The following is a 72,089-nucleotide window of genomic DNA, read 5'->3' as shown; positions in this document are numbered from 1 at the left end:
ATATTAATTCATAGAATGAACTTTAATTTTTTATATTTTAAGTGAAAATGTAAATAAATAAATCTCATAGATTGATTGATTGATTTTATGTTTGAGTGATATTTATATTAAATCTTAGTAATTATCGAAATTCTAGATATTATAATAGGTAAATAACATAATATTTTATATTAATTCATAGAACTAAAGAATATTTTAGTTAGGTCAAATTAAGAAATTAAGTTTATCAATATATATAGTTAGTTTTATAAAATATTATTGATATTTATTTATTGTAAGGTCGAACAAAACAAAAAATAAAGGTATAATATAATAAAATATTACAAATTAAAAATGTATACATAATTTTGAAATCTATAAGAAAATAGAATCAAAGAATAAAGGAAAAAAACAGTATATTTTTTTAAGGTAAATAAAGAGTTTTGAAATGAAAAGACATAAATCATTTACCTATAAAAAAAATTAAATATCATAATCATCTTTAATTGATTGCAACTTTAATTTTTGATTTAATCTGATAGCAACTTTTTTGATTTATTATTTTGATTTTTGATTTAATGTGATTGCAATTTTTAACTTCTTATCCATAATAGTCCAAGCATTATGGTCAATTTGAACGTGATTTTAAAGAATGGTTTGTTGAAATAATGAAGCAGCACACCTATTTTCTTGATATGGAAATAATTGGTATATTATAGCAAATTTTAATAAATAAATTTCATGAATTGATTTTATGTTTGAGTGATATTTATATTAAATCTTAGTAATTATAAAAATTATAGATATTATAATATATAAATAACATAATATTATATATTAATTCATAGAACTAAAGAGTATTTTAGTAGATCAAATTAAAAAATTAAGTTTATCAATATATATATATATATATATATATATATATATATATATATATATATATATATAAAATTTATAAAGTTAGTTTTATAAAATATTATTGATATTTATTTATTGTAAGGTCGAACAAAAAAAATAAAGATAGAATATTATAAAATATTACAAATTAAAAATATATACATAATTTTGAAATGTATAAGAAAATAGAATCAAAGAATAAAGAAAAAAATAGTATATTTTTTTAGGTAAATAAAGAGTTTAGAATGAAAATACATAAATCATTTACCTGTAAAAAAGTTAAATATCATAATTACCTTTAGTAATCATTGATTGATTGATTGCAACTTTTAATTTATGATTTAATGCATGTGATTGCAACTTTTGATTTCTTATTCTTTTAGTACTTACAATATGTATTTTTAAATTATTAGATTAGAGAAACTATTGTACTTTTATATCTTACAAAATTATATTGTCTTTACAAAATTATACTGTCTTTACAATATTGTATGATTTACATAAAAAATATATAATTTTGATAAAATATTATACTTTTGTATGATTTACCTAAAATTATCTAATTTTGTAAGATATAAAAGCTTTTTTAACGACCCATACGTTAAAATTATTACGTTGGAAATAATTTAATTGATATAGAATCAATACATTAAAATCATATCAATTACTTACCAATATCTTATTTGGTATAAAATAAATACGTTACAAATATATTTAGTACTCTAATTATATTGATGTTGTATCACCAATTGAGTGAATCAAATTATCATTAAAAATACATAAAAATAATTTATCTCACTTGATTTCCTTCGGATAAATATTATTATATATCTATTTTAATAAAGTGTTTTAGGCATATCATTGCTTTTATATATTGTATGGATTTTTTGATAAAAAAATGCATAATTGTTATTATAAAAATAAAGTATATTTTCAAAATATTTAAAATACAACATGTGCCATCGTCATTCTCTGTATAGAAAAACTAATTATTATTTTCTATTTTCACTTTAATAAGATTTCTTGCTAATACTACTAAATTATTTAAAATATAAAATCTGAAAGTAATATATATATATATATATATATATATATATATATATATATATATATATATATATATATATATATATGAAATTTTTTAGAGATTATTAAATAAAATAAATATATTAGATCTATTGACTATTTTAAAAAAAACATATTTAAAAATAACTATGGGTGTTAATAAGCATAAGTAATAATTAATAGAATGAAACATAAGTACTGTATGAATAAATAGTAATAGAATGAAATATAAGTAATGTATGAATAAATAGTAATAGAATGAAACATAAGTAATATGTGAATAAATAATATCAAAATTGTATAATATTTTTTATTAATCATACAATTTGTTTGTCATTTATAAAATTTAAATATTTAACTGGACAAGTTCATCAATAATCAATATATAGTTATCTATATATAATATAATATAATTGAAATATTACCATTAAAACTTTAATGGGTCAATTATATCCAAATACAAAATAATATATCACGGATACACACGGGTAATTATATGGTACACGCATATGGTACTGATATTAACACATTTAATTAAATGTTGAATAATAACGAGAATAAGTTTACAATTGATTTAAATAGTTTTATAAATAATTCCAAAACAAAAATATTTATATATAGGAATAATTAACTATTGATTCAAATATTTTTATATATGGAATAATATATTTGATTTGTAAATTGAGTTTAATCAAATATATTAAATATTTATTATTAATTGTATTATATAATTTGATAGAATATTTCTTTATTATAATTTGTCAATTTAAGATTTTTTTATTATAAAATATTTTAATTATCATCAAATGTTTTTAAACAATGTTAAAATTAATTTATTTTTGTTTTAAAAATATCATCAAAATATTGAATATTAATAGAAACATGAAGTTACTGATAAAAAAAATAGAATATTAACGGGAACATGTAGTTATTAATCAAAATATTGAATATTAATAGTTTTTTTAATATTAACGGGTACATGAAGTTACTAATAAAAATATTGAATATTAAAGGCAATATTAAATTACTGATCAAAATATTAAATGTATTGAATATTAACGGAAACATGAAGTTACTGATAAAAAATGGCATGTTAACGAGAGCATAAAGTTACTGATCAAAATATTGAATATTAACGAGAACACGAAGTTATTGATCAAACTATTGAATATTAACGGGAAAGCAAAGTTATTGATCAAACTATATTGAATATTAACGGGAACATGAAGTTATTAATCAAAATATTGAATATTAACGAGAACATGAAGTTAGTAATCAAAATATTGAATATTAACATGAGTATTAAATTACAGAGCAAAGTATATAATATTAACGGGAACATGGAGTTTCTGCTAAAAATATTGAATAATAACGAAAACATGTCGTTATTAACTGAAACAAATTTAGAATATTAACTGAAACAAATTTAGAATATTAACGGAAACACGAAGTTAGCGATCAAAATAATGAATATTAACGGGAACATGAAGTTATTAATTACTAAAATATTGAATTTTAACGGGAACATGAAGTTACTAAACAAAATATTGAATATCAACGAGAACACGAAGTTACTGATCAAAATATTAAATATTAAGGGGAACATGAAGTTACTGGTCAAAATATTGAATATTAACGGGAAATGAAGTTTATTGATCAAAATATTGAATATTACTGGGAACACGGAGTTACTGATCAAAATATTGAATATTAACGGGAGCACGGAGTTATTGATTAAAATATTAAATATTAACGGGAGTACAAATTTAATAATCAAAATTTTGAATATTATCGGAAACATTAAGTTACTGATCCAAAATTTAAAAATTAACGGGAACAAATTTTAAATATTAACGGGAACACGAAGTTACTGATCAAAATAATAAATGTTGACGGGAACACGGAGTTATTGACAAAATATTGAATATTAACAAGAACACGAAGTTACTGATAAATTTTTGAATATTAACAGAAAAATATTAAGTTACTGATAATTTTTTTGAATATTAACGAAAACGAATTTGGAATATTAACGGGAACACAGACTTATTGATCAAAATAATGAATATTAACGGGAACAAGGAGTTACTGATCAAAATAATGAATATTAACAAGAACATGAAGTTACTGATCAAAATATTGAAAATTAACGGGAAGAAATTTGAAATATTAACGGGAATACGAAGTTACTTATCAAAATAATGAATATTAACTGGAACATGAAGTAACTGGTCAAAGTATTTTTCTATTAATTATGTATTTTGAATGAATCATTATTATAAATGGAGTTTGTAGTGGTTTCTCATTGGCCTACAAGAGAGAGCTGATAGTTTGAGATTGGTGAGCCAAAATAATTAATTTTCTCCTTAACTAGCCAAAAATAATCGATTCTCCTTAGCTGATAGTTTGAGATTGGGCTAATATCTTTTATTTTTCTCAATCACAATGCGCGAAAACGACGGGTACCTGTGCGAACGCACGGGTAAGACACTAGTTTCTGATTAATCCTTTTAAAAAGATCTTTGAACAACATGACTATCATGTCTGTTAAAACTATATCATTTCTGATTAATCCTTTTAAAAAGATGTTTGAATAACATGACTATCATGTCTGTTAAAACTTGCTGGCTTATGCTGTAACCAACTAACTATAATCAAGAACACTGCAAATTCTTGTTCTAGTCTTCTTTTTTTTCACGTCCTTTTTTTCATTCTAAAATTTTATATACAATTTTTCGTTGTCAACAAAGACGTCATACACGACGTCGTATTAAATACCAATGTCATGGTTGGTTCGCCCGAATCAGTGCTTCTTTCGTTTCTTGAATTATCATTAAATTAAAGAAGATATTTCAAGTTCGAGATAAATATGTTTTCTAAAATTAGATAATATTTTATTTGAAAGTTTCCAAAAAAAAGTATTTGGTTTATAATATAAGTTACTATCTTATTTTATTTAATTAAAATGAAGGTGTCATTCAAAACAAGTCATCATGATTTCCTTTATTTTGGATTTCAAAATCAAAATCTAGTTTACTTTGTAAGAATATGTTATATTTTAATTTTGAAAAATATTTTTTAAAGTAATTTATTATATATTATATAAATGTAATAAAAAATTATCCAAAATTATAAGGTAAACAAGCAACAAACTAAGTTGTTATTCTTTTTAGATAATAAAATCAATCCTCTAAAAAATTACATTTATTGACTTATGAGACACAACATTGTTATACATGCGCCTTTGAACTCTCTATAAAAGATTCACCGTCTTTGATGCAAAAAAATTAAAAATGACAAAATTTAATAGTATGAAAGCATATTGATTGTCGCTGCATATTTTCTTATATTTTACCATTTTACTTGAAAAGACTTTGAGGGCTGCTTGTCCCCACTGGTGGACAAATGTCAATTAAGTGCACACATGTAAGTTTCCTTCCTACACAATTGTGCACCTTAACATCTACTGGTCTAAGTGTCAGTCTCCTATTTTGTGGGGAATTAAGAAATTCACAGACATTTGTTTCTTTACAGCTACTTAGAACCTCTAAATTATATATCAAATATGACATCTCTAACATAGTCATGCAAATACTTGAAGTCTGAAAACTTCTTACAATAAATTGTGTGTTCGTCAAATATATTCAAACACGTCTTGCGACAAACAAGACAAACTCCATCAATAAAAAATAAGATAATCATGAGACGATATTTAATGATAGTAAATTTGTTGGCCTAACTCATCATAGGAATAACAATGAGAAAATTATGAGAATGTGTTATTTGCAAACAACGAAATACTACTTTATGTCTTTTATGATCATATCAAACTGTATGACCATGTCTTGAACACTTTTACTAAAAAAGGATATTCAACAAAACTCGTTATGTTTTAGAAGGGACAATGTTCTCATTAGTAAAACTAGTAAGTTCAAAATATAGAATCGCCGCATTAAGATCATCCAAAACTTTGCTGAAATTAGAGTCTGCACCATATATTTTATTGACTTTTAATATATACGATCTTGTAACACTTAAGATTGGCCCTAGAAGTCAAAAAAGCATATGAGAAACTCTTTAAAAGATCTCTTAGTTGTGGTAGAAGATGCATTAACTCAACAGTCCTATTAGCTCTCTTCATCGATAAAGCATCCATCTCAACTAACATTTCTTCCAAGAAATTTCATCCCTAACATTTGTCTCCCAATTTTCGTGAGGAATGACCCCACAAAATCTATTACAATCACATAACGGCCAACAAAACTTAGTCTTATTAATATTCAATTTGAGACCTTACTTTGAATTTGTCTCCTGAATAATGTTAATAGCTTTAGCCACCGCATCTAAATCTCCTATGATGATCTTGTCATCAAGATATCACAATTGTCCCTAACAGATCACTTTGTTACACTCTAGTATGGTTGACATAATATGTACATCACTAAGGTGCAACTTCGTTGTCTAAACATTAAAAAAAAAAAAAAACTCACTGAAAAATAATTGGGCATCTCACTCTTATCTAGTGTGGAAGGGTTGTCGATCTATCATGTTGAAACATTCGAGAAATCTATTGTGAACATGTAGTCAAAAAATCATCTTCATATCATTTGCTTTAATACCATGTGCAAAATGACTTCAGCACTACCCGATATTCCGACCTCAAACGGAAAGTCATTAAAATATCGTACCATTGTGGAAAAAATTGGTAGTTAATGATTATATATTTTTTAAAATAATTTTAAAAAAATAGTAAAATAAAATTAGGTAAAAAAAATTGTTTTTATTTTCGGACAGTTTTTTGAAAATATTTTCAAAACTATAAATAACACAAGTTTTTTTTATTATTTCTTATATTTTGTAAAAATGAAAATAAAATAGTGTAAACAATAGCTAAAGTTATTATAGAACGATAAACATGCAGCTCTAAGGCCCTACATGAAGAAGATATGATATGGGCAAAGGTGATTTCAAGATCAGAAAGAGACAGTTCAAGAACACGACAGGGTGACCACGGCACTAAACTACTGGTATAATTTCTTTCCTTTTGATAAAGCACTAGTCATACACTTGAACTTTTCTTCCTCCATGGAGATTTTCATAGATTTTAAATTTGATATATTTTCTGCATTAATTAGTTTACAAGAACGTTGTTAGGAGTGTGTGTTTTTTGAGTCTGGATCTGCTCCGGTTAGGCATATATCCAGTTTTTCGGTTACCTTTTCGGATGCACAACACGTGGTTAGTCAAAAAATTAATGGTTCAGATTGAAAATTTAAAATTAATATTTATAATTAATTTATAAAACAATAGAAAATACGTTTCTCTTTCAACTTGCTTCATCTCTTTCACTTTCCATTCACACAGTTTTCTCTTTTATAAATCCACACTACTGTTCATCATATTCTTTGTTTGGATCTTTCACCACCGTTCGTCGCAACCGCCATACAAGCCAATTCGAAGATCTACTCACCATTGTCTAATTTCAACGAGGTTGATGCACCGTTCATATTTGTTCAAAAACTTTCTCTTTACACTTCGCAAATCGCAAAGATTTACCAAAATTTTTTTTAGGGGAAATTACAGAATCAAACTAAGGTGCGTTTTGTGGAGAGCTCCGTCGTCGCAACGACAAGCTTAACGACAATTGTTGATTTTTAGATTTAAAAATCCTTGCCATTAGATTATTGGTTTTTCCATGTATGCAATATATGTTGAATGAACATAATCAATGGAGGACAACCGTAAGAGTATGACGGCGAGAGGTGTAAACTTGTAATAGTACGGCGACGAGTGGAGAGTGAAGGGAGAAGCAGTTGGTTGTGTTAGGTCAAGTATTAGAAAGATGTTGTGAAAATGGAATTTTATTTATTTTATTAAAAAATACATAATTTTACCATATTTAATCTGAACCATTGAAAGTTTAATTGCCATGTGTCCAAAGATTGGTAACGAAAATGGATAACTGGACTATTTGAAAACTGGAGCAGATCCGGATTCGTGTTTTTTTTCCTTATCTTAAAAGTTATGAGGTGAAAACAACTGATTTCATAACTATCATTGATGATAGGGTAAAAGAACATTTTTACACAACACAAACATGGAATTAATATGATTAGACGTGCCCACGTGTAAAAACATTTTACCAGGGTTCCTTGCTCACCTTTTGGGTCAAATCGCTTTATAGCTACTACATTGCCAAAAACCTCCTGACCGACAACTCTAGTCGGTTTAAAACTGTTTGTTGCAACTCTAACTTCATTAAAACACAATTTCTTCACCTCCTCTCTTTTCTTATTCACTTTGGATATACTTTCCCTTTCTCGTGGAAGCTAGTGGAAGCGGTGGTGGTGGGATTCCTGGTGGTACTTGGAGGAGTGGAAGTGGAAGCGGTTGTCATGGTGGTGGGATTCTGGGTACTTGACTCACATATTACAAGTTTCCCAAATAATTATGCGTTCATATATTACAAGTTTCCCAAAGCATAACAGTATTGTATATTACCATAAACAATGACCATGTCAGTTTAGTAGCAAAACTATACACAGCAAAAATCACATCATAAAAACTAAACACCTCAAAATCAGTTGCTTCAAAATTTTCAATCACTAATCCATGGTGTCACAGTAGAATTTCTAAACAAAAAAAACACAATATTTAGAGACATGGTCATTAAATAGCATTACTTAAAGGTACGTGAATATAGACATGATCATGAAACTGGTAATATTATATTTTGAATGGAATGAATAATATTCAATTCCTTCGGGCCAATGTTTTACAAAATATATGAATCCATAGTTATGTGATGTAAATTCCGCTTGATTTTATATATAAATTGTTGTATAAAGTTTCATGGTTGTCTTGTGGTTCAGATGACTAAAAAGGGTTTCATTTTATTTAAGACCTCAGAATTAAGAGAGACTAAAAGTGTATTTAAGTCAAGTTTATTTTTGTCTTAATTTTAAGTGAAAAATAAGATAAAATATTTTGAAAGAAAATTACTATTATTATCATTTTATTTATAATTTAAAGCAAAAATTAATGTGGTCCATAATGAGTTTATTATAATATTGATTTGACTTAGTCCAAGTCATTAAATACTATTCTTTTATATGTATATATACATCTACTCTCTTCCTTTTACCTATAGTAGAAAAAATAAAATATCTTAATGTGATAATCTAACAAAACCTCTTTTATTCTTCTTTTTCTTTTTCTTTTTTTGCTTTTTTGTTTTTGGATTACATCTTCCGGTCATCTCAAAGAGTATTTCTTGTTGTTCTGATACCTCAGATTTATAATGAGAATCTGGGAAGAACCTGTTGAATCCTGGGGGATTTGCGCTTATGAGGCGGATAAATCATTAAGGACAGTGTTTTTACACGCCTCAGATTTATATAATTGTTTATTATTTTGTAGGTCAAAGATCAATGATTACAAGAAAATGGAATCAATCTACATGGGTGATCAAATTCTACAACAATCTTAAGGATTTATGCTTTATCATGGTTGATGCTGTTAAATATTCAGGTTCTATATTTTCAAATTCTACAACACTTACAACTAAGGCACGTCTCTAAAGATTGTGTAAAATATGTTCGATAGGTGACTTCATGCACAAAAGAGAGTGAATTGTGGTATTCAAATTTTGCCATTAATTTTGAAGTTTTAATACTTAAGTAGTAAATTGTTAGTATTATAACAAAAAGTAGTAGAAAATAAAAACGGTAAAGTAAATATCAGAAATTAAAAGATAAGTGTTAGAGAGATGACACCGGAAAATTATTTAAGTTCGGTCAAATGTTGACTTAGCTCTGTTTACGAGAGATCTTTTGGAGATTTCATTATGATATTGAGTTTTTACAATTGATGCCCACGAACCTTTGATACAAGTAAATCGAGATATTTTACACTAGCTTAAATAGAGAGAGAGAGAGAGAGAGAGAGAGAGAGAGAGAGAGAGAGAGAGAGAGAGAGAGAAGAATTAGAGAAATCCTGAATTCTGGTGAAAATTGAAGTGAGGAAAAGTCTCTTTTATATAGGAAAAAAATTGGCTCAAAATGGAAGCAATTCATTAGTTAAGTAAATGACCTAATTGATTAGGTACTTGTAGTAGTCAATTATAGCTGCCCAAATTGGAAATCACTACCAATCAATAAAATATTGCTATAATCCATTATATAATGGATTAAGATTCACCTAATCGGTTAGAATAGTATTCTAATTGATTGCATCTCCCAATCAATTACACAGACCCTAAATTTACTAAATAGGTCTTAAAAACTTTTTTGTGTTTTTGTTAGGTAAAGAGAGGCTTCAAAAATTGTTTTTTGTGTGCGCGCGTGAGTATGTTTGCGTGTGATGCCTTAGTATCTTAGGTGTTACTCTCCGACTTTCACAAAACTTTGGTCACTCAAAAAGACACAACCGGACGAGCTTTCACATTTTTCTTTCTTTCAAAATTATGAGGTTTCAATTTCCTTTGTCAAATACACTGATCATACAAGCTCTTCATTAGAACCTTGAATCTCTTACTTGATGAGGCTTGAGATTTCTTCAAGTTAATCAACACCATCAAAGAGTTGGAAAGATATTACCACTAACTTCAGCAACCATTAGTGTTGTCCGCATCAAAACACTAGGAATGTTGTTAGTGGGATTGTTAACTTCATACCTACAAGCACATTGATCCAAATTCTCCCTCTTTTTAATGATGACAAGAATCAATCAAAGTGGTGATAAAATTAAAAAAAACAGAGATAAAGTTTGAAGTGGTTAAATTCCACCTCATATGAGTAAAGAGTATACTTCTCTCCCATCAGCATAATCAAAAAGGTGGAAAAATAAGCTTAAATGTGATATATGTGATATGTTTGTTTTATTCTTGAAAACAAGTCTCTAAGAGCTTGTTTTAGATCGTAGAGAGCCCTTTTCATTTTGAAAACATCAATAAGAAAATTTTCATAAAATCGGGAGGATGATCAACAAGCACTTCCTTATGGATGTAACTGTTTAAAAAATGCACTATTTACATACATTTGGAAGAGTTTAAGAAAATATAATTCATGAGAAAGCTAGAAACATCTTTATGGATTCTAGTCAAGCTACAAGGACATAGGTTTCACAAAAATCTATCCCTTTCTATTGATTGTAACGTTTCGCAATAAGTCTGGATTTATTTTTTAAAACATTGTCATCTCCGTCCAACTTGTTGCGAAAGACCCAACGGGTACCAGACACTTGATTAGTGAAAGCTTTGGGAATGAGTTCCAAAACTTTATTTTTCTCAGATAGATTTAATCTTTCTTACATAACAAGATATTAATGTTATTTGATGATAGCTTCATTAATTCCCTTTGGCTCAATTTTTAAAACAAAAGCCAAAAGGTTATATACCTTGTTAAGGGAGTGTTGAGATGTAATTCCTTTAGAAATATCAACACTCTAAATGGGATGGTCCTTAGTGGTTCACTAATATTTTAATAGACTTTGATTCTCTAAGTTGACTTATTCAACTTTAGTCTCTCCATTTGGACTTTGGACTTCCTCTTGTCTTTTTTCCCTTGATCATCATCTTCTAATGATGTTCTTTCAGGGATACCTACACAATTAACAACCTATACATCTACCTACTAAGGGTTGGTTCAACAAAGGTAATATGTATGATTTATTTTATGGTCATGGTATTTTCAAAAAGGATTTTTAAAAGGATTTTATTTCAAGGTTTTTAAATACCATGTATATAAAATATACATTATTACCTTTGTCATATAACTTACTTAAAAGTAAATTGTGCAATAAAATTTTAGTCAAAAGAACAACTTAAAGGAAAGATCAGGGCTCTTACCAAACGATTTTTTCTACTTGTAAGAGTGAAACAGGAGAACATATTTATTTCTTCAGTAGTATGACTTGAAGAGCATTAGTCGATATCAACTTTTGAATTCAAGTTGCCAAGCACATTTACATCACAATTCGACTTTTCAACCTTTCGTATCCAAATCTCTTTGGATCTTTTGATGTTAGTGAAATACATGTTATAAGCATACATATTCCTCTTTTTACATTCACAACTCTCTTTATAGAAAGGCGAGGGAGGATATCCTTGTTTGCTTTCATGACTCTTTTTAGTAAAATAAAGCATAGCAATATGGGCATCTTTATTACAGTAATTTCATTTTTGGATTTTGCACTTAGATGTTTGGATGGGCATTACAAATATTGTTAAAGCTTTTACTTTTGTTATTAGGTTCATAACCCAAATCATCCTTATTGCAAGACGCCATTAGGTTACCTAACAAAATATTCAACTTGTCTCTTCCTTTAGTGAATTTATCAAGTATGTTTTGAACATCATCAATTTTATTTTTCAAAATGTCATATTGATCACACTTGATTGATTTATCTAAGAATTTTTAAGAAGAGGATGAGTCGTGAATTAGATCATCTTGTCTTTCTTTATGCCATTTTATTTCTTCCAATAAGTATATATTTTTCAATTTAAAGGAAGAAATAATGTCTTTGGAGGTAGAACCAGTTTGTTATAATTTACTTGTTTCTTTAATTAGCTTTTTACATATGTGAAACAAGTATTGATAAATAAGAGGTTACATCATCTTCTTCATGATTTATCATGAGACACATATTTGCTTCTTCCTTGTTAGAGGATTCCACATCATTGTCATCCCAAAATATGTAGGCTACCTTAACTTCTTTTTGTTGTTTCTTGGAGATTCTTTGATTTTGAGGGCATTTCGGTCTTATGTGCCCTTCCTTTCTGCATTGTTGGCATGTAGGAATGAAGAAGTATATATCTTTCTTCATTTTTCTCTGGGCAACTTGGAAAAAAATTGATGCCTTAAAAACTCCATGATTTTTTTAAACATGAGTTTCATGTATATGTTAATCTCACTCTAAAAACATTCATATTCTAATTCCATATCTTTAATGTTAGTATCCTTGAGTGCAATGATTTTCCTCTTCTTCTTGTCATTTTATTCATCATCAGCAAGTTTTTTTATCTCCATCTCATGTTCCTACAATTTACCAAAAAGAGTGTGTGCGTCCATGGTTGCTAAATCCATAGATTCATAAATCATAGTGACTTTAGGTTACCAACTCTGGTTTAGGTATATAAGATTTTCACAACCAATTCCGCTTTTAAAATTTTTTTCCAAAATTCTCATATGACTCACAATATAGGTAAACCATGTTTGTATTTGATTTATGTTCTCTTCAGGTTTCATTTTAAAATTTTCAAACACGTGAGTTAATGTGCCCAATTAGTTCCTTCATGGGTAATTTGGAGGATGTCCCACATTTTTTTGCAGTTTCACGATGAGAAACTCGCAAAAAATTCATCAAGACCAAGAGAGAGGTGGTAATGAAAAAATTTCCCTTCAAACTGTACTGCACATTTTCTTTATCATCTTTTATCCAATCCTTTTTAGATTTGTCCACTACAACACCATTGACATCGTGTGTAGGAATAAATAAATCTTCTTTCACAACCTTCAAATACCATTATCCATCCTTTCAGTGAAAAGATTCATTTTCTCTTTCCATAAACTATATCCTTCTCCATTAAAGGATGGGCTCCATTAAAGGATGGGGTTTGTTTAGTGATGACTTGAAGTCATTTTTCCTCCTGAAAAGATTAGTCTTTAACAAGAGTTAGACTCTGATATCACTTGTTAGAAGATTAGTCTTTTATGTATGCAATGTGACCAACAATCATGACTCAATGCGTGTGGTACTATTTCGTGGAAATCTAATTTTTGTTACTGATATTCATCCACTAAGTGTGGTCCCTCTTCAAACCCGGTTCCTCTTTAAACTCAAACTCATCACTGATCCCCGCTTGTGGATCAAGGATTTTCGGCAGTTCTCAACATGACACATGATGCATGACATACAGATGAAACAATATTATTGGTTCCATTTCGAATCGTACACAACAACATACAAGTCAACCACAATAGTTCTCACTCAGAATTACACGTCTCAACATCAACCAGAAATAATTATACAAACATATAGAATATTATTTAACTCTTCATAATATTCTATCACAATAAATTAACTCATCAAACACATCAAAACAGCAGCCAAACATTAGTCGCATACGAAAACAACACCAAAATTAGAGGAGAGTGAGGATCCTTCAATACCCTTCATCCAATTGACATCAACATTTGAGTAATTCTCCCCCTTACCTTAATTTTCAGCAGCAAAATCCAAGGTCTTATGGTTTCTCCTTCCTATAGCTCTTTAGGGTTTGTTGCATCTTTCTCTCTTTTCCTCTTTTACGTATCAGACAAACTCTCACTCCCCTCACTTAATCTATTTAAATGACCTAATAGTATTTTTTTTTAATTTTCAACTCTCCTTTAAATATTAGGCTCTTACTCCTTATGACTCAAATTCAATTAGAGTTCTAATTTCACCCCCATAACTTACAATTCCTATATTTTTATTACTTTAATTAAACAATAATCTTATAACTCCTTAATTTCCAAATAAATCGTAAAAAATAAAATAAAAATTTATCACCGAGTTAAATAAGTAAAAGAAATTTAAAATTCAATAAATTAAATAATGGAAAATTTGGGGCGTTACATCCCACACATTCTTCGCAACGTGTTTCGAATATAGAGCCAACGAGGATAAGTCATACGGATCTCCTCCAAACCCCTCAGAAACGACATCAACTTGGGGCGGCTCAACCTAGACTGATTGAGCTTCCGATGCATCAAGATGTGACACCTACCTCCTCTAGGAAGACGAAGTCGAAGATGCATGAATCCTAGAAGTTGACGTCATCGCATCAAAAGAACTAGAAGCCACTGATGCTTGCAAGAGTCAGGTTCTTTTCCTACGAATTGATGCATGATGGGTGTTCGCGGTGCGGTTTGGGCGGTTTTTACGTAAAAAAATCATCCGAACCGCAAGAGAAAAAAGTGTGCGGTTCGGTTTGGTTCGGTTGGCTTTTAGAAATAAAACCGAACCAAACCAAACCAAACTAATGCGGTTTGGATTGGTTCGGTTGGTTCGGTTTTTTTACAAAAATTTATTGAGCCATACATACATATATAGATGACAACATAACTTTGTATTTAGTCATTTATGTGTTATCAAATAACAATAAAATTCATCATATTTGGATAACAACTTTCCATTTAATATACAAAAATAAAATTAGATAAAAGTGGAATAAAAATCATAAAATAGTAGCATAAAACAATATAAAAAAGCATTATAATGAAATAGAAAAAAAGAGGAGATGAAAAATTAAAGAAGATGAAAAAGAAAGAGCATAAGAGATGAGAGATTGGATAAGAAGAGGAACATTAAAAACGTAATTCCAAGAGAGAACATACAAAATAAAAGACTAGAAAAGAGGAGATCATATGTACTTTAAAAAGAAGATGAGAAGAAGACGCAATACCGCTAGGAGAGATTTAAGAAGACTTAAACTGAAACTTTAAGTGTGAGGAAAAGAAAATCATTTGTAATTGTAAGGTTAAGGCATAATAGGTTTAAGTTTGGGTTGGATATAAGTTAATTGAAGTTTGGGAGTTGTAGCATAATGCGGTTTGGTTTGGTTTGGTTTGGTTTGTAAAATACAAACCGCAAACCGAACCGAACCGTGCGGTTTGTTAAAAAATGGCCCAAACACATCCAAACCAAATGTGGTTTTTTGCGGTTTCGGTTTGGTTCGGTTCGGTTTTGCGGTTTTCTATTGGACCGGTTTGGTTTTGAACACCCCTACATGATACGACACTCTGTCAAGCCTCGATCTATCAGCCATAATGTCTATAATTAAACCACACACGCATTACATAGTAGAAAAAATCAAACACAAATGAAACACAATGAAAATCAAGACAAACAATATAGACAGACCAAATATAGAAATGCATTTTTTTCCTATTTCTAAGAAAACAATTTGATCAAATATGAAAGTGTGTTTTTATATTAACTTGCAAATCAGTAAAAATGAAAATGACGTAAATGCATGAAAACCTAACTTTCTCAAAACATATTGTTGATCTAAACTACCTATCAAACACATTAGTGACTTAAATAACCTATCTAAACTACTCACTCATTACCTTTGATCTATGATGCATGGTGCGGGAATGGAGAAGATGGATGAAACATTGAAACCTGCGCGAGAAATGGCAGCCCAGTGAAAAGTAAAGTAAGCAGTGGCATGTCAGCGTTGAACAAGAATAGCATAGTCAGTAAAATAACCAATCTCCATCGTTTAAGACAACTCCATGCACAACTGGTCCACCGATCCCTGCACCACCAAAACCACTTGGTGGCGCTTCTCCTTACCCACTGCACGCGCCTTCATGCACCCTCAACCTACACCTCCCACATTTTTCATCTTGCAACACACCCTGACCTGCGTCTCTTCACCTGCATGCTCAAATATTATTCCCGAATTGGTGCTCACACACAACTACTACTTTCTTTCTTCAAACATATGCTGCACCACTATCAAATCAACCCCGATGCATCTTTCTATGCGCTTTTGATTAAATCTGCTCGAAATGATAGCATCTTCTTTCTTCCTCATCTACTCAAATCGGGACATTCTCGTGATCATTATGTTCGAAATGGAATTTTGGCCATGTATGCGAAGTATGGACCTATCGAGTTTGCCAGGAAACTGTTTGATGAAATGACTGATAGAACAGTTGCAGATTGGAATGTGATGATCTCTGGATACTGGAAGTGCGGGGATGAAGATGAAGCCAGTAAGCTTTTCTATCTTATGGGTGAACAGCAGTCTATAAGAAGGAATGTTATTACTTGGACCACCATGATTTCCGGGTATGCAAAGAACAAGAATTTGAAGACTGCAAGGATGTATTTTGACAAAATGCCGGAAAGAAGTGTGGTATCATGGAATGCAATTCTATCAGGGTATGCTCAGGGGAGAGCACCACAAGAGACTGTAAGATTGTTCAATGACATGCTTAGCTCGGGAAATGTTGAACCTGACGAAACAACATGGGTAACTGTCATATCATCTTGTTCATCTCTTAGTGACCCTTGTCTTTCAGAATTCATTGTCAGAGAACTAGACAACAGAATAAGTGTCCGCTCAAATTATTTTGTCAAGACAGCTCTTCTTGATATGTATGCAAAATGCGGGAATCTTGAGGCAGCTCAAGAGATTTTTGAGCAATTGGGTGTGTATAAGTATAGGAGTTCTGTTCCATGGAATGCTATGATTTCTGCACATGCAAGAGTAGGGGATATATCTTTGGCAAGACACCTCTTTGATAAGATGCCACACCGAGATACCGTCTCTTGGAATTCAATGATTGCTGGTTATACTCAAAACGGCGAGTCATTCATGGCGATCAAACTGTTTGAGGAAATGATCTCTAGTGAAGATTCAAAACCAGATGAGGTGACCATGGTGAGTGTTTTTTCTGCTTGTGGACACCTTGGAGAACTAAGTTTGGGTAATTGGGCTTTGAGCATCCTCAAAGAAAATAACATCCGGATTAGCATTTCAGGATACAACTCTTTGATTTACATGTACTCAAGATGTGGGAGCATGGAAGATGCTGCATTGATATTTCAAGAAATGGTAACAAGAGATTTAGTTTCCTATAACACATTGATTTCCGGGTTTGCAGAGCATGGGCAAGGATTGGAGTGCATCAAACTACTGTCAAAAATGAAAAAAGACGGAATTGAACCGGACCGCATAACATATATTGCTATACTAACTGCATGCAGTCATGCCGGATTACTGGAAGAAGGTCAAAAAGTTTTTGAATCAATCAAATTCCCTGATGTTGACCACTATGCTTGTATGATTGATATGCTGGGTCGAGTTGGTAGATTAGAAGAAGCTGTGGAGTTGATTCAAAGCATGCCAATGGAACCCCATGCAGGAATTTATGGATCTCTTTTAAATGCTACTAACATTCATAAACGAGTGGAACTCGGCGAACTTGCTGCAGCTAAACTGTTCAAGATAGAACCGCATAATTCTGGAAATTACGTGTTGCTAGCTAACATGTATGCTTTGGCTGGTAGATGGAAGGATGTTGACAGAGTTAGGGATGCAATGACAAAACAGGGAGTGAAGAAAACAACTGGCTGGAGCTGGTTGGAGCATAACTTATAAGTTTGAAGAAAACAACTGGCTGGAGCTGGTTGGAGCATAACTTATAAGTTTATGGAAAATACCAATTGGTGGCTAGGTGTGTGTGTGTGTGTGTTTTTGTAGAGACAGGTCATAGCACCCACAAGATTACAGTTCACCTTCACCAATTCTCATCTATGCTGCACAGAAGTTTTTGGAGGTGAACCAACCAAACGAATTTATAAATGACACTCCCCACAATACTCATCTATTACTTATTTGTCACCTGCCTTACAATCAGAAATTCCCTTTATTATTTTATTTCTTGTTATTTATTTATAATAATTTTAAATTTTCTTCATGCAATCACTTTGTACAGAAATAATACAAAATTGAATGCTTGCACTACAATATAACACTACTCCTTTTAATCAAATTGTACCCAAAGTAATTAAAAAATCACAAAGCAACAGCTGAAATCAATTTGAAGGCTTGTTTTAAATTTATATTATGCCTTAACATTCTCTTAAATGCCGCAATAAATTAAATGACACGTCTAATAATTAAAGTGTTTAATTTAAAATTGTCATAAAATAATTGCTATTTGGATTACAAATGATATCTAAAATTTAGCAAAAATTAGAGTGCACAAACATCAGTCATTGAGGAAATTTCATGAACTGAAACTTCCCATTCTATGGTTATTGCACAGCATACAAATCATAAATGGACTGCGTGCACAAGAGGAACAAAACGCCTACACTTGCCTTATTCCTTAAAAAAACGAAAGGCATGCACTGAAGCTCAAACGTTTAAGTATAAGTGTTGCATCATTGACGCCAGTTTTAATCTAGTGCAACTTCTCTGAATTTTAGTATACAATCCAGTGCTTTCTTGAAATCATTTTCTTCAAGTGCAATATTGAACCGACAATATCCAGGAATTCCAGTCCAAGAGCCACTATTGATGCATAAACCAGTGGCTTCGAGAATGGCATTCCTAATATTTGAGTCGTCGAGCGTTATTTCCTTAGCAGCATCTCCTTCGCTGACTTCACCTTTTGATGACAACTTTATCTTAATAGTCTTTTTGAGATAGGCGGAGGGTTTGGCCACAACAGATACGCCAGCACACGATTCAAGTACGTCCCACCCATTCTTCTCAAGTACCTAGGGAAGTATATCCCAAAAAAATTGTTTAGCATTTTTTTAATAAAATAAGAAAAAACTACAACGATAAAAAACAAACCATTTAAAAGGAAATTCAAACAGAAATGTTTAGCAGATAAAAATATTACCTCCTTCAAGCGAGCAGACCTACTTCTCAAAATCTGTGTATGTTCAACAATAGCATCCGATAGAATTGATGATTTCTGCTCTCTAAGATCCAGCAACTTCTTTGTAGCATATCTAACAGTACTATGAGGTTTACTTAATCCCGGATAACTATGAAATGCGTCAACCAAAACCGACTGGTTAAGAATAAGAAACCCAAGCCTGAGAACATCATTGAGCATCTTAAGAGACAGTCCTCCAAGAAGGGACACACAGAATGATGGCTTGATTGAAGAATTCAGATTAGACAAACACCCCTCCAAATCCCAGCCACCCCAGCCTTTACAGTCAAATTCTAAACCAGAGGATGACGTATCAATTATAACTCTTGCACCAAATCTAGCACAGGTGCCCAAAATCTCTCCTATCTCCTCGTTGCTATAAACTAAGCCAGTGGGATTGATTGTAGGTCCAGAAATATACACCCATGGGTTTTTCACAGTGCCAAGGACTCCAGTCAGTGCCTTTTCTGTGAACTTAAAACCTACACTGGCATCAGTTGGAACTGTCACTATGTCAGCTTTCAAAAATGTAGCAGAAGAAACATAGTTCCCATTTGATCCAGCTGGAAAACAGAGGGTGCCGCCTTCTTTATTGCAGCAGAGGACCAGTTTATTGAAAATTGCTTTTGAATTGTCAGCATATATAAATTCTGTACGGCTATCTGTTGGAAACCCATAGTTGCTTTTGACGAAAGTTTTTATGCTTGTGGTGACATCAATTTCAGACTCAGACATGTTTTGTCGAGCAAAACTTTCAAAAATAGCAGCCTTAACAGGAGATGGAACAGGCAAAAAGATTTGATCAACGTCCATGTGGATCAGGGAACCATTCTCCACCTCATCAATTGCTAGCTCGGCATTATTAAGGACGGACACGGCTGATTTCGCAAATCCTATCATATCAATTGATTTGACATTTTCACTGCTTCTCTGGAGGACAAAGGTTAAATTTGAGTAATGAGAAAACTAACCATGGGAAACAACTAATTCATGGTCATCTCATAAATAGCTATACATAAGATATACTACCTCCGTTTCAAATGAACGTCACTTTAACAAAGAAAATTTGTTTCAAAATGAATGTCATTTTGACTTTTCAGTAGAATTAATTTTTTTCCAATTATGCCATCTAATTATTACTAAAAGGAAAATGAAAAACTGGTGAATATTAGGAGCAGGTGCTACACACTAAAAACAACTTTAGTTTTCAAGCCTAAAGGAAAATGAAAAGGACATGAAGACAGACCTCAGAAGGTGCACGCCGACAGGCCAGCTGAAAAGCAAGAAGCTCGTGAAAAATACATCCATAATAGTACTGACTGATTAATGCGGTATTGCCTTCTAGTAACTCAACAGTTTTGGACAGTGCATTAAAGAGGGACTCTTCTTCTGAAATGACAAAAGCTACTTCTAAATCTGGATAAACCTGGAAAACATGTATGTCAGTGCCATTAATAAGAAACTGAGTAAAGTCAAGCCAGAAAAGAAGCCTATGGCACAACCTAAGTATGCCAATAAGTTAAGATGGAATATTACCTTGTTCTTTACCAGTCCGCAAATAATTGCCGCATGAGAGGGTAGAGGACTTCCTGAAAGATACTTCATGACCCCATTTGATCCCGGAAGGCTGGATAGCTCAAAGTGTTCTGATATGTCCAAGAAAAGACGAGATCCAACATCTCGTGTTGTATCTAAGAGGTGCACAAAAGCTGAGCTAGTAACAGCCTCAAAAATAGCAATTCCGGTCACCACCACTTGAGGCTTCAATTTCTTTATTAGTTCTATCAATAAGTCTGATTGCCGAGGGGCTTCAATTACCGTTATTGTCTCATCTAAAGAGCCATTAGTTCCCATATTCTGCTAGAAAGATAAAAACTTGTTAAGGTACATGCAACAATCTGATAAAACTGATTGGAAATTAAATAAAATGCACTGAAAAGATTTATTTATCATTGATATAACTCCCAGCAATCCACAAAACAGAGGAATACAACTCACTTATTATGTAAATTAGAAAGAAAGGGATAAAAAAGACAAGGGTGCACTAGGAATTCGAGAGCCTGGTCTCTCCCCCAACCAACCAGTCTACAATTGCAACAATACAAATATACAAGTTACTAAAGACAAATACATGATAGGTTTTTGTGACGTCGATTGCTCCAAGAAGCCGATCCCACCTAATGGTAAAAAAAAGCTGATTGCTGTTGTTTTGGTATATATGCTTTTGAAACATTGGATTCCTTACACTGAAAAGTGATGATATGATTTTCTCCAGTACTGTACTGTGTCAACAACTATTAATTTGATTGTGTTAAGAAAATGTCTAAAATTACAGTTAGGCTTGGGGTAGACATTATATAGCTATTAGTAGGAAGGTCACTTAATTGCTATTATACTATACTATAGGAAATTATAACAATTGCATGATAATACAAAAAACCACAGGCATGACATTCATACCTCAAGCGCCAAAGATGTTAACCACTGCCTAGGTAGGTGTCGAGTCAGATGTTCATCAACAATTGCAAGCCGAGGTGAGAACAAGCGAAGAGCATTCTCAATAGCTGCGTTCCTTGAAGGAAAAATGACAATATTCTTGCACAGGATTTCAAAAGATGATGTCAATATTGTAGTATATTATATGAACAAAACAAATATAATAAGGGGCATGTAGTTCCTAATCACTAGCCTGAGTAGAATGGCTTAAATGTAACGTGTATCAACAGAATTAAACTTAAGTACGGATATAAATCATAATGCAAGTTGTTCATCCAATAATAGAAAGATTTCTCCCGTGCCATTCAAATGAATGATGGAAAGGGGCTACTTTAAGTGGGAAGCTTCTGTAGTCTACCAAGAGACCAATTAAGAAATAAAACCGTTTTTCTTCTACTTATTTGTATTTCAATTTTTTTTATTATTATTTGTTTGTGGATAACATCAGTTTTTTAAAAGACAATTCCACCTGAACTAAAGCCAACATATCCTTACTTCTCTTATAGAATTTGTACTAACATTTAAGAGATATAGAATCATAAGAGCATGTAGGATTGTAGAGGAATTGATCTATAACTTATATGACAACTTGCCCTACTGACATATGGAAATAGTCTGGACAGGGTTCTAACAAGGAGAAGAGGAGTATTGAAAGGAGAATGAGTTAAATGCAGCATATGGTTTGGTCTCTCTAGTGTAATAAACCCAGAAAGAAGAATGTTTTTGATAATTATGAAATTAAGATTTGGGGAAAAATTATTCCATTCAACAGCTGAGGCGTATTTTTGGTAATGCAAGTTAGAAGACCTATCGAGTAACAAAATATACTCCTATTTAGAATTCCAGTCTGTATCTCTTAGGAATTCCTATTTAGAATAAAATAACCTCCAAAATATACTCCCTGACTTACTAACCCAAGCCAGTAGGAATTTTTGGGATTAGTGAATAAAATACCAGAATTTCTTAAATAATAGACCTGATTTAATGACATTGTGCCACCCATATCCAGAAGAAAGTTTTGGAAATTACAAAAGTAACTTTGTTACTTAATATTAACTTTTCTACTGTTCTTGAAACACATATATCACTACCCTATTCATTCATTAGTGCGTGGAATTTTGTTAGGCTGCATTTTAGAACCATGCTTAAATTATGACATACCTACTACCAACAGGAGATATTTACAGTAAGACCTTTCAATAAAGATAAAACCTAATGAATAACACATCATCTTATGCTAGATGCATAGGATGATGTATACCCATGGTATAGCATGGGTATATATTATATAGCACTGGTTTCTGCTTACATTGGCAGTGAGTGGAACATGATGATAAGTCTTCAAAAATCCAGCAATGAGATTGCGGAAGCGCTTGCTTCCGGCAGGTGGCTCATATGGAAAATGGGAATCATCTTTAAGAATGCTTGCAAGATAAGCAAGGAAAGGAATTTTCTCATCAGCAACAGAATCATCCTCAAAAGACAAATCTAGAGAGCTGCTGATCTCTTGAAATCCATTTTTTAGAAACTCAAATATAACTTTAACCTGCAAGTATCAAATTACATTGTGCTTCAAAATTCCTTCAGGGCAACAAATACTCTTGTAAGGAATTGAAAGATTTTAGCAAAGCACCCCACCTGGTTAGGTTGACGAAGTTGACAACTGTAAACTGATAAAGCATGGGAAATGCTGCCCCCAGACTTTCCATAAGCCCAAGCTGTCCGTGCACAAATAGGCTGCTCCCCAGAGAGTCCCATAAAGAACTCAAAACGGTGTGGGCTGTTCTTCTCAATTTCAACTAAGGCTGCAATATCTGTGTCGCCAGCCTGTAACAGTACAACTCAATAAGACTACATTTCCACTGGAGAAATATTATTAGTAAAACATATGATTACTAGCCTGGATGATTTTTGTTTGCCAAAGTTTCGTAATGCGAAAACCCCGACGCTCAAACAATCGTTTGCAGACAGCTTGACCTGGGCGGCCTCCCATATTAAAGATCATAATTCCATTTGGTTTGATTACTGATATCCCTTCTTCAACTGCCCTAGCAATTAAGCCTAATCCAAACTGGTCCTCCACAAAACCCTACGCGCAACAAAATAAAAAAAGAACATGAAAATGTAGTATATGTGTCATAAATAGGCTCAAAACTATCAAGACCAGTGAATAATTGTTACACTGTAAGTGATACTTAAATAAAAAATATATTTTTTGAGCTTCATGCATAGAAAGCATCAAATGAATATGAATACATCCACCTACAAGTTAGTGACCAGAGCAAAAAAGTATCTTTGAGGAAACAACAGCTTAAATAGTAGAATGCTGATGATGTTAAAAAGATAAGATTGTATTTACCTGAAGTGCACAATAATTACTCAAAGAATGAAGAAATTCCTCGCTTGCATTTTCTGTTATCATCTTAGTCATTGCGTCTGGATTTGGATTAAGAATCTGCAGGGGGTCCAACCACAATAATTACTCAAAGATGCATATTAATCAAATAATTAAGCTAAAACACCATTAGATAAACATCATGAACACAAGCTATTTTGTGTTTGTTTACAATCATAAAAATACTTTATCCTTCTAAAAACAATTAACTTGTTTTTTACAAAATTACAATAAAGGACAGAAAAATTGTGTGTATGGGGGTGTATAATCATGTAGAGTAAACAATATTTGTATATACTAACATAGTTTTAATATATAGTTATAAATTTTTTTAATAAATATTTTTTTAAAAAAATCATAAATTAAGATTTATATATTAATATGTCAAAATAGTTAAATTTTATTAAAAATATTAATATGAAGATTGCATTGCTAAAAAATTTCTTATCGGAAAAATACCTAGAGCTGGGTTTGGTTGTGTAAATGGTCTAAGCCAAGCCAAGTGTTAACCCCTAATCTAGTATGTGTACTGTGGGGACTCAGTACTATTCTTTCAAAGCTATCATGACTTGCCAATCTTGGTTATGTGCATCAATGGACATTGACCATAATCATCCACTGTTGACACTTAACAAAGCATGAACAGCAAGAACTTGAAAGGGGCATGTGCATCAGTTGGAGAGAAAAATAAGGGAGGTCAATGTTCATTTTAAAATGAGAGGGGGTCTGATAGTCATTTAGAGAGACCTCAAGGGAGGTGAGTGCAATTTTCCCTAGAAGTGTTTAAATAAACATCACTCGAGACAAAATTCTAGATATGAAATGCCATATGTCAATCGCTTTAAACTTGAACCTAAAAGGCATTTGTTGAGTTCCCACATCTACTAGAGAAATGGCTAAAGGTATCCTAAAGCCCAAGTTCTAAGACCCACTGATTTCCCACATGATCATGCAAATTATTAAGTTATCTTGAAGCGGACCATAGGATGTTGCAAGAGTTGTTAGGCGTAAAATCATCTGTGTGCTTTTGCTTTTCAGATAGTTAAGTATATGACGTTGTAGTTGTAGCTTCTATGATCATGTGATCTATAGTTCAATCTCTGTTACCCTTACCATGTATCCATTATACCTAAATGTTTAAACATTTGAGAAAATTGGTTCAAACTGTAAAGAAACTTACTCATGGCATACATATAAACATTCCAAGCATAACAAACTGCATAATCCATGAGTACATGTGATAGTTCTGAAATTACCTGAGGAATACACCCTACAATTCTTTCAAGTTGAATTCCATTATCTCTGCAATAGGAAAGAAGATCAGATTCGTGAAACTCTACCCTATCCAACAGAGTTTTCTTCTCCTCGTCATAGATGAGCTGGCCATCTTCATCTAAAGCATTCAAGTATAGGTTTATCCAGGAAACTTTGATCGCTCTAGGATTGATATCAAGGCCATAGATCTGCAGAAATTATTCGTGTCAGCGGAGAAAATGGATAGTAGTTGAAGAGGTAAAACACATTTTGGTTGAAGGAAACCTTGGAAGGCAACCACTTCTCAGCCATGGCAATGGATATCCATCCATTTCCACAACCTAACTCAGTAACAGTCCTGTCCTTGAAAATGGAGTCCGGATGCCTATTAATCCCTTCATAAAATGTATAGGACCAGTCCTCGGGGAGAAAAATGCTAGGAATCACCATCATAGTCAATTTATTTCTCCCTTTGTACCCTGCATTTGATAGAAAATTCATTCATTTAAGAAATTAGAAAGCTACATTAATTTAAGCGTAGACTCTGACACTGGCACGGTGACACCGATAATAATAGTAAATCGAGTATAAAAAAAGAGAGAAAAGAAAGACCTTCGTATTGATCTAATAAAATGTCTTCAATACGAAAGTGGTAGGTCTGAAAGCATTGATCGCAAGAGTCTTTGGTGGGAAATCGCTTCTGAAGATGAGAAAGGAAGATCCGAGCTTGGGAACGTGTTTGGGGATTGTCAAGGCCGTCAAGCAAGGATCGGAGGGCGGCGTAGGCAGCATCGCCGGATTGTTTGCACTGCTCCAGGAAGTCATCGACTGTCGGCATCGTCCAACCCATTTTCCGAAAGTTGCGGTGAGAAGAACGAGAAAAGTCAGAGTAATGATAATGAATGAGTTAGTTGGTGAAGCTTGCTCGCTACTACCTACGAACAATACAAACCCTTTCTTTCTTACATCTTCTATATATATACTTTTTTTAACAGAAAAATACGCATTCTGTTCCATGACGTAGTATGAATCAACTCATACAACATTTTTATTATGTATAAGTTTTTTTTTTTTTAATTATTTCATCTCAAAATCCAAATTACAATGTTATTGTGTACTTAATTATACAATTTATATATATTGAATAATTTTGTTTAGCGATAAGAAGTGTGATATCAATTGGGATTCGACTTTCCATGTAGTATTCACTTTTTTTCACTACGGAGACGTGGATGTGCTTACAAGATCAACAATAAAAACAAATAAGAAATAGTGAAAAATATGTATGGATTAGGATTTTCTACAAAATGGTGTCTTCTTCTCTTTATATAACAAGGTGGTTATAATTGCTTCATGTGAAACATGGTGAGTCGTGTTGGGATCATCTGATTGATCTAGACGAAAGTGATGAGCTAGAGGTTGAGATCATCTATGCGCGAAACTATGAAGGTCTTTCTTTCTATTGTGTGGTGTTCAATATCACTTAAACTTGGTCCTCCCTTATTGAGTCGTCTATGTGACCCATAACAGTTGCCCCCCAGCCTTTTTCTCTATCGAGGGGAACGGTTTGTCATGCATGCCCTGGAAGTAGCTATTGGCCTTCATCAAGAAATTAGGTTATGTCAACGTTGTTTCTCCCCTAGTTGCGGCATCAAAGAAACAGTTGAAGCGGGAAATTGAAACTCATTTTTTGGTGGACGCCAAAATTAAAGAGGAAAGGAAAGTCATTTTTGTGATCATGATATATTTCATATTTAGAATTTTTCCTTGAATATTCTCTTTTCTGACGCTTTTGCTATGAATTATATAGAATCCATGAAGTGTGAAGAAACAATTTGAACGATAAAAAAGACCATTTGATTCATTTCGACTCTAGTCGATAATTTGCATACTCCATCCTTGGGGCAACATCTACTTCAAGGAACCATGTTGGATCATCGAAGCACTTTACCCCAACTTTGACACCTCAAGAAGCCCGAGATTCATGCATTCGGGTTGTGATAGATGATAATTTAGTTCCATCCTTGTTTGGAGCAAGATAAGGTATGACCTCTACCCCTAAAGTAAAAATTCTAGGGGAAAGGATATTGTTAACTGGGATCTCCTTGGTTTCCAGGGGAAATCGAAGGGGAACATGTTGCTTGGGAGGTCTGACTCCTACCTTGGGGACTTCTCCTCGTGTATTCTTAATTCACTTTGGTCCATGTACTACATTGGAAGTTTGTACTTCTATTTTAGACGGGGATTACTCATACCCATCAAGCATTTATCATTCTGGCTTTAGGGGTGCCGAATGTGGTGGTCTTTCTATCTGATCGGCTTTAGCAAACAAAATAAATGTTTCAATATGGTGTGTGGGCTCTTAATGTTAAGTGTGACTAATACCTTTAAGATCTTAAAAGGTCATATACTTCCTTCTTGGAGATGAAATCTGTCGTTAGCGCTTTTTGGTCTCTCAATACACTAGTTGGCAGGTGAAATTGCTCGTAGACGAACTATCAAATAAGAGTGAAGCTCGTTTTCGTTCAATCATAATTGTTTACGAATGAGGTTGCCTTTGTTGAGTAAGTAGGGCTCAATATCCTTCTTATAATTAGGTAGCACAACTTGAGGCGTCTCTAAAGAAGGCTCAAGAAAGTCTCTGAAACATGCGCCTCGAGAATTTTACTTTGACGAAGTAGTTTAATAAAGTCATTGATGAGAATCTCGTATCTACGTATGGTTCTTTTGAGAACGCTCTCCAGCAAGTGAAGCATTTCTATCTTTCTTTGCGTATTTCAAGAGAGCGAGTGCACCCATATCAGATAATGGAGGACGAGAAGGCAGATTCCTTTAAAGAACAATAGGTTATTCTCCTTTTTTTTTGTTAGGTGTGTTTGTACTTCGTGATCTTTGTGTAACAATTCATACGCAGAAAATATTGTTAGTCGAATATTTGTTAGTTAATTGACATTAGCACGGTAATCAATATACATATCAGAAGTTGCATTTCTTCTTTTAGAATGCCGAATAACCATTTTTTCCAATTGTCATATGAGAGATGCCATGTTGATCTCCATCGCCTTTTCTTCAGTATTTCACTTTGCTCACATTGCAAGGCTTTATGGATTCTTTTTGCTTCGATTAGGACCAGCTCGACGTTGATAGTTATCGGCTCATCATGAACATTGTGATATTTGAGCTTGAGATGCACAAGATAAGCCATCATGTCCAATGCAGTCGCGAAGGGTCTGCCTAAAATACAATTGTATACACTATTATATGATACCACTGGGCATCGTAGATCGACGATTCATGTATCCATTCTTTTCCTAGGGTTACCATTAGCTCAAATTACCCCCTTGGGTGGCTCACGGTTCCACTGAAAGCTTCCAAATCAGAGCCCTCATATGGCCAAAGCTTTTTCATTCTTTATTCTCAACTTTTCAAAGAGTTCAACATACATGATATCGCATGGGCTTCCACCATTGGTGAGAACCCTATAGATATTATCACATGAACCCCCTTGTTTTTTTTTGCAGGGCGGGTCAAGGTTTTAGACCCACACCCTTAAAATTTCCTGCCCGTCCACCCCCTTTTTTGTGGACTTTTGTGAGGAGAGCTTAGACGAGGTGAACATGCATGTTTGCCATCCATATTGTCAAGGACGTGCTTAGAGAACATGCTCATCCTTCAGTCACAAACTTGTACTTAGATGTCACGCATGTCCTCTCTTTGATGTGATGGTGATCAATGAGGATAGCTTGCCTTTGGTGGAGTGTGACTACTACCTTTTCCTCCAGAATAATATGGAGGAGTCTAAATTCCTCAAGGTCGAATACAATCTGATGATCTATGATGCACTATGTATGAAGAGACGATGTCGATGAGGAGCGCCTCCGGTATGTCTATCTAGTTGTTATGGGAAGCTGCTTTTTGTTTTGTTGGGGGAGTTTTTTACAGGGGAGAATTGATGCAAAATTGAGGAGTATTCACTTTTTGTGAGAGACACACCACTTATCCACCTAAAACCTTAAGGTGATATGTGAGTGGGTTCTCTCACTTATATATTCCCAAGTCACCACATTCATATCCAATGTGGTACTATTTCTCCCACTTACTCACACTTGCATTATTATTCTAACACTCCCCCTCAACCATGATTCCACAATGCTCCCCCTCACACTTGTACCGCCGTTGACACCTTGCAACGGAACACCACTTCCTGGACTTTTTGATACAAATGAGTTAGTCCATTTCTCGAACCAAAGACTCATGATACCATTTATTGGAGGGAGTTTTTCACTTAGGAGCATTTGATACATAGTGTATGATTAGACATCTTTGTGAGAAACACATCACTTATTCACCCAAAACCTTAAGGTGATGGGTGAGTAGGTTATCTCACTTATAAATGTTCAAGTCACCACATTCTCATCCAATGTGAGACTATTTCCCCACTTACTCACACTTGCATTATTATTCTAACACTTTTGCATACATGGCGCTAGATGGGAGAAGCATACTATAGATTTTCTTCAATTCAAAGTCATGTATATCTAAGAAATGTAAGTTTTGTTATTGTACCATATTCTAAACAATGTTGAGCAAATCATTCGACTCTTGCATGCATATGTTGGATTGTAACTGTTACATGTTTTGAAGTATCCTTTGTCCGAGGATCTGTGTTTGCACCGAAGTTTGTTTATAGGTTTGGCCTTGAAGTAGTAGTTGTTGAGAAGGTTGAAAGGCTAGGTGAACTTTGAACATGCTCTAGTCGACCGTCAAAGGAATTAGATTTCGAGTAATAAGGGAAGAAAAAGAAGTCATTAAGATTGGATCATCTTCGAGCGTTAGAGGAGGTGAGACCTCTTTCATATAACGAGGAGTGTTAACTTCTGCGACATCTGCGACGTTGCATTTGGTAAGCAATTAAATTGATTTTGATGTTGTATGAGCTTTCACTGGATTAATCGGTTGTTCGAACATGAAATAATTCATTTGTTGCTGAATTGTGGTAGAGAGACAATAATTTCTCGTAGAGTTTCAAGGGAATTAGTCAATTCCCATTAGCGGTGCCATTGTTCAGTGGTAGAACTAAGAATATAAAATAGTGGAAAAAAGTCTTCTGATGCGATGATGAGTTATTCCAATACGATGATGCGGGTGAACTTTTAAGGTTAACACTCCGTCAAAACCAATGAATTATTTGAAAACAATTTAAAGTGATATGAAAGAGATACATGAAACATATGCATGTTAGTTTATATAGGATGAACTTAGAAGGTTAACATTCTATCAAAGTCAGTGAATTATTTAAAAACAATTTAAAGTGATATGAAAGAGACACAATTGCTAATTTAATTGAATTTACATATGCTTGCATTGTCATTTTTTTTAAAAGACGAGTACTTTGAAAATTAATGGAAAAATTTAATTATTTGATGATTTTTTTTTGAAAAACTTAATTATTTAGATAAAAAATTCCAGGATTTAAGTTAACCAGACATTATAATTATTATAATTATTAATATAAAAAAGTAAATATAAAGCGGAGTTTTAAGCTAGACGAGCAAAACCCTGACCCCGGCGGTTGCGATACGAAACGGAACATATCAGTAAGCAGCAATGGAGGAGGAGATATTAACCCTAACCTCAGAAGCGCAGGCAATGGAGGAGGAGACATTAACCCTAGCCTCAGAACAGCAGGAGAAAGACGAACCAATGTCTGATTCCGATTCCGATTCCGAGGATGAGGCTCAGCAGAATATCCAGCTCCAATCTCTCCAGACCGAGCTTGCCGCTAACCCCAACAACTACGATGCTCATTTGCAAGTAATTTCCCTTTTTTCCCCTCTAATTTACTATTTCAATCAAATTCTTACACTTGTTATTTCCATCAGTATATAAACATTCTTAGGAAATCGGCTGATGTTGAGAGACTCACAAAAGCAAGGGAACTTATGAGTGAAATCTTCCCGTTGACCCCTACCTTGTGGCAACAGTGGATCAAAGATGAACTTTCTCTCCACGCCGCTTCTCGGTCTGTTCCATCTTAATCTCTCTTTTGTTTCCCCACTATCCGGATTTAGCTATTTCTTAACTCTACTCTTTCCCTGCAGCCCAGAGGCCTTCTCTAGAGTTCTTCAGCTTTACGAACGCGCCACATTTGATTATCTGGTACATTTACAAAATTAAGTAGTTAATGTGCAACACATTCGCTTTATTTGTCACTTCTGAGTTAAATACAAACTTGCATTTTCCTACATTTCAGTCTGTCTCTCTATGGTGTGATTACCTTGATTTTGTCCAAGAGTTTGATCCAGTGGTACACCAATGTTCACCCGCTGGTATTTCTAAGGCAAGAGATCTCTTTGAAAGGGCTCTTACCGCTGCTGGTTTGCATGTTGCACAAGGCACTCGGATATGGGAAGCATATAGGCTATATGAGCAGGCTATACTTCTGACCATTGATGAATCGGATGGGCAGGTTAGAATATTTGTCTCTACTATTACCATAAATCTTTCTTGATAGTTTTTGTTACCAGAAGTGAATTCCGTTCTTGTGTTGCAGGCAAAAGAAAAGCAAGTTCAACTGATTCGAAGTTTATTTCATCGCCAGTTGTCTATCCCCCTTGCTGACATGAATTCAACACTTATTGCCTATAAGACTTGGGAGGTGGAACTAGGAAATTTTCATGACGTATCCATTGACCTGATTGATAGTTATCCTCACGTTGCATCAGCATACCAGAAGGCCTTGGAGATGTATAATGCTCGCGTTCATCTTGAAGAACAGATTTCCAGCCAAGATATTTCTGATTCAGAAAGACTACAACAGTACATGGTATGTCTCTAAGTCTAAATACTATACTATCTATTTGTACGAGATAGATTCCACATATATTATTTAGTTATCTTCATTTTAATTGAGAATTGTATTGCAGAACTATTTGAAATTTGAGCAGTCTTCTGGAACGCCTGCCAGAATTCAAGTTCTATACGAGCGAGCCATTGCCGACTTTCCTTTATCACCTGAGCTCTGGCTTGATTATACTCGCTATTTGGACAAAACTTTGAAGGTTTCTAGTCCCCTCTCTGCTGTCATTATCGTCGCTTCACAACACCCATTTCCTATGCCCAATATTATAATATGAATTTATTGTTCCCTTTCCTTTCCTTTTCCAGGTTGGTAAAATTGTCAGCAATGTATATTCTAGGGCCACTAAGAACTGCCCTTGGGTCGGAGAACTTTGGGTTCGATTTATGCTTTCTTTGGAGCGCGGTCATGCTTCTGAGAAAGACTTGGCTGAAGTATGATTTTGGATACAAGTCTCCTTTATAGATTTTCTTATTCTTTTTTTGATGCAAATAACCCTCTTACCTTCAATGGTTTATTGATGAGAAAATTGCATAATCTCTGGTTTAATTATAAACATGCAAGTTCTAGTTGCTGTGATGTACTAAAACTCGAATAGTACTTCAGTCAACTTCACAGCCTTCATGCACAAGACATATGGCTGGTCCCCTAAACCGATATAGCAGATGGCAACCATAGTATACAAGTTTCCTTTATAGATTTTCTTATTCTTTTTTGATGCAAATAACCCTCTTACCTTCAATGGTTTATTGGAGAAAATTGCATCATCTCTTGGTTTAATTATATGTGCATAACATGTTGAAGTTGCATGCCATCCTGTCACTGGGACTGCTATTGACAACCCTATATATATATATATATATATATGCGTAATGCCCCACACAATTCTCTTAAATATGTGCTTGTATGTAATATGATAATATGTCTACAATAAACATGTCATCCTATTGTATGTATCTATGTCTTCTAGAGATTATAGTAATGCTTGAGTTAATTGTTTAAGTTCTCTCTTCTATTATTCTCAAGGAGTGGCAAAGTGCCGCCTCCTTCCAACAGCATGCCTGTAATTTGCATTTTGATTTTCTGTCCTAGCTCAAAGATTTTGGTTGACTATTTGAATGAATTGAAGAAGGAAATTCTTTTGGTATATAAATCACCAAACTTACAAGACCTGCTTGCAGAAATATTTTTTCATATTTTAAAGTGTTAATTATAGCCGATTTACTGATTTCAGATATTTGAGAAGTCCTTGCACTGCACCTTTCCTACTTTAGATGAGGTATGCCTGATATTTAATTTAGCTTGTTTGCCTCATTCTCTATAGTGCTTGTAATTTTGTCTTGTTTGAATTCCATCTGCCTGCTTCCCTTTACTTCCATAAATATCAAGAATATATATTGCATTTGTAAACTGTTTAATATACACTTTTGTTTCAGTATCTTGATTTGTTTCTCACCCGGGTAGATGGCTTAAGGAGAAGAATTACATTTAACAGAGGAGAGGATCCATTGGAATATAAAACAATAAAGGAGACCTTCCAGGTTAGATTTATTGTGACACATGAATCATGTGGATCTTATCCAAAAATTAACATTCTGTTGCATAAAACCTATTCTATTAATGATAAGTGGGAGTTAATAATGAAAATGGTCTTGTTGATTTCCATTCCATCTTTTTTATTGTCTCGTTAAGAGTATTTCATGGTCTCACTCTGCCTCCATTTACTCAACTAACACAATTTGACCATAGAATCCAAGAAGTTAGGGGGAAAGTATGATAGGTTGAGGTAAAGGGAGATAAAAAATACCTCAGACAATTAAAATAAAATGTACCAAGATCTAATGAACTTTCTAAAAACTTGGTTCGTTCGGACAATATATGGCCTGTACATGTCTTTATAAGTGAGGGCAATCCTCATCCTACAAGCAGGTTTTGTAGGGTTGAGTTAGGCCCAATCACATTTCTTAACATGGTATCAAGAGCCTCGTTTAAGATCCGGTGGACCACCTGTTATTAGGTTTTCACTATCGGGCCACCCACCATTTATTTCCACGCTCCAATCCTCACCCTACAAGCTGGTTTTGTAGGGTTGAGTTATGACCAATCACAATTCGTAAGAATTACAAAATACAACTGTTGTTTGGTTTACGTAGCTAGCTATCTTATTCCACTTATTGCCTTATTGCAAAATGACTTTTGTAGTAGCTGTTGGTACTTCCACTTCTATTAGTTTCCCAAGAAACATCTTAGCATCTCTATCAAGCTAAATCTGTAGCAAGTCATTTATGTTCTTGTTATTGAGGTTGTCAAGCTGAGAGTCTACAAGACTCGGTGGAATATCCAATGACTAGACTTGTAAACTCTCGCACAAAATAATATTTGAAAAACCAAAACTAGTACGTGTTAGCTTAGTGGTAAGAGTTTGACCTTGTAACACCAATGGACAGAGTTTAAACCCCTTCGAGCATGGTTGTAAAATGTCTATTAGTGTCATCTTAATTAATAATAGTTTTTCCTTTATTTTTTGAAGTATCCACAATTTTAAACCATATGCGTGACAAATATTAATGTTGAAATATTTCCCTAATTTACTTTCTTTTGTTATGTTATCTTGCTAGCGTTGCTGTAGATACAAATGCAGATTGGGTTGGATATCACAGTTAGATATTGTGTTCTTATTTGGAGGAATGTTATTTTTGGGATAAAAAAAGCAGTGTTGTTGCTAAATTTGATACATATGATTTATTGAGCCATGACTCTCACTATGAACTTATTTGGTTGAAACAACTTTTTGATGAGTTAGTGTTCTTAGCTAATTCAATGTACTTATTTGTGATAACCAAGCAACTTTAGATATCACATCCAATAAAGTTTTCCTTGAGTATACTAACCACGTAGATATTGATTGGCACTTTTTTAGTAAGAAAACTCTTAATGGCCAAAATGTTACATCCTTTATAAACTCGAATGATAAGTTAGCTGATATTTTCACCAAGTCTCTGGGCGGTCCAAGGATATCTGGGCGGTCCAAGCAAGGTAGTCAAGCACGGGATCTTAAGTAAGATCAGACGGCTTGTGAAAAATCGTAAAGCTAGGATCGTAGCACCACACTTAAGATCTTACTGAAGGACAAAATGGTAAATTCACATGAACAAAAACATAATACATGAACAAAATAACTTATAAATCACAACTTTCTAATTAATAATTCATAACCATCATTCCATATAAGCTTAAAAGATCAAATTCAACGTAAGTAGCTCAAAAAACATAAATATAACAAATAAGTCTAATCATCTAAGATATTATGCATTCCTATATCATGATAGTTATATAAATCTCCCTCCTCATCCTCATTCTCTTCCACTTCAATGGCATCATCTTCAACAATATCTAAATCATCTAAACAGCTAAACCGGGCTTAACATAGTCCAACATTATTATTTTGATGTCATCTGGAACAGCTAAACAGGGCTGGGTGTGTTAAGAGTCTCACATCGGACAATATTTGACTTGAACATGTCCTCATAAGTGGTGGCAATCCTTACCCTACAAACCGGTTTTGTAGGGATGAGTTAGGCCCAACCACATTTCTTAACAAGGGCCTAACATTGTTTCTGGTTCTGTCCAAATGATGCTTCAAACTATACACACCTCCTGTAAACTCACCCTTAGAGAACTTACACTTCACTTTTTTGAAGCTGGATCAATTAAAACACAGTATTCCCAAGCTGAGTCGCTTTTCATTCCAAGAGAAGCCATTAATTAGGGAGAAAATAAACAGAAGTTTGATATTTTCGGGGAAAAGGGAATAGCAGGCGCAAACAGAATAGCACGGCTATACAAGTTGAAGATGGAGAAGATGAAGTGCAGAAGTTTTCGTGAAGATGAAGAGAATGAAGAGCAGAAATTTTTGTGAATGGAATGAGAAGAGCACTGTTTCTGTTCTGTTTTAGGGTTAGGAATGTAAGTTAAATAAAAACTGGTTTTCACTTAAAAAACCCCGACCTAGTTTAAAAGCCCAATTTAAAAAAAGGCCCAGCAATTTTTTTTTACGATCTTACTAAAAAAACCCGATCTTGACTATGGCAGCAACCAAAAACGATTTTTCCCAGATCCTAACACTAATTTCCCTTCCCAGCACGTAAGATCTTACGATCCAGCTCTCGTTTTTGACTACCTTGGGTCCAAGGATATATTGTATGTGAATCTATAGAAATGCATTAAACTAGTTTAGGGGCTATATATAAGAATACAGTGCTGTTAATCTTTAACTAAAATCTAGCATTTAGCAAGGGTATTCAGTATTCACATAAGGGCTTGATGTTATTTTGGTCATCAGTTATTTCAATAATCTATACTGATTATTCCCCCGGTGGAAATTCTACTAATTATGCCTTGTTTTGAAGCTCAAAGTTCTTTTTACAGTAGTTCCTTTTCTTTGTTAAGATACATGAATATTTCCCACAACCTAAAATTAAGCTTGTTGCAAGAGATAAGGTTTTCACCAATTAATCAACTCATGCTGTTGCCAAATGTTTCCTTTTTGAAATGTATGTATTATTTGTCAATAGAACTATATCTAACCATTTGCCTTTACCAGCGTGCATCAGATTACTTGTCACCATACATGAAGAATACAAATGAATTGTTACATCTTCATGCTTATTGGGCCCATTTAGAAACAAAACTTGGACAAGATATAACTGCAGCTCGTGGAGTTTGGGAGAGTTTTCTTAAGACATGGTCTGATAATGTTACTTTAAATCCTTTCATAGTTAAATGTTTTTGTTTATTGTAAAAAATGCTTTTGTTATGTGTTATTCATCCTATCCAACTCTAAATACTTTTTGACTTATTTTATGCAGTGGTTCAATGTGGGAGGCATGGACTGGTTATATAGCCATGGAACTTGAATTGGGCCACATAAATGAAGCAAGGTCCATATACAAGAGATGCTATAGTAAAAGGTTTTCCGGGACTGGCTCAGAGGTACACTAAGCTTCTCTAATTTCTATAAACATTGCCACTTTATTCTATAATTTCAAATGCAACGAAATTGCATTCATTCACAAATTTGTGTTGCGGCGGGGAGCTTTGTTGCAACACAACAGTTTGGTGTGTTGCATTTTTGTTGGGGGAACTATCGAGGCTGCAAATCGCTCTGAATGCGACCCGTTGCGGTCGCTACAAAGGCATTGGTGCAAACATTGAACCAGAGAGTATTTGATAAACTTCTATTGTTATTTAGTAAATACATTCTTGATACCAGGTTCTATCAACAATTTATAAAAATTGAAATAGATGTGCCATAACAAAATCATTTAGTTGTTCAACTCATTTGTCCAAGACAGGAAACTTTGAAATCAGTCAGTATTTTTTATTCAAGAGAAAATGATTAAAGGATTTCAATTGTCGTGTGTATACAATATTTATGGGTTACATTTTACTTGCTTTTCAATACTGTTTGGATTAGATGATACCTTCCCTTCCTAAAACACAGAATCATTCAGGACATTTGCAACTCATGGTTACGCTTTGAGAGGGAGTTTGGCAAGTTGGAAGATTTTGATCATGCTTTACAAAAGGTACATTCATTCCTTTTTTTTTTCCTCTTAAAAATGCTAAAGTTTGTAATCAATGAGAAAATGCAAAAGATGGTGAGAAAAAAAGCTGAGAAAACAATTTTCAATTTCTCAAAATTAGGAGGATTTAGAATTATGAAGAAAAATAATCCCTCAAAAACCCCTTCCTCCCAAAATTCTCAATTCTTTCCACTTCACCCTTCTTTATTTTCAAAGTCCTCTTGTTCCAGCTTCTCTGAACTAGTCTTCTTTCAGACTTCCCAATTTCTATTTGTAAAGGTACTCAATTCACTCATAATCCTCGCCCCATTTATAATTTTGCAAGTTATCATCGTCTATTTCCTATTCAATATGCTTTCACCTTCTCCTTGTCGTTTATTTCTTTTCCTTAAACTGGGCATATAGCTCATCCCCATCCAGGGTAGCTACATGCAATAGTTGAAGAAATGCAAGCTTTAGAATCAAACCACTCTTGGTCTTTGGTTCCTTTACCTCCATGTAAAAATCCAGTTGAGTGTCATTGGGTCAGCACTGTAAATGTAGGACCTATGGCGCTGTTGTAACACTGGGTTCCCGGGCACCTAAGTTTATTAAAAATGAGGCATTCTAGTAGTGGTTACTTTTGTACTATTCTTTGTCATTTAGTAAGACAGTTAATGATATGACTAGCCATATTCCATGAACTTGAATGACAATTGAATGGAAAGATTAGCAGCTAATAACAGGGTTGGTCTGCTGATTTGTTTTTTGAGGTCTGTCTTTCCGCAGGTTACACCACGCCTGGAGGAGCTACGTTTATTTAGGTTGCAGCAGGAATCCAAGTCAGTAGAGGAAAGTGAAAATAATTCCAGGAGAAACGTACGTGACAAAAGAAAGTTGGGGTCAGATATAGCTGATGAGCAGTCTCCAGCAAAGCGAAAAAAAGATGCTGGTAGAAAAGTAACAAAAGCACCCGAGGATAATAAATATCAAGTGAAGAACTCTCCTCAGGGGACAAAAGTGGAAGGGGCCAATCAGAAAAAAAGAAAATCTGATGATAACCCAAGTGAGCAAAAGCTCATCGTTGGAAAACACCGGGCATACTCTGACCAGTGCACTGCTTTTATTTCAAATATTCATCATACGGTAAATTATAAATAGAGCTCTTAGCCTGTCTTAGTGTGTGCGTGTTTGGGAGAGATAGAGACTAATGGGCTGTGTTATTGCAGGCAAATGATGAGCATATTCGTGATTTCTTCAGTGATATCGGTGGAATTGTTGCCATCCGCATCCTACATGACAAGTTCACTGGAAAGTCCAGGGTACTAAATTAATAGTTCTTTATCTCCCCCTCTTTTACTTTTTTTTTTGGTTGCCTTAATTGGTTTTTAAAGTAAACTGACTTGTTTGACTAAAATTTTAAAGTGGACTTCATTTTGGAGAAAGCCCCCTTCATAGGTTTATCTAGTCGAGTGCATGAGGCGGGATTTAGGGAGGTTTGTTGCCTTAAGTTTCAAGCCATGCTATTTCAGGAATTTTTCCTTAACTTTATTTTTCCTTATATATTATGTTGGGGAGCATGGGTGTAGAAGGAGGCCTTCCTCTGTGAGCTAGGCAAGGAACCACACTTTACACACCTTATTCGAAAATCTAATTACACCCGGCTCACGAGAATTCTTACATTTATGGTTGTTGTCCTCACTTAGGCCATTTCTGACAAACTTATTAACATTAACCAGTGGCTTAGTTGAATCTGGGAGTATATTTAAATATATGAGAGAACTAACATATACTGTGCTACTTCTATTTTTTAATCGAAACACAAAATATAAGTAATAGTAAACCATGTGCTTGGGTCACCTTACATTACGACAAGTGAATGGTATATAATTGTTATCTTGATAGCCTTGCATTAGGACAAGTGAATGGTATATAATTGTTATCTTGATATCAATGAAGGGACTAGCTTATGTGGACTTTTTGGATGATGAGCACCTTGTCGCAGCAGTAGCTAAGAACAAGAACACCTTGCTTGGGAAAAAGCTAAGTATTGCTCGATCTGACCCAAAGCGGGGTGGAAAGGATACTTCTGATCCAAAAAATACAGAACATGGTAAGACTCTTCTTTGATTTTTTTATTTTATTTTTTTACTTTAGACAAGCACCTACAGGAATATACGTTTGAATTTAAGGAAAAAAAATCTGAAATTGTTTCTGAAAGACTTGAGAAATTGAGCTCACATGTTTATTTTTCATAAAAATATGTACAGCCAACTTTGTAAGGAAAAAAAATCAGCATTTGTTATCTCCATATTATCTAATGACAATATATACATCAGAAAGTCTCAACATTTGAACATAATATTTTCCAACAACAGCCCTTCTCCTAAAGCTTGTGAATATAAGTCGAATGTATCCAACTTGTTACATAGATAAGATATCTCAGACTTTTCTTGTAAAAAAATCTTAGAATCTAAGGGACTTGTTGTAGAAATCTTCTAGTTGGTGATTAAAAATCCCAAAAGATGTAATAATCTTACCATAAGTATCTTTTCACAACTAAAATGACAATCAGTCTTTATGTGTAGTCCGCTAATGGAAGCTTAGGCTGGATTCATTATGTATTGATGTATTAGAGTGTTAGCTTTAGCATTAGAGCCAGTCAGTATGTTACTGACACCTGGCAGTTTGTATTCAGTAGTTACAGGCTACTACAGGTCACAACTTGTAGTATATAAACAAGTTGTGATACCTGATGTAACTAACTTTTCACAATTGAAATTCAGTTACAACTGAAATGAAAGTTCAACCATTCTCTCTTTCTATTATGGTATCAGTTTAGCTTCTCCGATCCATGGACTCACAGCCAGGATCTCCCTCTTCCGCTCACGTTTCGTCTCCGGCGGCGCCGTCTGCGGCGGTGATGGACGAATCACGCCGTCTTCAGTTTGCGCTGAAGATCGCATACAAACTCGACGACAAAAACTTCCATCTATGGCGTCAGCAAGTGGAGCCTTACATCAATGCACACAATCTCACAGATCTGGTGGTTTGTGCGCGTGTTCCTCCCAAATTTCTCTCCGATGACGATCGTCTTCAAGGTATCGTCAATCCTCTCTATTCTTCGTGGCTTCAAAAAGATCAGCTACTCTTGTCGTGGTTGCAATCGACGCTCTCCAGCGAAATCATGTCTCGCGTCATTGGATGCGTTCACTCTCATCAACTTTGGGATCGGTTGTTCAACTACTTCCAAAAGCAAACTCGTGCACGAGCAAGACAACTTCGCGTTGAACTTCGCTCTGCTTCTCTGGATTCGCAATCAATTTCTGATTATCTGCTTCAGATTCGTCAAACTGTTGATGCTTTAGCCTCGATTGGTGATCCTGTTCCGTCCACGCATCACATTGATGTTATCCTTGAAGGATTACCGAGTGAGTATGCTTCGGTTGTGTCGGTTGTAGAGAGTAAGTTTGGAGATATGGATCTAGATGAAGTGGAGATTCTTCTCATTGCTCATGAACTAAGGTTGAACAAGTTCAAGAAAACCTCTGTTCCAGATCTGGCTTCGTTGAATCTCACTCAAGCTTCATCCCAACCTCCAGCTTCTGAAACTCCTACGGTTAGTGCTGTTGAATCTACTCCCTCTGTTCCTGCTTCTCCTTCTCCTGAGCCTGAATATGCTTCCTTCAGAGGTGGAAGGTCCTATAGAGGTGGCAGAGGTGGTAGAGGTAGAGGAGGCAGAAATTCTGGTGTTCAGTGTCAAGTCTGTTCCAAAGCTGGTCACACAGCCTTGAACTGTTGGCATAGATATAATCAACAGTTTCAACCTCAAGTTGCCTATGCTAGCACTCCTTTTGCACCTGTGCAGTGGACTCCTCCTCAGGTTGCTTATGCTCAAATTCCTGCAAATGTTTGGACTAGACCTACTGCCAGTGCTACACCACAAGCTAGACCTGCTATTACATTGACTCCTAGTGCTTTCATTGCTAATGCTGCCCAACCTCAGGCTGCTGCCACTTGGTACCCTGATTCAGGTGCCTCCTTTCATGTCACTAATGATGCCAACAATCTCCAACAGCACACTCCTTTTGAAGGCCATGACCAAATCTTTATAGGAAATGGTCAAGGTCTGCATATCAATTCAGCTGGCTCTAGTCAGTTTTTCTCTACTTGCCAATCTCACACACCTCTCACACTTAAAAATCTTCTTCATGTTCCTTCAATTACCAAAAATCTCATCAGTGTTAGTCAATTTTGTAGGGATAATCAAGTCTATTTTCTGTTCACTTCTGACACATGTCTTGTTAAATCACAGGTGTCTAATGCTGTTCTTCTGGTTGGTAGAGTTGGTCCTGATGGCCTCTATGAGTTTCCTCCTTTTGCTGTCTCAAAGCCTACTCAGTCTCCTGTCAGTTCCAAGCCTCCTTCTTCCTTAGTTAGTACAAATAAAATAGTGCCTAGTGTGCAGGCTACTACTATTTCCCCTTCCCTATCCAATGTATGGCATCTTAGGCTAGGCCACCCTAATGCTCATGTGCTGAAACTTGTATTACAAAGTTGTAATTTGTCTCATTCTAATAAAAATCTTGATACTTTTTGTGCTGCCTGCTGTGTTGGTAAAGCTCATAGATTACACTCTCCCTTGTCTCAAACTACATATCATTTTCCTCTTGAACTTGTGTACTGTGATCTTTGGGGTCCCTCCCCTCAATCCTCTACTCAAGGTTTTCATTATTATATCTCCTTTGTTGATGCTTTTTCCAAATTCACTTGGCTGTATTTACTGAAATCTAAGGCTGATGCTCTCAATGTGTTCAAACAGTTTAAAGCCCTAGTTGAGTTACAGCTTGGATATCCTATTAAGGCTATTCAATCTGATTGGGGTGGAGAATTTAGGCCCTTTTCCAAATTTCTGGCAGATCTGGGCATTCAGCATAGGGTTATTTGTCCTCACACACATCACCAAAATGGTGTGGTAGAAAGAAAGCATAGGCACATAGTTGACCTAGGCCTTACCTTGTTGAGTCATGCTGCTCTACCTTTGACCTACTGGGACTTTGCCTTTACCACAGCTGTCTACCTCATTAACAGACTTCCCTCATCTTCAGTGCAGTTTCAAATACCCTATACTCTTCTGTTCAAAACTGCTCCTGACTACAAATTTTTAAAGGCTTTTGGTTGTGCTTGCTTCCCTCTATTGAGACCTTACAATGCCCACAAACTTGAGTTTAGATCTCATGAGTGTTTGTTCTTGGGTTATTCCACTTCCCACAAGGGTTACAAGTGTCTATCTCCCTCTGGAAGAATGTACATATCCAAGGATGTCCTCTTCAATGAGTCTAGGTTTCCCTTTCTAGAGCTGTTTTCAAAATCAGCTACTTCTCATTCCTCCTCTTCTCTAAAAGCCTCTAGTATCTCTTCTCTACACTCTCTTTTACCTACTTCATCTTCTTCTCAATCTACTCCTTTACCTATGCCTACTCCTCTTACAGCTGTCCCTATCTCAAGTCCTGTGTCAGCCTCTTCACCTGCTCCTGTCAGCTCTGACCCTACCTTGTCTCCTACTGTTTCTGCTTCCCCAAACCTCTCTACTTCTCCTAGCTCTACTTCTTCTTCTCCCAGTATACCTCTCAATGCCATCCCTGTTGCTCACATTCCTATCAACAATCATTCTATGACTACTAGAGCCAAAGCTGGCTTCACTCAGCCTAGACTACATCCTTCTTTGCTGCTAGCTCACTCTGAGCCAAAGTCTGTTAAGCAGGCTCTTACAGATGCCAAGTGGAAAGCTGCTATGCAAGCTGAGTTTGATGCCTTATGCAAGAATCAAACCTGGTCCCTTGTTCCTCTCCCTCCTAACAGACAATCTATTGGCTGCAAATGGGTTTTCCGTATTAAGGAAAATCCTGATGGCTCTGTTAATAGGTACAAGGCCAGGCTTGTTGCCAAGGGCTTCCACCAACAGCAGGGGTTTGATTACAATGAGACTTTTTCCCCTGTGGTTAAGCCTATTACCATCAGAATTATTCTTACTATAGCTCTCTCCAGACATTGGTCCATCCAACAGTTGGATGTCAACAATGCTTTCCTTAATGGATTGCTCACTGAGGAGGTTTACATGGAACAGCCCCCTGGTTTTGTTTCTTCTGATCCCTCACTGGTTTGCAAACTTCAGAAGGCCCTCTATGGTCTGAAGCAAGCTCCTAGGCAATGGTTTGAGAGATTACAACAGGCTCTCGTGCTTCTTCATTTCACTCCTAGCAAATGTGATCCCTCACTTTTTATATACTCCTCCAATGGTCATGTGATTTATCTCCTCGTGTATGTTGATGATATAATCATCACTGGAAGTGACTCAAAGCTGCTGCAACAGATTATCTCCAAGCTCAACACTGCCTTCTCTCTCAAGCATCTTGGTGATCTTGATTATTTCTTGGGCATAGAAGTTAAGGCTACCTCTAATGGCTCCATGCTGCTCACACAGTCCAAGTACATTAGGGATCTTTTGCACAGGACCAAAATGTCTGACTGCAGTCCTGTCAGCTCTCCCATGCAATCCTCTTGCAAACTCACCAAGACTGGCTCTCCTGCCCTCTCTGACCCTTTCATGTACAGGTCTCAAGTTGGGGCTTTGCAATATGCCACCATTACTAGGCCAGACATTGCTTTCTCTGTGAACAAAGTCTGCCAGTTTATGTCTCACCCTCTAGAGACCCATTGGGTTGCAGTCAAACGCATTCTTCGTTATCTCAAGGGTACACAGTCTCATGGCCTGCATCTGTCTCCTCTGACCTCCAGCCAACCACCTCCTGTCAAGGTGTTTTGTGATGCTGACTGGGCATCTGATCCAGATGATAGGAGGAGCACCTCTGGTGCTGCTATCTACTTTGGTCCCAACCTAATCTCTTGGTGGTCCAAGAAGCAGCCTGTAGTGGCAAGATCCAGCACAGAAGCAGAGTATAGGAGTTTGGCTCAAGCCACTGCAGACCTGCTCTGGCTTCAAACACTGTTCACTGAGCTTGGCATTGCTATTCAACAGCCTCTTGTTCTTTGTGACAATCAATCAGCTGTTCTGCTTGCTCATAACCCTATTTTACATTCTCGTACCAAGCATATGGAGATTGACCTCTTCTTTGTCAGAGAGAAGGTCATAGCCAAAACCATTGCTGTTGCTCACATTCCTGGTGTTGATCAAGTGGCTGATACTCTCACTAAACCTCTTCCTTCAACAAGGTTCCTGGAATTCAGACACAAACTCAGGGTTGCTAGCTCCCCATGAGTTTGTGGGGGGGGTATTAGAGTGTTAGCTTTAGCATTAGAGCCAGTCAGTATGTTACTGACACCTGGCAGTTTGTATTCAGTAGTTACAGGCTACTACAGGTCACAACTTGTAGTATATAAACAAGTTGTGATACCTGATGTAACTAACTTTTCACAATTGAAATTCAGTTACAACTGAAATGAAAGTTCAACCATTCTCTCTTTCTATTATGATGCAAGATTAAAACAAATGAAATGAGACTTGTGGTTTCTAATTTGCAAAATGTCAACTCTCAGAGAAGTTGTTTCAACCAAATAAGCTCACATGTAGTAAGAGTCATAGCTTATTATTTTGCCCCCACATTGGAGCTAGTGGCAACAAATGTTTCTTGATATTTTGCCCCCACATTGGAGCTAGTGGCAACAAATGTTTCTTGATTTTCAAGAAATATGATTCCCTTCATTAAGAAGTAAGAACACTGTAATAAGAGGTTGACCAACGATCATGTGAGCATCCAGCCTAATTTGCATAGACACATGCAATAACATTAGCACAACCTGTTAATAAATTAATTCCTTTCTTGGAGATTGTTTGATATATACCTCAAGGTTTGGACTGTTGTATTCCAATGACTAATGAATATAGTTAAGGGTTTGCTTACTTTTTCTTTATTAGAAAATGTTAGAAGTTAATTTGTTGGGGGGAGACAGAAAATGTTAATAGGAGTAGCTGATTCTGTTACAACAGATACTGAGCCTGCACTAAAGCTGATTGAAACTATGAAAAACTACTATCACTAACAATAAGAAGTTGGCACGAACTACTCAACTAAGATCGCTAACAATAAGTGTATAGAGTTATACTGTAAAGAAAAACCAAGTAGATTAAACACTAATAATAAGAAACTTTGATATTTTCTCAAGTCTCAGGCATTGACAATTTTTTTGCTAATCCTTCCTCCTCTTCTGATTGATTTAAGAATTAACTGCTATCTTTGTTCATGTGAATTACAGCACATACTACCAATGATTCTGATAAAAAAGGTTCAGTATCAAAAGAAACAGAGGCAAAAGATGCAAAGTTGTCTTCTAAAAAGCCAGGAAGTAACAACGTTCAGTTTAAAGGGAAGAATACTTTTGCCGTGCCTAGAAATGTCAGACCACTTGGTTATACTGCAAATAAACCAAAAGCAGAAGAGGGTGATGAAAAGCCAAAATCCAATGACGAATTCAGAAAAATGTTCATTCGATAAGGTTTTTCCCAACATTAATTTGCAAGAATGAATGTACCAGCACATTTTCACTACTAATGGACAGTTTAAGGGTTGTCTTCTAAGTTTTGCACTTTGTTCTGCTACATACTAATCTGATTAGTCTACATAGGTTTTAATATTTGAGAGTCACTTGGTTCTAACAAGTGATAAGTTGAAAATGTGTTCCAGCTCTTTGACAAAATATAACAATTGGAGTTATTAGATTTATAAACTTATTTGTCCTTATCCTTATTCATATAAACTTATTTGTCCTTATCCTTATTACATATGCATGTTTATATTTTTAAACACATTGTGTAACTTAGTCGTAATTATTTGACATTAAATCTCTAAATCATAAATTTGATATTTTAGTAGTTGAATTTCTACATAAATCAAGGCTCTTCAAGGCTTTATGTTGACAATTTTCTTTCTTTCATAGACTAGACTAAAATGGAGACATTCTAATGACGTTTTATACAATGTTCTATATGCCCATAAAGCACCGCCCTAATCGGTTAGCTGTAAATCTATTTGATAAAAATTGATGTAATTTGGCTTATTCACTAGTCAAACTAGTTAACCGGTAGGTTTCTGAATCAACTGTTTATGATAATTAAATAATTTTAAAACTACGAAAATGATTTTTTTTTTTTAAATTTTAAGAATTGGATCTTAACCTCAAAACTATTAGAATTGTAGTTTTATCAATTGCATTATGAATCTCTTTGATGTTTAATTTGATCAAAGAGAAGAGAGTTATATTTTAGGGTTAAATATGTTTTTGCTCCCTATAAATATTTCAAATTTTATTTTTAATTCTTATAAAAAAATGACATATTTTAGTCCTTACAAAATATTTATACATTTAGTTTTAGTCCTGCTATTTTCTAGAATTTTGAAAACGGTTTAATTATCCTTAAATTTTTTAATAATTTTTTACTACGTGTTTAGAATACTATAAAATATTTCTTTAACAAATTATATATATATTTTTTAAATGAGAAGAATTAAATATAATTTTTTAAATTTCAAAAGATAATGATAAAATTAATACACATTTTAACTTAGAAATCAAATTTTGAGTTCTTCTTTCTCGAGGAATTTTTTATAACGTTCTAAACATGTCTGTAAAATAATCATTCAAAAATACACATTGGTTTAACTACAGGGACTAAAACTACATGCATAATAATTTTGTAGGGACCAAAAATGTCATTATTTTATAAGGGACTAAAAACAAAATTTGGTAATTTTATAGAGATAAAAAACATACCTAAACCCTATATTTTATAATTACAACATTTATCTCTAATGCACTCTCATTAAACTTATTTATTATTAATCATACAATATAATAATATAAATAAATTTAAATATTACAAAAAAAATTATACAACATCTAAAAGTAAAATTCCATATCGAATATATCTTGGATAATGTAGGTCATTTCCGTGTTTTCTGCCACCCTTACACAAGCTCTGCTAAGTCCGATCCAAATCACTTCATCATCAAGATTAAACTCGAAAAGAGGAGCCAAATTGTTGAGTTTGGTTGAAAATATAAATGTTGATGCTCTTTATGGTAGATTATGATTGTTGGGGAAGACAATAAAAGTTAATGTATTATCTTCAATCAATCTGGAGATTGTTGGAGTTGGTTAAAAATATACATGTTGAAGAAGTATCACGTAGCTTAATTTTGTGAAGGAATAGGGAGTACAAGGCTATATATAAGATTAAAGTTCTTCTAAGTCCCACAACGCTTAGTTTAGTGATGGAAGAGGAAATCAGAGACTACGTATATGTTCAAGTTTTTATTACAAGATGTACCAGTCAAAAACACTTTAAGGTTATATTTGATTTTCTATGTTCTCTTATACTCTTGTATAAGAGTGTTGTGAGATGTAGTTAAATATTTGTTTCAAAGGATGTGAGTATACTGGGGCTTGAGTTAGTTGATAGCATGTTATGTGTTGTAACAACTTTAACATAATGTTATTCTCAGGTAGTATATTGACAACGACCATGGAATTTTCGTCGATTTTGGAGTTTCCACATTATGTTATTGTCTTGTATTTATGTTCCTCTTTTATTCTCAATGATTTGTTTATTTTTCCCAACAACTGGTATCAGAGCTTCTGGTTCATTTCGGAGATATGAGTTCTTAGTATGCTGTTTGGTTGTACTGAGCTAGAGAAAATTCATGAGGATTTTTTTTATTTGTGGAAAGCTTAAGTCAAATATGTATTGATACATATGCATTTTCTAGAATTTCTCCCCCTTCTCCAAAAGCATAGTGTTGATGCTCTGTTCTGTATTATTGTCTGATGTTTGGCTAAAACATATAATAGCAGCAAAAGGTATTTATTGTGTGAATCTTGCAAATATAAAAGAACAAAACAGGTACAAGCAAGATGTTATATGGAATGTCATGACATCAACTCATGACATCGCGCCTGCAGAACTGGAAGAAAGATTCAGTTTGTTAATAGATACAGAATATTCGTAGAATATTTTGTAATCCAATATGGCGCATAATTAAAGGTCAAAAGAATATTGAAGAATCAAATTAGAAGATTGAAGATTCAGGAAGAATCAGATCAAAAGATTGAAGATTCAACAGTTTCTAATTTAGGAGATAAATTAGGAAACTCGTGATTAAAAGACCTTAATTGTAGTAGAAGATTTCTGCAGATTTGTAACAGCAAGGAGTGTTGCGATTTGTAAGCCCAAGTCCAATTGGGAATAGGTTATAAATAGAAACGCTTGTAACCTAGTTTGATATAGAAAACCTTGTTTAGAAAAGATGTAGTCATTAGGGTTTCTAGAGGTAGACCACCCAGGTTGTGGGATGGCTACCATGTCCTTCTCGAAACGTGTAGGTAAGAGAAGTGATTGTTCTCACTCGAAAACTGTAGGTAAGAGTTGAGTATTGTGTTCTTGATTGAAGTTGTGAAGCAAAATCAATTTATTGTTCATTGTTAATTGTGTAAATAGCTGTTGCAGGGTTGTAACAATTAGGTATCACTAGGGAGTGAGCAGAGGTTCTCTTGTCTTGGATGGATGTCTGAGATAAAGGTTGCATTGGGAAGTGACTAGGTAAACCAGAGGTTGTTTATCAGTAAACCAGAGGTTGTTTACATAAAATAGTACTACTGATAGTGAAATCTTCTTCCTGGCTTGGTAGCCCCCTGAGTAGGTAGTTAGACCGAACTGGGTTAACAATTAACTGTGTTTTTTATCTTCTGCATTGTGTTGTTTGTTCAGTCGTGAATGTTATGACATCAAGTATAACATCAGGATCAAAAGTGTTAGCTGATCCTTACAGAACCATGTGAAATCTATAATTTGGTTATGTTGACTGAACATATATGATCTCAGTTCTCATTGACTCCTCAGGAGTAATTAAAAAATTGGGGGATCTTTCTGTTCTGCCTCTGCTACATTAATAACAGATCAGATGTCTTGACATCATGAATGACATCCTGAGTCTGTCATACCAGAATTTTCAATTGGTATCAGAGCAGGCATCCTGTTTGTTTCTGGATGAGATCCATGAGGGATACATTCTGGTTGTGGTAAAGGTAGAAGATTGTTTGAACAAGGAATGTTCATATTGTATAGTCCCTTGAAGTGGAGGATGGACCTATATGTTGAGGATTAAACCAACCTGACCTAGAGCTGTCATGCTGGAACAAGGAGTGCTAAATCCAAAGACTTTTTACGGGAGTAAAGAATTTGAATTTTAGAACTAATTTGACCGGTATCTATGGACAGAGAAGAATCGCATCAAAACCTTCATGATGGAGTGAAGATATTGATAAGGTAACCTCTGTATTTATGTGAGTTTATCAGGTTAATATATTGGTTAGGTCTAGTCTGTTGCTTGGTACAAAAGCAAGCATTGTGCATGGTTGAGTAGCAATCAATCCGTAGGTGTCATGCTTACAACTAACACTTGGAGTAAGCATTGTGTGAATTATGTTGAGGTATGACTATTTTCCGCTGCATAGTCTCTGTGAAACCCTAGGGTTATTTATATTCAACAAAATGTATGGCAGATATTGACAGCTATAATTAAAGTGTCAAAGATACTTGAGTAATCTCTCAAGTCCACTCATAATGACATGTTTTATTAGAGCTGATGAATGTCAACTGATCATGATATTCATAATCATCTGCAAGTGTGAACCTTGAAAATTTCAAGGCTGAAGTGTTCCTAGAAGGAGGATTAAATGTGCTACTGGATGTTAGGACATTAAGAGCTGGTATGCAGCTACCAGCTGAAGAACAGATGTTCTGGTGCTAAACTAATGTAGTGTGAGAACATTGGTTTGGAACCTACTCCTAGTCTGGAAGAGGAGACATTTGGATATAAGTTGATCAGGACACGATTAACATGTGCTTCTACACAAATTCTGTTAGAAGTAAAAGCTCAGTGCCACCAGAAAACTCATGAAGGTATTCCTTTCCGATCCTTTATGATTTACTTAAGAAGAGCTTATATATGGCATTTTCCTCTGATCAATGGAACCAGATATGTGTATTCATAACCATAGAGCAGTTGTTGGAGCTGAATACCGTGTCTCAACCACAGTGAAATATGGTCAAGAATGTGTACTACCCTAGTTGTTATCCAGAAAAGGTAGTGTTGTTTGGAATCAAGGAAGTCAGATGAATCTGACTAATCTAGTGTCATGCTATAACTAAGTCTGCTCTAGAAACCTAAATGAGGGAATCTCCTATAGAGGTACAAACTATGGCATCCATCATCTCAAAATCAGAATGAAAGTCTGAAGAAAAGCTTATTGAGATGCTGGTTATTATATTCCTTGATATGTCTGGATATTGCTGATAATTGGATTATTCTGTTCTCACCCCGAGTGTTGTCAATTTGACATTAAAGATGTTAACCAAGAACCATGAAGGATGATGTCATATTTGATATCTCAACATCATCTCAAGATCTTCAGTTTCTTTATAGTGTATTTGCCAAGAGGGGAAAGTATAAATTTGAAGAGGTATCAGTCAGAATGACATAGTGTGAGTAGAAAATTCTAATTGAAAAACTGGTAAGTACTTTGATGGGAGACTTGGTACTTATTAGGTATAAAACCTGGATGCAAGATTGAGAAGAGGAAATCACTTAGGATGAACTAGTGTGAGTAGCAAATATTACTGAGTAACTAATGAGTACTTTGACGGGAGACTTAGTACCTATTAGATGAGAAGTCCTTCTAGTTATGTGTTCACTATTATCTTCACATATTAAGGAAGTGTGGCAAGAGAATCTGGTGAAGCATACTGACTCTGTTAAATATCTTGATGGGAGCTGGATATTTGCAATGTCTGTATGAAAAGACTCAGACGTGTATGCTGAAGATTGATTTATGGTTATACAATCATAGTTTCTTCTACTTCAAGTTGCAGAGTGTGACAATCTGAATCTTGTGTAGCAAGTAAGCTGAGGTTTCTAAACTTGGAATCTGTGGAAAATTCCAAATGAAGGGAACTTCAAGGACGAACATCAAAGATGTCCTAAATTTGTATAACTCAGGGGGAGTAAGAGAGTATGAAGATCAGCAAAGACAATGTTATTCTGCTTCTATCCAAATGTAAAGTCTTTCAAAGACTAAATCTTGAAGCCAGAAGAACAAAGTCACACAAGATGTCAGAACATAACTCAAGTTATGTTTATTCTTAAAGACCAACAAAGAATGTTCTTTGCATTATCATCTGAAGACATGGATTGATGGTGTGTATCACTTGTTCTGACCTAGTGCATGATCCAACCTATGCACAAGTCCATCTGGTGCAGTTCCTCTTCAAATAACATCTGTTGATTGAGACTTTGGTTAAAGTCCAGGTATGTTGTTTAAATTTCTTAGGTTTATAGAGTCTTTCCGTTTTTTTGAGTCCCTCATGTTCTTCTTTCGAATATGAGAAAAGTATAGAGTCTAGTTTATGGTTGTCAGGATGTGACAATCATAGGGTTTAAGGGTAGTGTTCAGACATTGTTAAGTCTGAGTTCATTCTTTACAATTGTTTGGTAAAGAATAAGAGTCTTGTTTTGTGTCGTGAACACAAATTGTTTCTTGTTTTCCAAGTCATTCTATAGAGAAGTGTTATCTCTATGGATAGTCAGAGTCTGTTTAAGTTTGGGTGTCAGACGAACTTATGTCTTAGGTGATGTCTACATCACAATGTGCTTTTCCTGGTATAAGGTCTAGGAATATGCATGAGAAGTTTGAAAAAGCGACATTATTGTCTAAAGTGGAAGTTCATGCATAATGTGGATTAGAATGGGCAGGTTCTGATCTGGATGTTAGTAATTAGTTCTTGCAATACATAATTACTTTCATGATGAAGACTTCACTTCGTGAAAATGACTATAAAGACAAAAGTTCTATGATCTGATCAACACAGCTAAGGATATAGAAGAATCCTTCCCGTTCAAGGAGCATGTTAATCAATGTGTGAGATTAAGAAACACCATATCAAGAAGGATTTAAAATTTTCTTAGGCAGACCATGATCTGATCCAAACATGGTAAGGTTATGCTCAACAAAGTTCAAGAAGTGGCAGTTCTTTATGTTGAGATTGTGGCAACCTCTCTGTGCGTGCTTCTAGCGTCAAAAGGTCATCAGTTGATCATTTCTGGAGGAGATAAGTTAGTAGACAAGGGTCTGTTGCAAAAAGAGACGGGCCTTGTGGAATATACTGGTAGTACAAATGTCAGACACAATGTTATAACATCGTATTTCTGGTGTGAGTATTTAATGTAAAGGAGCATTTTTGCAATAGTGAGTGTATTCAGCAAGATAGTTGAACAAAGGGTGAGGCTCTTGAAGATATGAAGATGCGTCTTATATTTTCCATTCATCATTTCAAGTTTATTCCTTGAAGAAGCTCAGTCTATCTCTGATAGGGGGAATGACTTCTTATGTCAAGAAAAGTATCTTGGTCAAGAATACTTTTACATCATGAAGAAAATGTGACATTATAGTCAGTTATTTGTGAATGGTTGAATCTAACCATGTGCAGCTAAAATCCACAATTCCTTTTCTACACTAATGAAGGAGCTGTATGTCTAACAGTCTCAAGGTGTTCAGAACAACAGAAGTCTATGTCTATGACTAGTGACTCAGAAGAGTAAGTTGGGAGTCTGTTACTTGGTCCAAAAGATGCCCTGTCTTAATCTTTTGCAGAATCTTGAGCTATGTGCTTAAAGGGAATAAAAGTGACAATGTCTGACAGGATGTCATGACATGTTTAAAGATATTGAATCGTCTAAGTCAAACAAGGAAATCTGTCTTGAAGTTTATCTACGCATCAGTGGTCGGTGTAAAGTACAATCAATGACTATGCATGCACTGGTATTCGAAGATAACTCCTATCAAAAAAACAGCCAAAAACTGCTTTGGAAAGAGTAATTGCTTTTGGAACTGTTTCCTAATTAAGCGTTTGACCGTTGAACAAGACCAAAGACCATCGTTATTTCCTATAATCTCCAATGACTATATAATGGCGTCTCCAAAAATTACAGAAATCAAACTCTCTCAAGATGTCGTTCATGTGAGTTCTTATGAGTCGTGTATGGGTTTGGTATTGTGATGGGTTACTTTACCAAAACCACTTCAGAAAAAGAAAAACATGGGCTGGGGATGTTGATGGTCTCTACCATGGGTTTTTCTGCAATAACAACAAAGATGTTCCATCATATACAACCTTTAGTATAGGAACTATTTTTGTTATGATTTGTGATCTGAGTTATGAACACAATTGTGATTTGTGTTTAGAGTTACGAGGAATAATGGCAAGAATACATTCTTGGTCTCTATTAAAACTCGAGCTAGGAGTGGATTTCTAGTTGCTGATAACGACTGTCTCCCAGATTTAAATGTTCCCATTCCATTGCAGATTATGACATCCGATCTATATTTGTCATATTATGGCTAAAAAGGGGGAGAGATACTGATGCTGATTTTGCTACTGTCAAAAGAAGCAAACGTATCCTGTTTTCTAGAAAGTTGGAGTTCCTGCTGATTGTTATAAATGCATAAGTTTTAGCCAAAATAAGCCAAAGGGGGAGATTGTTGATGCTCTGTTCTGTATTATTGTCTGATGTTTGGCTAAAACATATAATAGCAGCAAAAGGTATTTATTGTGTGAATCTTGCAAATATAAAAGAACAAAATAGGTACAAGCAATATGTTATATGGAATATCATGACATCAACTCATGAAATCGCGCCTGCAGAACTGGAAGAAAGATTCAACTTGTTAACAGATACAGAATATTCGTTGAATATTTTGTAATCCAATATGGCGCATAATTAAAGGTCAAAAGAGTAATGAAGAATCAGATCAGAAGATTGAAGATTCAGGAAGAATCAGATTAGAAGATTGAAGATTCTATAGTTTCTAATTTAGGAGATAAATTTGGAAACTCATGATTAAAAGACCTTAATTGTAGCAGAAGATTTCTGCAGATTTGTAACAGCAAGGAGTGCTGCGATTTGTAAGCCCAAGTCCAATTGGGAATATGTTATAAATAGAAACGCTTGTAACCTAGTTTGATATAGAAAACATTGTTTAGAAAAGATGTAGTCATTAGGGTTTCTATAGGTAGACCACCCAGGTTGTGGGATGGCTACCACGTCCTTCTCGAAACATGTAGGTAAGAGAAGTGATTGTTCTCACTCGAAACTATAGGTAAGAGTTGAGTATTATGTTCTTGATTGAAGCTGTGAAGCAAGATCATGTTATTGTTCATTGTTAATTGTGTAAATAGCTGTTGCAGGGTTGTAACAGTTAGGTATCACTAGGGAGTGAGCAGAGGTTCTCTTGTCTTGGATGGATGTCTGAGATAAATGTTGCATTGGGTAGTGACTAGGTAAACCAGAGGTTGTTTATCTGTAAACCAGAGGTTGTTTACATAAAATAGTACTACTGATAGTGAAATATTCTTCCTGGCTTGGTAGCCCCCAAAGTAGGTAGTTAGACCGAACTGGGTTAACAATTAACTGTGTTATTTATCTTTTGTATTGTGTTGTTTGTTCATTTGTGAATGTTACGACATCAAGTATAACATCAGGATCAAAAGTGTTAGCTGATCCTTACAGAACCATGTGAAATCTATAATCTGGTTATGTTGACTGAACATATATGATCCCAGTTCTCATTGACTCCTCAGGAGTAATTAAAAAATTGGGGGATCTTTCTGTTCTGCCTCTGCTACATTAATAACAAATCAGATGTCTTGACATCGTGAATGACATCCTGAGTCTGTCATACCAGAATTTTCACATAGTCTATCATATGCAATCTCTGAAATTTCGTTCCCTTCTCCAAAAACATGGTCTATCATATGCAATTTTTATAAATTCTTTCCTTTATCAATAAACGTTGTCTATCATAAGCAATTTCCGGAATTTCTTTCCCATCTCCAAAAACGTGGTCTATCATATGCAATTTTCGGAATTTCTTTCTCTTCTTCAAAAATATATGGTCTATAATACGCAATTTCTCGAATTTCTTTCCCTTCTCCAAAAACCTAGTCTATCATATGTAATTTTCGGAACTTCTTTCCCTTCTCCAAACACGTGGTATATCATATGCAATTGTCGGAGTTTCTTCCCCTTCTCTAAAAACATGGTCTATCATATGCAATTTCTAGAATATCATTCCCTTCTCAAAAAACATGGTCTATCATATGCAATTTCCGAATTTTCATTCCTTTCTCCAAAAACGTGGTTTATAATATGCAATTTCCAGAGTTTCTTTCTCTTATTCCAAAATATGTGGTTAATCATATGCAATTTCTCGAATTTCTTTTCCTTCTCCCAAAAACTGGTCTATCATATGCAATTTTTAGAATTACTTTCCCTTCTCCAAAAACGTGGTCTATCATATGCAATTTTTGGAATTTCTTTCCATTCTCCAAAAACATGATATGCAATTTATAGATTTTCACTTCCTTCTAAAAAAACATGGTCTATCATATGCAATTTCCGGATTTTCATTCCTTTCTCCAAAAACTTGGTCAATAATATTTAATTTTCGAAATTTTTTCCTTCTCCAAAAACATGGTCTATCATATGCAATTATTTGGAATTTCGTTCCTTTATCCAAAAAAATGGTCTATCATAATCAATTATTGGAACTTATTTCCTTTCTCTAAAAACATTGTCTATCATATGCAATTTACCGAATTTTTTCCATTTTCCCAAAACATGGTCTATCATATGCAATTTATAGAATTTCTTTCCCTTCTTCAAAAATATGGTCTATCGTATGCCATTTTTCGAATTTCTTTTCCTTCTCCAAAAACCTAGTCTATCTTATGCAATTTTCTGAATTTTCTTAATTTCTTTTCCTTCTCCAAAAATGTTGTCTATGATATGCAATTTTTGGAATTTCTTTCTCTTATCCAAAAACATGGTCTATCATATGCAATTTCGCAAATTTCTTTTCCTTTACCAAAAACATGGTCTATCATATGCATTTTCCAGAAATTATTTCCTTTATCCAAAAATGTGGTCTATAATATGCAATTTCCAGAATTTCTTTCCTTTCTCCATAAACATGGTTTGTCATATGCAAATTTCTGAAATTCTATCCCATTTCCAACAACATGATCTATCATATGCATTTTTCGGAATTTCTTTCCCTTCTCCAAAAACATGGTCTATCATGTACAATTTCCAGAAATTCTTTCCTTTATCCAAAAACGTGGTCTATCATATGCAATTTCCGGAATTTCTTTCCCTTCTCCAAAAACATGGTCTATCATATGCAATTTATGGAATTTCTATCCCTTTTTCAAAAATACATAGTCTATCATTTGCAATTTCTAGAATTTATTTCCCTTCTCCAAAAACATGGTCTATTGTAACACCCTTCTAAACCCCACGGAAATTTATAAAATAATTTTCAGAGTAAAACATGAAAACAAGGGTGCCACAATTCAATTTAAAACAAATCATCATAAATTCATTGTCATGCTTTCACTAAGGAACAATCTGTCATAATACATAAACATCTCATGTTTACACAGCGGAAAATCATCATACGGATAAGCATAACATCATCTATGCAATATCCCACATAATTTAATACAATAACAACACGATAGAGTATCATCATAAACTCTAAACTAGCGTTTCCCCCAGTGTTACAATATCAGAGCATGACACCTGACGCTACACTAAACACTGACTTATGAGCTAATCCTCACCAAGTCGGAAGCAGCTATCCTCAATCTGAAAATGTCAACAGTAAGGGTGAGTCTCATCACAGTTAACAAATGTTATTGCATCTTAAATAACAACACATCATAGTTATATCATTCACCCAATTTCATCATATTCAGATTATCAGGAACATCCATCATTTACACAAACGTCAACAAAACACATCTTTCAAACAGACAATCATACTCAACATTAATTCAACAAAACACACAACCAACACATCATCGATATTTTAACACTGGAATACTTCCAATCATGTTATAAAAGTATGCATATGTATGAACTGACACTATGCATGTGGTACCAACCTCATCAAATGGGAATAACCCATGACCGATCCAACATCATCAAGATACGGCCCTGCCAGCACAGATTCCACACAATGGGAATCATGCCCTTCACTGATCCAACACACCCTTATGGATACAGTATCATCAATGAACATGAATGAATGCAACATATACAACATACTATACCATCGTCAAGTCTAATGAGTAACATCATCAAATACCCATTTCCTCATCATCAACATCATCATCATCAAAGTATGTCTATATACATTAGCATCATTCAAATATAATCAATCATCATCATTAACGAACATACAAGTGTCCACATCAATCATCATCATCAAAAATAAGGACACACATGTATTCACATCATTTCAAAGCAAATCAGTCATCATCATACGACTCTAAACAAATCATCACATCATAATGTTTTTCAAAACAACATCTCATATTATCACATTTCCTCATATATGTCAACAATACATCATCCAATTAAACAAATCGTCACATGATTAATATTTCAACATATCATGTATTTAACACATCTCATCACATATATGTACAATACATCATACACCAAGAAATAAAATCATATTTAAAAATAATTGGATTCACACCTCATTTCATCATTTAAAACATAGGCTATCTCATAAGATTCATCGTGCTCGAAACGGCACTAAAAACAGACCTATGGTTCGAAAGTTACACATCATTTAACTTTCCCAAGAAAACAACTAACGCTACAGCACGCGGCGCAACCAAAGTTCGCGGCGCGACCTGAACCACAAAAACATGTTCGCGGCGCCAACCTATGCACGCGGCGCGGAACGAGAAAAAGTTACGCCTTCGCGGCGCCAACACGGGGACGCGGCGCGAACTGGCGATTTCGCAGACTATCGGGTCTGCGTCAGATCCTGCGATCTGACTCAATCTGAGTCCAAAACTGTCTCTAAACGTCATATATAGGCAGTTAATCATCAATTGCATCGTTATTCATCATCACACATCAAAACAACACATAATCAACCAATAATCCATGCAATTTTCATCAATTCATAACCTCCCTAAACCTAACATATGATCCAATTGACTCAACAACATCCCTAATCAATATTATTATCTAAAAACACGATAATAGATGATAACCAGAGAGTCCCCCCTTACCTTAGCCAAGAGTTCTTGATCTTTGGTCCTCTTCCTCTTTGGTTCCTCTTTACGTTCCTCATCCCTTCTCTTCCACTTCTCATTTTTCACGTTCTGACTCTTTTCCTCATTTCCCAATTTTCCTTATTTTATGAAACATAACATTTTAATTAGTAAAGGCTTTACTAACATAGTACCCCCTCTTTACTAACACCACACTTGGCCCAATAGCCTATCTCATATTTCTTTCCAAATAATTCCACAAAATACTGAATAATTCCAAATAATAATTTAATTTCCAATTAAATTAAATTTAGAAAATATGGGGTGTTACAACTCTCCCCCACTAAAAGAGTTTTCGTCCTCGAAAACATACCTCAAGTAACCAGCTCGTATAAGAGTCCTTCACCCGACTCTCCAGCTCCCAATTAACAGTACCATCAGTCAATCCTCAAAATCCATCCAACATAACCAACAGGAAACATGTTTCATACATTCCAATCCCAGTTCTTACGTCACATTTGACCATCCAAGGTGTACCACTCATAATATCTCCAAAAGGTTAACTACAATAGAACATTGAGGTACAACCTATACCATACGCTCAACAACTGAGTAATACAATTACACAATCCATAGTATGATCACACTTGATCAACAATGCAGTAATGAATTCCATCTACCAACATACCAACCTTAGACACACTCTTCCATCTGAGCGATAAAATAATACTTACATTTTTCACCAGCTGCTTCCTTCAAGGAACTCAACTGTAATATTCATATATCATCGGATTTCAACTTTCTGACTCCTCTTAAGTCACACCAGCAATTATCCAACACGTTACATTCCGCTTTTCCGCATTACTCTGATTACTCATCACAATCATCTATACCAAATAGATTTTCTGAGTTTTACCCGATTCCGACTCTCTTTACTCATTCGTTTCAAGAATCATTCTTCATCATTCATGGTACTAATCTACCATTTAGCAATCCTTACTCGCATCCAACGAACCAATTCCTGATTTACTTCCTCTATTAAACATTCCAACCATCGGAATGAGTGTACACAAGTAGTTATAATCACACTCATCGGCCTGGATATACCATTGCTTACATAATAGCTCAAACTGAATCTCACTCTTCTTTAAGAATTAAATCAACTTCGTCCTTCATAGAGTATAATTCCTCATTATATCTGGAATCCACAATATCACCTTAACAACGAAACAAAATTATTATAACATCATATAGTATCAACTCGTCATCTTAACTTTGCCAAATGCATACCCGTTAACTACGTACAACCATAATAACATGTTCGTCATCTCGAAAATTATTCAAAAGAGTTATAATTTTTCGACACGACATCCTTACATCCACTGGATTCTAAATCCAACATATAGATCAACACATATGTTCTATGTAGGCTTCTGACATATTAATTCCTTTACTGCCCGCGAGTAGTACTCATAACACTACTCCACATCACACTTTCGCTGCGCGACTCTGATTACCCGTCTTAAGTCATCATCCACCATGTCGCACTCTTTCATATTCACTTCTTCATAAGTTCACATAACATAGTGAGTGATTATTCTCACGGCTTAGTATTCATCACATCTTAAACCATTAAGGTAACAAAACAAGCTTATCTCTTCTATATGATTCCATCTACTACCAACAAGAGATTTAGGGTGATCAAGTCCTAAATTTGTCAATATTAGTTGAAAATCATATTTAAGCATAAACCGTCGTTACTACATAATAGTGTCCCTTTCCGAGTTTGCACCCAAACTCACTAACATCGTCATAGTCCAATAATTCACTACGGTGTCCTGCTAGAATATCCTTCTGAAGCTCAAAACATCAGTTACACAAATCCAATCACTCAACCTCATTACATCGTTTTCGTCGATTCTGAATTCACCGCCTTTACTTTGGTAATTCAAAGTCAACCTATCGATCAACTCAACATCAGCTTTCTGACCTTCTCTAATCTCGTCAAGAATACCACTAGTCATCTTCTAGCATACTCAATCTAACACTATTAGGAGTGCCTTCACATACTAACTCAAGTCTCTAAATTGTCCAATTATATCAAACTCATTCATCATTAGCACCGACATTTTAAGGACTTCTTACGCAACACAATAGCACAACATTTTCCTCATTAAGATGGTAATTCAAACCAAAATCCTAATCCAAAAATATATTCTAATCATCTCTACTGCCTCATATTAAGCCCTTTCTGATCAAAGAGGTACTTCAACTCTTATGATCACTAAACACTTCGAATTTTAAACCATACAATTAGCCTGCAAGACCAAGACAACATTCATAACTCGTGGTTTTAATCCAAATTCTATTACATCCTTCACGTCCAAATATCATCCCACTCGGAATCTCAACAAAGTCTTCCTCACGTCAACAAATGTTAGAAATTCCCTACAATCCTTCTTTTATACTTATCGTTATTTTGCCATCACAAATACGATTCCAAGGGTTCCAAAGTTTATCCCATCTTTACTACTAATGCACTCTTCACTAAAATTCATCGGCCCTCAAACCATCCTTATTACCGAACATCTCATCAACAACTTGTTACACTCAATTTTGTTTCCAACAATCACGGTAGTAAGCATTCTTATTCAACAAGTTTCATGCTTCCATAACCGACTTCAGAACCTTTCCTCATAGGGTCACTCTACTGTATTTATAACTCTCCCATAAATTAGAATACAATCCCTCCTCTTCGTAGGTTCAAACGACACATCAATCCGACACTCGAAACCCAAGATATGAATTTTCCAATCATTGCCCGAAAAATGCAACACTGACATCATGCAGTGACACTCTATACGATATATCCAAAACTCCTCAATTGGTAAATCCAATTCTTAAAATTACTCCTCAACAAACCTTCTAATTATTCCTTCAATCCAGTCAACACTGACACTGACATCCCGTGCAGTACCAATAACCAAGTCTAGTTATAAGAACAAGAGTAACCGTAACTTCGCCTCTTACCAACGTCATCCTGTCACAATTAATTATCTTACAGCTGTTGCAACCATTTTTATAACAAAGTTCATCTCATTAGCTTTCCGACGCTTCAAACGGAACTCAATTCGGGTGTCCAGAACTCCAGTTATGAATTTTCGAAGTTCCGCAGCTATTCAGCAATTTTCCTGCGTTTTGCTTACGAAAATCTCTCTCCAAAACTCATTCTCTTCAACTCTATCACATTCCAAACAGCCCCTTATCGTATCTCTTCACTTCCAAACATCCTTATAACTTAAGCGACACATTCCCCCGCCGAAGTCCGCTTTCTGCAACATCACAACAACAATCCTCCTTGCAAACTCGTAACTGAACCTCTTCCGAGACGCAAGACTACTCAACTGACAACTTCGCAGCACACCAGCAGAGCTGACACATCGCAACTCTCCAATCTCCTTCTCTTACAATAACTGTCAATTACCTCTAATCACCTTCCTTCAAGATGTTCCAACTCAATTCCCAGTGAAGTCTTAATTCCAAGTCACCTTCAACTCGGGAAACAACAAGCTCCGACAACGCTCGCACTGTTTCCAACAACAGCCTACTGAATCAATCTTCTTCAACTGAAACATAACCGAGAAGCGAAGCTTCTCCCCCACTTGTTTCAATCCAACATCTGCAACAAACATCCAAGTACCGACAGTGATTCACTCACATGTCGCGTACCAAGGAATAAAATGCCGACAATATACAACTGTCGCGCAACTCAACTGACTCAACAATTGGCCGGACGGACCGACCTGCTCTGATACCACTATTGTAACACCCTTCTAAACCCCACGGAAATTTATAAAATAATTTTCAGAGTAAAACATGAAAACAAGGGTGCCACAATTCAATTTAAAGCAAATCATCATAAATTCATTGTCATGCTTTCACTAAGGAACAATCTGTCATAATACATAAACATCTCATGTTTACACAGCGGAAAATCATCATACGGATAAGCATAACATCATCTATGCAATATCCCACATAATTTAATACAATAACAACACGATAGAGTATCATCATAAACTCTAAACTAGCGTTTCCCCCAGTGTTACAATATCAGAGCATGACACCTGACGCTACACTAAACACTGACTTATGAGCTAATCCTCACCAAGTCGGAAGCAGCTATCCTCAATCTGAAAATGTCAACAGTAAGGGTGAGTCTCATCACAGTTAACAAATGTTATTGCATTTTAAATAACAACACATCATAGTTATATCATTCACCCAATTTCATCATATTCAGATTATCAGGAACATCCATCATTTACACAAACGTCAACAAAACACATCTTTCAAACAGACAATCATACTCAACATTAATTCAACAAAACACACAACCAACACATCATCGATATTTTAACACTGGAATACTTCCAATCATGTTATAAAAGTATGCATATGTATGAACTGACACTATGCATGTGGTACCAACCTCATCAAATGGGAATAACCCATGACCGATCCAACATCATCAAGATACGGCCCTGCCAGCACAGATTCCACACAATGGGAATCATGCCCTTCACTGATCCAACACACCCTTATGGATACAGTATCATCAATGAACATGAATGAATGCAACATATACAACATACTATACCATCGTCAAGTCTAATGAGTAACATCATCAAATACCCATTTCCTCATCATCAACATCATCATCATCAAAGTATGTCTATATACATTAGCATCATTCAAATATAATCAATCATCATCATTAACGAACATACAAGTGTCCACATCAATCATCATCATCAAAAATAAGGACACACATGTATTCACATCATTTCAAAGCAAATCAGTCATCATCATACGACTCTAAACAAATCATCACATCATAATGTTTTTCAAAACAACATCTCATATTATCACATTTCCTCATATATGTCAACAATACATCATCCAATTAAACAAATCGTCACATGATTAATATTTCAACATATCATGTATTTAACACATCTCATCACATATATGTACAATACATCATACACCAAGAAATAAAATCATATTTAAAAATAATTGGATTCACACCTCATTTCATCATTTAAAACATAGGCTATCTCATAAGATTCATCGTGCTCGAAACGGCACTAAAAACAGACCTATGGTTCGAAAGTTACACATCATTTAACTTTCCCAAGAAAACAACTAACGCTACAGCACGCGGCGCAACCAAAGTTCGCGGCGCGACCTGAACCACAAAAACATGTTCGCGGCGCCAACCTATGCACGCGGCGCGGAACGAGAAAAAGTTACGCCTTCGCGGCGCCAACACGGGGACGCGGCGCGAACTGGCGATTTCGCAGACTATCGGGTCTGCGTCAGATCCTGCGATCTGACTCAATCTGAGTCCAAAACTGTCTCTAAACGTCATATATAGGCAGTTAATCATCAATTGCATCGTTATTCATCATCACACATCAAAACAACACATAATCAACCAATAATCCATGCAATTTTCATCAATTCATAACCTCCCTAAACCTAACATATGATCCAATTGACTCAACAACATCCCTAATCAATATTATTATCTAAAAACACGATAATAGATGATAACCAGAGAGTCCCCCCTTACCTTAGCCAAGAGTTCTTGATCTTTGGTCCTCTTCCTCTTTGGTTCCTCTTTACGTTCCTCATCCCTTCTCTTCCACTTCTCATTTTTCACGTTCTGACTCTTTTCCTCATTTCCCAATTTTCCTTATTTTATGAAACATAACATTTTAATTAGTAAAGGCTTTACTAACATAGTACCCCCTCTTTACTAACACCACACTTGGCCCAATAGCCTATCTCATATTTCTTTCCAAATAATTCCACAAAATACTGAATAATTCCAAATAATAATTTAATTTCCAATTAAATTAAATTTAGAAAATATGGGGTGTTACAACTCTCCCCCACTAAAAGAGTTTTCGTCCTCGAAAACATACCTCAAGTAACCAGCTCGTATAAGAGTCCTTCACCCGACTCTCCAGCTCCCAATTAACAGTACCATCAGTCAATCCTCAAAATCCATCCAACATAACCAACAGGAAACATGTTTCATACATTCCAATCCCAGTTCTTACGTCACATTTGACCATCCAAGGTGTACCACTCATAATATCTCCAAAAGGTTAACTACAATAGAACATTGAGGTACAACCTATACCATACGCTCAACAACTGAGTAATACAATTACACAATCCATAGTATGATCACACTTGATCAACAATGCAGTAATGAATTCCATCTACCAACATACCAACCTTAGACACACTCTTCCATCTGAGCGATAAAATAATACTTACATTTTTCACCAGCTGCTTCCTTCAAGGAACTCAACTGTAATATTCATATATCATCGGATTTCAACTTTCTGACTCCTCTTAAGTCACACCAGCAATTATCCAACACGTTACATTCCGCTTTTCCGCATTACTCTGATTACTCATCACAATCATCTATACCAAATAGATTTTCTGAGTTTTACCCGATTCCGACTCTCTTTACTCATTCGTTTCAAGAATCATTCTTCATCATTCATGGTACTAATCTACCATTTAGCAATCCTTACTCGCATCCAACGAACCAATTCCTGATTTACTTCCTCTATTAAACATTCCAACCATCGGAATGAGTGTACACAAGTAGTTATAATCACACTCATCGGCCTGGATATACCATTGCTTACATAATAGCTCAAACTGAATCTCACTCTTCTTTAAGAATTAAATCAACTTCGTCCTTCATAGAGTATAATTCCTCATTATATCTGGAATCCACAATATCACCTTAACAACGAAACAAAATTATTATAACATCATATAGTATCAACTCGTCATCTTAACTTTGCCAAATGCATACCCGTTAACTACGTACAACCATAATAACATGTTCGTCATCTCGAAAATTATTCAAAAGAGTTATAATTTTTCGACACGACATCCTTACATCCACTGGATTCTAAATCCAACATATAGATCAACACATATGTTCTATGTAGGCTTCTGACATATTAATTCCTTTACTGCCCGCGAGTAGTACTCATAACACTACTCCACATCACACTTTCGCTGCGCGACTCTGATTACCCGTCTTAAGTCATCATCCACCATGTCGCACTCTTTCATATTCACTTCTTCATAAGTTCACATAACATAGTGAGTGATTATTCTCACGGCTTAGTATTCATCACATCTTAAACCATTAAGGTAACAAAACAAGCTTATCTCTTCTATATGATTCCATCTACTACCAACAAGAGATTTAGGGTGATCAAGTCCTAAATTTGTCAATATTAGTTGAAAATCATATTTAAGCATAAACCGTCGTTACTACATAATAGTGTCCCTTTCCGAGTTTGCACCCAAACTCACTAACATCGTCATAGTCCAATAATTCACTACGGTGTCCTGCTAGAATATCCTTCTGAAGCTCAAAACATCAGTTACACAAATCCAATCACTCAACCTCATTACATCGTTTTCGTCGATTCTGAATTCACCGCCTTTACTTTGGTAATTCAAAGTCAACCTATCGATCAACTCAACATCAGCTTTCTGACCTTCTCTAATCTCGTCAAGAATACCACTAGTCATCTTCTAGCATACTCAATCTAACACTATTAGGAGTGCCTTCACATACTAACTCAAGTCTCTAAATTGTCCAATTATATCAAACTCATTCATCATTAGCACCGACATTTTAAGGACTTCTTACGCAACACAATAGCACAACATTTTCCTCATTAAGATGGTAATTCAAACCAAAATCCTAATCCAAAAATATATTCTAATCATCTCTACTGCCTCATATTAAGCCCTTTCTGATCAAAGAGGTACTTCAACTCTTATGATCACTAAACACTTCGAATTTTAAACCATACAATTAGCCTGCAAGACCAAGACAACATTCATAACTCGTGGTTTTAATCCAAATTCTATTACATCCTTCACGTCCAAATATCATCCCACTCGGAATCTCAACAAAGTCTTCCTCACGTCAACAAATGTTAGAAATTCCCTACAATCCTTCTTTTATACTTATCGTTATTTTGCCATCACAAATACGATTCCAAGGGTTCCAAAGTTTATCCCATCTTTACTACTAATGCACTCTTCACTAAAATTCATCGGCCCTCAAACCATCCTTATTACCGAACATCTCATCAACAACTTGTTACACTCAATTTTGTTTCCAACAATCACGGTAGTAAGCATTCTTATTCAACAAGTTTCATGCTTCCATAACCGACTTCAGAACCTTTCCTCATAGGGTCACTCTACTGTATTTATAACTCTCCCATAAATTAGAATACAATCCCTCCTCTTCGTAGGTTCAAACGACACATCAATCCGACACTCGAAACCCAAGATATGAATTTTCCAATCATTGCCCGAAAAATGCAACACTGACATCATGCAGTGACACTCTATACGATATATCCAAAACTCCTCAATTGGTAAATCCAATTCTTAAAATTACTCCTCAACAAACCTTCTAATTATTCCTTCAATCCAGTCAACACTGACACTGACATCCCGTGCAGTACCAATAACCAAGTCTAGTTATAAGAACAAGAGTAACCGTAACTTCGCCTCTTACCAACGTCATCCTGTCACAATTAATTATCTTACAGCTGTTGCAACCATTTTTATAACAAAGTTCATCTCATTAGCTTTCCGACGCTTCAAACGGAACTCAATTCGGGTGTCCAGAACTCCAGTTATGAATTTTCGAAGTTCCGCAGCTATTCAGCAATTTTCCTGCGTTTTGCTTACGAAAATCTCTCTCCAAAACTCATTCTCTTCAACTCTATCACATTCCAAACAGCCCCTTATCGTATCTCTTCACTTCCAAACATCCTTATAACTTAAGCGACACATTCCCCCGCCGAAGTCCGCTTTCTGCAACATCACAACAACAATCCTCCTTGCAAACTCGTAACTGAACCTCTTCCGAGACGCAAGACTACTCAACTGACAACTTCGCAGCACACCAGCAGAGCTGACACATCGCAACTCTCCAATCTCCTTCTCTTACAATAACTGTCAATTACCTCTAATCACCTTCCTTCAAGATGTTCCAACTCAATTCCCAGTGAAGTCTTAATTCCAAGTCACCTTCAACTCGGGAAACAACAAGCTCCGACAACGCTCGCACTGTTTCCAACAACAGCCTACTGAATCAATCTTCTTCAACTGAAACATAACCGAGAAGCGAAGCTTCTCCCCCACTTGTTTCAATCCAACATCTGCAACAAACATCCAAGTACCGACAGTGATTCACTCACATGTCGCGTACCAAGGAATAAAATGCCGACAATATACAACTGTCGCGCAACTCAACTGACTCAACAATTGGCCGGACGGACCGACCTGCTCTGATACCACTATTGTAACACCCTTCTAAACCCCACGGAAATTTATAAAATAATTTTCAGAGTAAAACATGAAAACAAGGGTGCCACAATTCAATTTAAAGCAAATCATCATAAATTCATTGTCATGCTTTCACTAAGGAACAATCTGTCATAATACATAAACATCTCATGTTTACACAGCGGAAAATCATCATACGGATAAGCATAACATCATCTATGCAATATCCCACATAATTTAATACAATAACAACACGATAGAGTATCATCATAAACTCTAAACTAGCGTTTCCCCCAGTGTTACAATATCAGAGCATGACACCTGACGCTACACTAAACACTGACTTATGAGCTAATCCTCACCAAGTCGGAAGCAGCTATCCTCAATCTGAAAATGTCAACAGTAAGGGTGAGTCTCATCACAGTTAACAAATGTTATTGCATTTTAAATAACAACACATCATAGTTATATCATTCACCCAATTTCATCATATTCAGATTATCAGGAACATCCATCATTTACACAAACGTCAACAAAACACATCTTTCAAACAGACAATCATACTCAACATTAATTCAACAAAACACACAACCAACACATCATCGATATTTTAACACTGGAATACTTCCAATCATGTTATAAAAGTATGCATATGTATGAACTGACACTATGCATGTGGTACCAACCTCATCAAATGGGAATAACCCATGACCGATCCAACATCATCAAGATACGGCCCTGCCAGCACAGATTCCACACAATGGGAATCATGCCCTTCACTGATCCAACACACCCTTATGGATACAGTATCATCAATGAACATGAATGAATGCAACATATACAACATACTATACCATCGTCAAGTCTAATGAGTAACATCATCAAATACCCATTTCCTCATCATCAACATCATCATCATCAAAGTATGTCTATATACATTAGCATCATTCAAATATAATCAATCATCATCATTAACGAACATACAAGTGTCCACATCAATCATCATCATCAAAAATAAGGACACACATGTATTCACATCATTTCAAAGCAAATCAGTCATCATCATACGACTCTAAACAAATCATCACATCATAATGTTTTTCAAAACAACATCTCATATTATCACATTTCCTCATATATGTCAACAATACATCATCCAATTAAACAAATCGTCACATGATTAATATTTCAACATATCATGTATTTAACACATCTCATCACATATATGTACAATACATCATACACCAAGAAATAAAATCATATTTAAAAATAATTGGATTCACACCTCATTTCATCATTTAAAACATAGGCTATCTCATAAGATTCATCGTGCTCGAAACGGCACTAAAAACAGACCTATGGTTCGAAAGTTACACATCATTTAACTTTCCCAAGAAAACAACTAACGCTACAGCACGCGGCGCAACCAAAGTTCGCGGCGCGACCTGAACCACAAAAACATGTTCGCGGCGCCAACCTATGCACGCGGCGCGGAACGAGAAAAAGTTACGCCTTCGCGGCGCCAACACGGGGACGCGGCGCGAACTGGCGATTTCGCAGACTATCGGGTCTGCGTCAGATCCTGCGATCTGACTCAATCTGAGTCCAAAACTGTCTCTAAACGTCATATATAGGCAGTTAATCATCAATTGCATCGTTATTCATCATCACACATCAAAACAACACATAATCAACCAATAATCCATGCAATTTTCATCAATTCATAACCTCCCTAAACCTAACATATGATCCAATTGACTCAACAACATCCCTAATCAATATTATTATCTAAAAACACGATAATAGATGATAACCAGAGAGTCCCCCCTTACCTTAGCCAAGAGTTCTTGATCTTTGGTCCTCTTCCTCTTTGGTTCCTCTTTACGTTCCTCATCCCTTCTCTTCCACTTCTCATTTTTCACGTTCTGACTCTTTTCCTCATTTCCCAATTTTCCTTATTTTATGAAACATAACATTTTAATTAGTAAAGGCTTTACTAACATAGTACCCCCTCTTTACTAACACCACACTTGGCCCAATAGCCTATCTCATATTTCTTTCCAAATAATTCCACAAAATACTGAATAATTCCAAATAATAATTTAATTTCCAATTAAATTAAATTTAGAAAATATGGGGTGTTACATCTATCATATGCAATTTCTGGAATTTCTTGCCCTTCTCCAAAAACGTGACCTATCATACGCAATTTCCAAAATTTCGTTCCTTTATCCAAAATCGTGGTTTATCATAGTCAATTTCTGGAATTCTTTATCTTCTACAAAAACATGGTCTATCATATGCAATTTCCGGAATTTCTCTCCATTCTCTAAAAACGTGGTCTATTGTAACACCCTTCTAATTTCCTCGCATAAATTATAAAGCAATCAGAGTTTAACATGAATAAAAGGGCGTCACAATTCATTTAAATAAAATTCTACATTCATGGTCATTCTCTACTGAGAAACAACATTTGATTGGAATAAAATTCATGTTTATCACAGCGGAAATTAAACAAACTTTGGATAATTCTTATAACCACATAAAATACTATTCATAAGGTCACATGCCTTAGTTTCAAAAGAAATAATTATCCAAACAATCAAAATGAAATAATAGAGCAAAAACAACTCTCAATCAAGCATTCCTCAGTGTTACAAGTCTCAGAGCATGACACCGACACCTATTTATTAAACTAAAGACATGACTTTACAAGCCATCCTCACCGATCGCTTAAGCCGCTACTTCAATCTGAAATCATCAAAGTAAGGGTGAGACTACATCATAAATTAAATAGCATTATAAATCGTTAGATATAGAATTCATAAGCAATTATCCACCCTACTTAGCATATTTAGATTTATCAATTCATACCAATCACAATCATTAATCAACACACAATATTATAACATTGGAATACTTCTATTCATGTTATAATGATTCATACACCTAATGCAATGCAACTATATGCATGTGGTACCAAACATGGGATAACCCATCTCAGCGATCCACCATCGTCAAGGATACGACGACACCCATTCAATAATTCCGCACAATGGGAATTAGCTACCACTGATCCACCATCGTCAAGGATCAGCCACATAATGATTATGAAATGCATGCATCAACCATAACATGCTCATCATCAACATTAATCAACCAGATGTCATAATCATCAACCAACACAACAATCAATAGCCACACCCAGTTATGCTATTTCTCGATCATAACAAACACATATTTTACATCAACAATATATGTATATCAACCACCGGTTACAACCACGACATCATAACAAATAAAACATTCATCAAAACAAATGATAACCATATTTACCACGAACAACATCCATTTTCATAACAAGCAGAAGCAATCACATTATAACAACACACATCATTGCACATATTCAATTATGCAAACAACAAATCATTGCACCTCATCAACTATGCAAAACAAGAATAAACCATATTAGGAGAAAACGATAATTTTCAAAATA

General features: G+C 34.9%; 3 protein-coding genes across 5 annotated transcripts; 2 read left to right on the top strand and 1 right to left on the bottom strand.

The window, feature by feature from the left end:
• Positions 1-6,814: 6,814 nt before the first annotated feature.
• Positions 6,815-18,362, top strand: LOC131640842 (pentatricopeptide repeat-containing protein At1g14470). Of its 2 annotated transcripts, XM_058911219.1 has the most exons (3): positions 6,815-6,968; positions 9,361-9,471; positions 16,092-18,362. In XM_058911219.1, exon 3 carries the CDS (start codon positions 16,157-16,159, stop codon positions 18,098-18,100), a length of 1,944 nt encoding a protein of 647 aa, XP_058767202.1. In that variant the 5' UTR covers positions 6,815-6,968; positions 9,361-9,471; positions 16,092-16,156; the 3' UTR covers positions 18,101-18,362. The 2 variants fall into 2 exon arrangements, with proteins under 2 accessions (XP_058767202.1, XP_058767201.1); XM_058911218.1 differs by having other exon boundaries at positions 6,815-8,354; positions 9,361-18,362.
• A 259-nt stretch (positions 18,363-18,621) lies between these two features.
• LOC131640840 (methionine S-methyltransferase) lies at positions 18,622-26,502 on the bottom strand. 2 transcript variants are annotated; one of them, XM_058911215.1, is made up of 12 exons: positions 26,152-26,502; positions 25,825-26,018; positions 25,542-25,748; positions 24,250-24,345; positions 23,791-23,979; positions 23,529-23,717; positions 23,200-23,436; positions 21,855-21,989; positions 20,931-21,254; positions 20,641-20,820; positions 19,356-20,324; positions 18,622-19,227 (listed from the first exon to the last, which is right to left on the bottom strand). In XM_058911215.1, exons 1-12 carry the CDS (start codon positions 26,387-26,389, stop codon positions 18,904-18,906), a joined length of 3,282 nt encoding a protein of 1,093 aa, XP_058767198.1. In that variant the 5' UTR covers positions 26,390-26,502; the 3' UTR covers positions 18,622-18,903. The 2 variants fall into 2 exon arrangements, with proteins under 2 accessions (XP_058767198.1, XP_058767199.1); XM_058911216.1 differs by having other exon boundaries at positions 20,931-21,251.
• Positions 26,503-31,064: 4,562 nt separating this feature from the next.
• On the top strand, positions 31,065-46,751 carry LOC131640841 (uncharacterized). Its single transcript, XM_058911217.1, has 16 exons — positions 31,065-31,353; positions 31,422-31,561; positions 31,641-31,698; positions 31,793-32,008; positions 32,093-32,365; positions 32,466-32,600; positions 32,707-32,832; positions 33,633-33,677; positions 33,835-33,939; positions 37,002-37,144; positions 37,267-37,390; positions 37,912-37,986; positions 38,752-39,108; positions 39,192-39,284; positions 39,922-40,075; positions 46,237-46,751. Exons 1-16 carry the CDS (start codon positions 31,147-31,149, stop codon positions 46,473-46,475), a joined length of 2,490 nt encoding a protein of 829 aa, XP_058767200.1. The 5' UTR covers positions 31,065-31,146; the 3' UTR covers positions 46,476-46,751.
• Positions 46,752-72,089: the final 25,338 nt, after the last annotated feature.

Source organism: Vicia villosa, unplaced genomic scaffold, assembly GCF_029867415.1.
Source record: "Vicia villosa cultivar HV-30 ecotype Madison, WI unplaced genomic scaffold, Vvil1.0 ctg.003335F_1_1, whole genome shotgun sequence".
In the NCBI taxonomy this organism is placed as follows: domain Eukaryota; kingdom Viridiplantae; phylum Streptophyta; class Magnoliopsida; order Fabales; family Fabaceae; genus Vicia; species Vicia villosa.
The sequence above is the reverse complement of the archived record's forward strand: the minus strand, read 5'-3'. Positions and strand labels throughout refer to the sequence as shown.

Bases quoted from the DNA above. Each gene is read 5' to 3' on its own strand.
- LOC131640841 (XM_058911217.1), top strand. From the start codon at position 31,147: ATGGAGGAGGAGATATTAACCCTAACCTCAGAAGCGCAGGCAATGGAG. The intron at 31,354-31,421 runs GTAATTTCCCTT...TATTTCCATCAG, and splicing joins ACTACGATGCTCATTTGCAA to TATATAAACATTCTTAGGAA. The intron at 33,940-37,001 runs GTTAGATTTATT...TGCCTTTACCAG, and splicing joins CAATAAAGGAGACCTTCCAG to CGTGCATCAGATTACTTGTC.
- LOC131640840 (XM_058911215.1), bottom strand. From the start codon at position 26,389: ATGGGTTGGACGATGCCGACAGTCGATGACTTCCTGGAGCAGTGCAAA. The intron at 25,749-25,824 runs GTTTCCTTCAAC...TAATTTCTGCAG, and splicing joins AGAAGTGGTTGCCTTCCAAG to ATCTATGGCCTTGATATCAA. The intron at 23,718-23,790 runs GCTAGTAATCAT...GTACTGTTACAG, and splicing joins GGCAAACAAAAATCATCCAG to GCTGGCGACACAGATATTGC.
- LOC131640842 (XM_058911219.1), top strand. From the start codon at position 16,157: ATGTCAGCGTTGAACAAGAATAGCATAGTCAGTAAAATAACCAATCTC.